We start from the raw sequence: 72089 nt of genomic DNA, 5'->3' as shown, positions 1-72089 counted from the left end.
ATCCTATTAGGTGTCCATGTTTGTTCTTTGTTTCATTCACTTGGTCTTATATGAATACAACTAAGCTTGTGCAGGTTTTTTTTGTTCTTCCTCTCAACATATCACATATACTATATCTAATTAGCTGTCCTAGGTCCGTTCTATCTTTTGTATCTACGATACAACTAAATTAGTTTCATACAGTTCTTTGTTGCTTCACGAATACGCTTAGTTGATTGCACATAATATCGATAAATGGAGACTTTTGTCTCTTGGTTTTGCATAAAGTACAATGCGTTGGTACTACACGCATGCCTAAGTTAATTACACATAATGTCATTCAATGTAGAGCATTTCCTTTGCCAATTTGCTTTTACATATGATGCTTTGTTGCTACAGGCTATGTTGTTTTTTTCAAGGAAAAATATCTAGGGTGCAGTTGGGTTGCGATTTTAATGTGGGATCTACTATGTAGCTACCCAGATTGTGAAGGATCTAAATCTAGGAACCTATGTTTTAGGTGTGTGTGATTTCATTTACCTTTTGGAGTTCAATTTTTTTCCACTGACGTGCCTTCGTCTGAAGTTGGTCACTGGTCTAATTAATTGTCTTGTCAACATGCTCAAGGTGCTTATTTGTGATGTTGCTAAGTTGTACCGGGAAGCGGTGGATCCCGGGCGGCGAATCTAGTACCATCTCGAGAGCAGTGATGGAGGCCATGACACCTAGCTTCAGCAGGTGACAACGCCCATGATGCCTAGAGCGAGCGCAGTGGTGGAGGAGGCCATGGAACCAAGTTTGAGCAGGTGATGGCGCCCACGATGCATAGCGAGAGCGCAAGCCTGCCATGGCCCTGGCCAACATAACTTGATTATCCATTTTAATTAACTTACTCACGGCTGCCTTGCTAAGTTGATTTCTGGTTATGTTTTACTTTGCTAAACTTTGATGCTAAGTTGCTTTCTAGGTAGTATTAAAAATGCCTTAACATTGATGCTAATTCCACTTTATCCTAAGTTGAGTACACTGTTTTATTAAGTTGATTATCCACTTTAGTTGAAGTTGTGTTACACTTTCTCCTAAGTTGCTTATATACCAGGGGATCATGACTCCATGCTTGTTGGTTACCTTGGTTAAACACTTGCATTTTTAATTGTAGATTGGGCTTATTAAGTTGTTCGACACTCTATTTTTTGCATAATTTTAATGCAAAAATGCCCAGTGGATGATGGTTAGTTGTCTAAACTATTTAGACTAAGTATATTTATTGTATTTCTAGCAATATTTGTCACACCGTGTGTTTTTGCACCAGCGGTAGCTGGAGTGCATCAACTGAGCCTGCTCTACTTGCATTCCAGTTGGGGCCTGATGCAACTAAAGCAACACCAGCAGTAACTAATCCTATTAGGTGTCCATGTTTGTTCTTTGTTTCATTCACTTGGTCTTATATGAATACAACTAAGCTTGTGCAGGTTTTTTTTGTTCTTCCTCTCAACATATCACATATACTATATCTAATTAGCTGTCCTAGGTCTGTTCTATCTTTTGTATCTACGATACAACTAAATTAGTTTTATACAGTTCTTTGTTGCTTCACGAATACGCTTAGTTGATTGCACATAATATCGATAAATGGAGACTTTTGTCTCTTGGTTTTGCATAAAGTACAATGCGTTGGTACTACAAACATGCCTAAGTTAATTACACATAATGTCATTCAATGTAGAGCATTTCCTTTGCCAATTTGCTTTTACATATGATGCTTTGTTGCTACAGGCTATGTTGTTTTTTTCAAGGAAAAATATCTAGGGTGCAGTTGGGTGCGATTTTAATGTGGGATCTACTATGTAGCTACCCAGATTGTGAAGGATCTAAATCTAGGAACCTATGTTTTAGGTGTGTGTGATTTCATTTACCTTTTGGAGTTCAATTTTTTTCCCTGACGTGCCTTCGTCTGAAGTTGGTCACTGGTCTAATTAATTATCTTGTCAACATGCTCAAGGTGCTTATTTGTGATGTTGCTAAGTTGTACCGGGAAGCGGTGGATCCCGGGCGGCGAATCTAGTACCATCTCGAGAGCAGTGATGGAGGCCATGACACCTAGCTTCAGCAGGTGACAACGCCCATGATGCCTAGAGCGAGCGCAGTGGTGGAGGAGGCCATGGAACCAAGTTTGAGCAGGTGATGGCGCCCACGATGCATAGCGAGAGCGCAAGCCTGCCATGGCCCTGGCCAACATAACTTGATTATCCATTTTAATTAACTTACTCACGGCTGCCTTGCTAAGTTGATTTCTTGTTATGTTTTACTTTGCTAAACTTTGATGCTTTCTAGGTAGTATTAAAAATATCTTAACATTGATGCTAAGTTGTTTTTATGCCTGAAGAGATCATGCATTCTTTTGTGATATACAGAAGTTGTAGTTTTCAGTCAAATTTAGATCTCCATGGAAATCTGGAGGAGAAAGAAGAGGTGGAGTAGTTCGCTTTGCAGAACAAGTATCTCGAGAAAGAAGAAGAGCGAGAGTAGTTCATCAAGCGATCTCACGCTGCTGTGTGATGATTTTTCCCTTAGGTGGTGTAACCTTCCTGCTGATTTTCCTTTACGTGTAACCTTCTTTTCTTTAGTGATTGGATGCTGAATCGATCAAAACAATACCTGGATGCTCGGATGAATAAACCAGCATCCGGATGCTGGGTTGGACAAACCAGCACCGAATGCTGCCTAGCCACGTCCTTATTCATAAACGGTGCAGCACCTGGACGTTTTTTTTGTCAAGTCGCCAAAGCGGTCAGCCTAGATATTTTGGTAGCAAACCGTCATAGCCCTTCTATAAACTAGATTTAAAAGTCCGCTTTAGCGCACCATCCTGTGGAGCTCGTGATGATGTTTAGTTTGCATAATGACGATTCAAATTAACTGCTACTAATACGATATATCTTTTAGGCTTTACAAAAGTATCTTCTGAAAACTATAGTACCTTACAGAAATTTGATGCGTCTTTAAAATAAAAACATGTGACAAGCTGATGGGGCACCGAAGAGTTTTACTCTTTTCAACCAAAGTCCCTTCTCCTTGAGGGAAGAAACAATCTCTCCAACATATAAGTAAAAGGCCAAAAACTATTGGTCAAGGTTATTTTGTTTCAAGATAAATAAAAAATTTATGTGTCTTTGCAATATAAAAAAAAGAGTCATATTGAATATAGTTGTCCTGTTACATGGAAGATTATATTAGGGAACAAATACAATTTTCTTTTCTAATCAATTTCAACAGAATCAATGAATAGAAATTTGACCAGAATCAATGAATGGAAATTTTTCCATACGATATACCAAGCATTAACACCTAGATAACTTAAGAAATGAACAATACAATTGTACAATCACCGTGCACCACTGTAAATAATAAATATAAGCTTTACCGTTAACTGGTCATAGTGAGAAGAATATTATTTATGTACCAACTTGAGGCTTCCAACGTGGAGGAACATTGGTCATCCATATCTACCAAGCAACTGTATCAACATATGTGTGTGTTTTGCCGAGCATGTACATACCACAAGGTTATGCAATAAAGGGCAAAACTACCAAACAGCCGTAACGACAAGAAGGCAAAAGAAATTATGTTTTCAAAGGCTCGCATTATATTCCAACATGACCTGCTTGTCCATGTGACTAACATGACACATACAACTGAGGCAATGCATAATACAAAGAAAGAAATGGGGTCTTCGACGTTCAGGTTGGAATTGATCTACCAGACTGAAATCAATGAATGTTGCATGTTTGCATGTTGCATGTTCAGACTGAAACCTGTGGATCCCCAGTGTTATGGCCAGCACTGATGTTCACCACAAGGAGGTTCTCGTCATCAGCAATGGCCTAGAGTTTGCCCTGGTAGAACGCCATGTCTTCGAACCACTTACACCTATCGTACGCGCGTACTGACCACGACAAGGCCCCTGGCTGGCACATCTCAAAAAAAAAAACCAATGCAGCAACAAGGTTTGGCGAGCACATGATTATCTTACTTATGTGATGCTTGTTTGATTCTCTCATATGCATCCATGTAGCGTAAACCAAACTATCTAAATCTATCCGTCTAGTGACAGCATTCGGAAACCGGAGACGGATGCACGAGAGAGCAGGGAGTTTCATGGTGGCCCTGGAGAAGGGGTCGACCAGGAAGCATCCGTCGTCGCGGGGGAAGACGAGCCAGTTGCCGCAGGCGCTCTGGTACCCGGCGAAGCCGCAGCCAGGGAAGCGGAAGGGTTTAGTGTAGGGGAGGCTGTAGAAGGTGTCGTTGGGGAGCGCGAGCAGCGGATGTGGCGGAGGAAGGGACAGCTTCGTAGCGGCACGCCACTGTGGGCACACCGCGGCGAAGCGGGCACGGTCGACGTACGCAGGTAGCACGCGGAGCACCAGGACGGCCAGGTCTTGCGGGATGGCTGACCACGACGGCGGTGGCTGCAAGTGCGGCTGCGTCTCCGGTGCCATCGGTCCTGCAAACAAGATCCAAGCAGGCAACAGTATCAGCCGACTGATCATCCTACTCCGGAAAAGGCGCAAAGAATGACGACACGGCAACAGTTTTCCCGCAGACAGGCATTCCGTCGAACACATTGTATGCACGGCCAGTGCAAACAGCGCCTACCAAGAGAGAAATGGGCAACTGATCCTCCTGAGCAAGAGGCGGGTATGATATAGCAGCATTGTCCCAGAGCAGAGTCAATGCGTATAACACCCTGTCGCGCCTGGCCAGCGGACGGGGCAGGAGCAGGCAGTCAAATCCCCAAGAGCAATCACCCAAACGCGGCAAGAACCATGGAGGGAGCGAGCAGGAGGAAAGCGGGACGGTGCGTGAGATGAAGGAAGACGCGGATACCTAGAGAGATCAGCGCCGTCCCGGTGTCGAAGCTGCGGTCGGTTTGCCGTTCGCGCCGCCGCGCCGGTGTGGTCGCTGCTGTCGTGCGGGAGTGGAGTGGAGTGTGCCTGCCCGAACGGGGCCGTGTGAAGTGAACCAAATGCGTGCAGACTACAACAGCCCAGGTCGATGCCCTAAGTTTTTTTTTTTTTTTTGAGAACCATTTGCCGCCACTTTATTGAACAACTAAAAACATCGGGATACAAGATTCATCAGGCGTCTGGGCTAGCCAGACATGGCGGCCGGTGTCACGGGAGACATAAGACCTCGCAAGGCCATGTGCTTCCGTGTTTGAGGATCTTCGCTCATGAACAAACTCTACTGCAGCGAAGTCGCGAGACCTGGAGTTGATCTCTTTCAGTACACTACTAAATCTGCCAAAGTAAGGTCCCTTCATGCTATTAACGACCTCCAGGCAGTCAGTGGCAATCCTTGCTCGTGTGATATTCAGATCTTCAGCTAGGGATAGGGCCTCTCTGCAAGCCATAGCTTCCAACGTGGCAGGGTCATCAATTCCTTGAATGATCACTGCCGAAGCTCCGAGGAAGTCTCCATTCTCTGCTCGGAAAACCGCTGCAATGGCACCAGCTTTGCTTGTTTTCTTGACAGCAGCGTCAACGTTGAATTTTACAAACCCAGCCGGAGGAGCAATCCATCGCTTCACGGTGAATTTCCTGCACGGACTAATAATGGGTTTGCTTGGCAATGCATACTCCAGATCATGGATAAAAGACTCCACAAAGCAGTGCGTGGAGAGAGGGCTTTGGTAGACGCCTTCATGAATCGCTTTACGCCTCGCAGCCCAGATCGCCCAGAGTGTGACAAAACAGTAGATCAGCTCATCATGCTTCAAGGTATTGATCATTGTGAAAATCCACTGTTTGGCTTCTGGCTCAGATGTGTGCATCATATGTTCTGTGATCGATGCAGGGGCTAAAGCCCATACACATCTACTCATCGTGCACTCGAGTAATGAGTGACGCCAGGAATCCACCACCCCGCACAATGAGCAGGCGCTGTCAGGCGACATATTGCGGTGGTGTCGGACATCGGCAGTAGGAATGGATTGTTTTGCGAGCCTCCACAAGAAAACACGCAATTTCGATGGAATCTGAACTTTCCATAGTGCAGTCCAGTTTCGTTCCTCTTGTTCCTGATCAGAGGTAGTTGCCGTGCCATTCAGCCACGCCTCACGTCGTCGTTTTGCATTGACAACCATACGATATGCTGAGCGGACAGTGAACACCCCCGAACGCTCATATTGCCATGCCCAGAAATCATCGAACCTCATCGTACTGATAGGGATTGTTTGGATAACTTCAATGTCCAACGGCAAGAAGAATTCTTGCAGCCTATCATTCTTCCACGTCGCAGATGTGTGATCAATAAAATCTGCAACTGTAGATGGCGGGTCTCTCTTGAGACAGGAAATTGGCCTCATCATAGTATCGCGTGGCATCCAATTATCATTCCACGCATTGGTATGCTCTCCAGTTCCAATTCGCCGTATTAGACCCTGCCTCAAAATATCTCGTCCGTCCACAATTGAACGCCAAACCTGCGAAGGATGCGAACCAACTTGTGCTTCCAGGAAATTACAGTCAGGGAAGTAGACTGCTTTGAGGATCCTCGCACTCAATGTCTCTTGATTTTGAAGAATCCTCCATGCCTGTCTTTCCAGTAGTGCAAGATTGAAAATCTCAATGTCGCGAAATCCCAAACCTCCAGCATATTTGGGTGTAGTCATGTCTTCCCAAGCCACCCAACATGTCTTCCTCTTTCCATCGCGGCATCCCCACCAAAAATTACGAAGGAGGCCATTTATATGCTGACACAGCCCTCGCGGTAGTTTAAAGCATGACATAGAAAAGGTGGGAATCGCCTGCGCAACAGACTTAATTAAAATCTCCTTACCTCCAGCAGATAAGGGAAGTTCAAGCCACCCTTGTATTTGTTTCCATACACGGTCACTCAGATATTTGAAGGCTCCATTCACGGATCGCCCCACATCTGTTGGCATACCAAGGTATTTCTCACTAAGAGACTCATTTTGTACATTCATAATGTTCTTCATTGCAATCCGTGTCGACTCTGGACACCCTTTGCTAAAGAAGACCGATGATTTATCAAGATTAATCCTTTGTCCCGAGGCTTGGCAATAGGTATGCAAGACCTCACTGACTTCTCCCGCTCCCTCAATACTCGCTTTCACAAACAGCAGGCTGTCATCCGCAAATAGTAGGTGGTTAACTGCTGGCGCAGTGTTGGCCACTTTTAGTCCGTTAAGACTGGATGATGGTAACATACTTCTAGATTTTAAAAGGCACGAGAGACCCTCTGCTGCAAGCAAAAACAAATAAGGTGAGATGGGATCTCCCTGACGGATACCTCGAGAAGGCCTAAAGGATTCAGTTGGTGATCCGTTGAAAAGAACTGAGAATGTAACTGTGGAGACCATCCTCATCACGAGATTTACCCAATCGGGTTTAAAACCGAGCTTCAACATAATTGCCTCGAGATAAGCCCATTCAACCCGATCATATGCCTTTCGCATGTCCAACTTGAGAGCACATTGTTGATGTTTCTTTGCTTTGTTTCTTTTCATAAAGTGCAAACACTCATAAGCTGTAATGATGTTATCCGTGATCAACCTCCCTGGTACAAACGCGGATTGTTCCTGCGAGATGATCTCTGGTAAGATCTTTTTTAACCTATTAGCCAAGACCTTTGATGCAATCTTAAAAATGACATTGCATAGGCTTATAGGACGAAATTGACCTAGCTCAACAGGGCTTGCCACCTTCGGAATGAGAACAATGAAGGTGTCATTTATTTTCTCCGGACTATCTTCACCCCGTAAGATGCGGAGAACAGCACTTGTGACCTCAGCTCCACATAAATCCCTATTTCTTTGGAAGAAGTATGCTGGAAAACCATCAGGGCCAGGTGCCTTAGTTGGAAACATTTGATAAAGAGCTATTTTTACTTCTTCCTCCGTGTAGGGAGCCACCAGACCCTCATTCATCACTTCCGTGACAGATGCAGGTACAGTATTTAGGACATCCTCCATCCCGTTAGTCGCCTCTGAAGCATACAAATCACTATAAAATGCACGTGTGAGAGTGTGCAGCTCCAGTGGGTCATCAGTGAACTCACCATCGGATTTCCGAAGACGAGAGATTTTGTTCTTCTTCTTTCTGCGGCTTGCACGCTGATGGAAGAAGTGTGTGTTTCTGTCTCCTTCAGACAACCACTGAACCCGAGAGCGTTGGCGCCACATCACCTCCTCCTGATGGTGCAATTCAGCAATGCGGTCACTGATTTTAATCTCCTCTTGGGTCGGCCCTACTCTGTCCGGCACTGAGCGCAACCGCTCGAGTTTGGACTTCAGTTCTCGTAGGTTTTTTCGGACATTGCCGAACGTATTCTCATTCCAGTCAGTGAGTTTACTGGACACCTTTCTCAGCTTATCCGTAATATGCTCAGTGCTTGTACCACTGTCCCCTTCATGCCAAGTATCATGTAAGAAAGGATCAAAGTTCCTGTGTGACTCCCACATAATTTCATACCTGAAAATCTCCCTTGATGGCCTCTCTCTTAATTCTTCTGGGTTGAAGCGGAGAAAGATCGGACAATGATCCGAAGTAACCGCCGTGAGGTGCTCAAGGCTGGCCAGAGGATAGCGTACACTCCAGCTTGACGTTGCCAGGGCTCTGTCGAGACGAGTGCGACAATAAGATCCACCTGCTACTTTCTTCTCAAACGTCCACGGTAGACCCTTATAACCTAGATCAGCTAGTCCACAAATGTCGACAGTCTCTCGAAAGGCAGCAATCTGAGCGTTGCTCCTCTCCCTGACACCGACATGTTCCTCCCTATGGAGTACTTCGTTGAAGTCACCCATGCAAAGCCATGGAAGATCCGATGAAGATTTGATGAACTTCAACATGTCCCACGTCTTATGACGCTCTAGGACTTGAGCTTCTCCGTAAACACAAGTAAAACGCCAAGGTTCCATATCAGATGAAGAAACAATAGCGTCAAAGTGATACTGAGAATAAGGCAAAATTTCTAAATTTATTTCATTATTCCAAAACACACCAATGCCACCGCTGCGGCCATAACTACTAATAGCAAAAGCGCGGTCATATCCTAGCGTGCTTGCTAGACTTTCCACTCTACTCTTGTGCAACTGAGTCTCAACGACACATAAGATAGAGGGGCATATCTTCGTGCAAAGTCACGAAGCTCACGAATGGTCGCAGCCAGTGGCGGAGCTTGAAAGAAAATCGTGGGCGGGCCAAACCAGAGCACAAAGATTTGCTCTAAAGCTAAATCAATTCTTATTTGACTACCCTTGTATATAGTACCTATATTGCAATTTGTAAACAATAGCCGATAAATTATTCATGCTACCAAATAGTTAACAAATAATTTATTTGCAATCAAGCTGCAATGATACTGCTGTGAAGCCATTTGAGGAAAGTGAGTTACCTCTCGCCTCTCACTTGTGCCATGCGCCTAGGGAGAATTGGACCAGCTGCCTGAGCTACAGCAGAAAAATCGAAGAAGGTAGATTTTTTTTTGCGGGGAAGGTAGATGACACGAGGAGATAAGAGCTTGTGGAATGGGTCTCCGAATTGCCGCCGCTGCAAGTTTTCTGGCCGTTTGCCGGCCTGCATCTGTTGTTGGCTGGGAATTGCGGATTTGGGGATGGTGCCTATGCAGCGGATACCCGCGCGTGCTGCTTGCTGCTGCATGGTTGCCGTCGATTCTCTTCGGCAGTTCACATGATGCATCAGCTGCTCAGTCACCGGCTCACGGCAGATCGACATCGACATCTGCCTAGCTAGCGGCCTAGCACCGACCGGATCGGGCAGGAAAATAATCGACAACAACGACTGGATTGGAAACAGATGAACCTCTCCCCTTTTCACTGGGCCAAATTAGCGCCTTAGTTGGCTTTTCACAGAGAGGCAGAGGTATACAACTTTTTTTCTCACTGGGCTGGGCGGGCCATGGCCCGGGTTTGACTCCACTAAGCTCCGCCAGTGGTCGCAGCCATGCCAGCTCCACGGCCATTCCAGGTGAAGGCACTCATTATGCCTGGCGGTCCTCCCCACTGGAGGCCGCCTGTTTAGCATCAGGGTTCACCTTGTTGTTGGTTGTGCCATCTTTGCCTACTGCTGTTGTAGCTGATTTTTTCATGCGCTTCTTGTCCTTTGGTGGCACATAAACTGGAGGCGGTGGTGGCACCTTCTCGTTTCCTTCCTTAGATGGATCTGAAACCATGTCCAACTTCTTTTTTGCTGTCGGGTCTTCCTGTTCAGCTATCTTATCAGCCTGGCCGTGTCGATGCCCTAAGTGAGTGTGTAGCCGTCCCATACCAGAGACGTACTAACATGGGCCGGGCGCTGGCTCACCGCCCAAAAATGAGAACAAAAAAATGCGACCCGCCAGTACAAGTCCTGGCTGGCGTAGCTTTATAGAAGAAAGCTCCCTGAACACCAGTCAATCCGAGGATTCGAGCCCGGGTGGGCAGCAGGCGCTCCCGCACTGCTAACAACAGTACCGCCCAAAAATGAGAAAACATGAAAATTCGAAAATGACATTTGAAAGCTTCAAGAAAATTGAAACTAATCCCAGATGTAGAAAATGATGAAATCTAGTAGTTTTTAAAAACCAATCCGTAATTCGTTGCATTCTAGGCTAAGAAAAAAATGGCAAATGCGTGGATATGGGTGCGATGAACACTAGATATTTCAAAATTTCGAAATTTGTCACTTTTGTCTAGCCTAGAATCTAATGACTTTTGAATTACGATTTTGCATGCTGGCAGAGTTCAATATTATCTCGACATAGGAGTTTACGTTTTGTGTTTCTTAATTTAAAAATGTGGATTTAGAATTGCTTTAAAAAATGGCAAGCATGGAGCTCAGGCTCCATTTTTGGTTTCCGAAGAAAACCTGGGCTTTTACCGAAAATAAACCCCATTTTTTTATTTTCACATTTCAAATAATTTACTCAGATATTGGTGTTTCAAATAATAATATGTTATTAACATAATATTTAATTTTAAGAAAATGCAACGCCTTTTGAAACTTTTAAATCCTTCTGTAGAAAAATATGATTCGTCACAAATTAAATCCTTTTTGGAACTTTTAGAAATTATCTCAACAAATAAACATGTTTCATGCGACAAATTGTTTGGGCATAATTTTACCCTCTATAGAAATATTCATGTATGATCAAATCAAATATTCATGATGTCAAATTAAAATTTTCAAACAATTTCGGTTTAAAATAAAAAATTGACACGTGAACAAAATACCGAAGTTAGGTGTTAGATTTTTCTAGAAAACCAATATCAAAACAAACTATATACACCAATTGAAAATAGATGACCTCCCAAAATTACATCAATGAATCAAAATTACATGACCTCACAAAATGGATCTAAAAAGGAAGAAAAAGAAAATTGACGGACCAATAAAGCTAGTACCCAGTATATTTAACTTGAGTTAGCAGTCCAGTGGTAGTGACCAGCATAATCAGAAGAGCTGCAGAGACAACCAAGCAAAAGATAATGCACATTTTTTTAAGATCATTCATCACCACAACAACAACTACGAGAGCTGAAAATCGATGCAACTAACAGATTTCATAGTAGTATTAAGTAACCAGTACAATAAGTTCAGAAAAGCACCAGCACAATAAGTTCAGACAAGCGCTGCCAAGAGAGGCTTCTCATCCTTCCTAGTCCACTCCATGTTGCATGTTCAGTGTGATGTTTCTCTCCAGACACACAGAAATAGGCAATGCTCAGTTATCTCCATGCTGAGAAAGAGCCTCAATAAATATTGAAAAATCAATAAAGGTACTTTTCATATGCTGACTTCCTTTATTTTTAAATATGGGTATTTTCGGTGCTATGGGAGTGGTCGCTATAGTGTGTTGACAGAGTGGGGTATAAGTAGCGGAGGATGAAAGTAGAAGCGGGCAGCAGTGCACCAGGTAGCTAGGAGAGTAGACGACCGTGTGTGAGACGCCGTCCAAGTATGCGGCAACAATAGGGGAAGCAGAGCTAGAGAATCAAATGTAAATGAGCACGTCACTGTAATTTTTGATGTAATAGAAGATAGTTTATTTTGACTGGGTCATGTGAATTGGTTGTTGTAATATGTGAATGGCTACAGACAAAAAAAATTGAATGCAATGCATGCTTGTTGAATACAACTATCTCTGATCTGAATTTATATGCACTAACAAGCTTTTTACGTGTGTTAAAAGTGAGAGCAATAGAGCATGATTGCTAGAGTATTTTACATATTTGCTTTCAGAGAAACTGAATTGAAATATTGACAGACATTGTTCTGGGCATTAGGCATCTTGTAAAGACATTGTTGTGGCTTCAAACATCTTCCAAAGACATTGTTCTGGACTTCAGAAATCTTGCGAAGACCTGGAACAAAATAAAATGCATATGTTACTTAGCTATTTGGCAAGTTGGAGTTTTACCTTCAGAGAGACATGCCAGAGTAAATTATTTACGGAAACTCTAAACAACTACAAAATGTCAGTTGTTCACTGCCGACTGAAGTGGGTGAAAGAAATGTCCATAATTTGGGATGGTGGATATGGGCAGGCCTTGGAAAAGAAATGGCCATGCTGGATGTGTAACAGTGGCACTGAATTATGTTCATACACAGAGGAAGCTGGAAATTGCAGATTGGTTCGGTGTTCCAATATTTTTTTTAAATGATGTGTAGTACTACCTGCTACTCTAATATTTGATGGAGTACATAAAGGGGATAAGAAAACCACTTCATACCCATGGGTTCATACTGGCCCCTCACGCTGCACGGTCCTGACGGATACATCAGAAATTTCAGGAGCGGTAACTCCACCTTGCTCCTCCGCCTATGGTTCACCAGAAAAATTGGTGCACAACACACACAACCATTAGAATTTAGATAAATCTAACTTTGCATAGCTCGAGCCAATTGCACAACACAGAACACGCACATGCACATAGCTAGACGAGACAGACAATCGCACGAGCCGAGAACTGGAAGAAAGGGGTTAGAGAATACCTGATGTGCAGCGGCCGGCGGGGAGTGCGCTCCTGGCCAGCAGGAGAAGTGCTTCGTCGCTGCGTGCTATGCGGTCGGGAATGGCTGCCTCCTCCCTGGTCAAACCGCTGCCGTCCCATTTTCTTGTCGAGTTGCTGCACCATGTACTGGACGAGGCTGCGCAACCTTCGCCAGGAGGAAGCACAGGTTGCCGCCATCAATTCTCCTCCTCCTGCGACCGGTGAAGATCCTTCCACGCCGCCGGTGAAGCCCCTCCTCCACCGCCTAGCACCTCTTCCTCCAGACCGCTGGACGACGACTCCCCTCCTCCAAAGCAGCCTTCCCGTCCCTTCATCCCCTCTCATGCGACAGATCGAGCTCTGAATAACCAAGAATAGATGGACAAACTGGAGATGAACAAATCAAAGGAAAAAATCTCACCTAGGTCTTTGAGGATGGATAAATCTCGGCGTTCTGAACCCATCCTCCCCATGAGACCTCTTCTCCTCCTATTGGCACTGTCTGGTCGTCGTCGTCTCTCCGCTGGCCTAGGGATCCTCCCCATGATGCTCTTGCCAAAAGCGGGTCGAGATGGCGGCCAACGCTCGTGCTATTCGGCGGCTCAAGGCGGCGACCTGGAGAGGGAGTGATTAGGGCTGGAGGCGGCTCGAGGCGGCGGCCAGCACACGTGCAGTTCCCCCGTGACGGCGACAAGAACGGGGCAGGGGCAGGGGCGCGAGGGGGCATGAGAAAGGCGACTAGTGGTTTTTTTACCCTGGGGGCTCGGTTTTATACCAGGCAGCGCTGAAAGACCGAAAATACCCCTGGGGGTGGAGATCCACTACCCGACGCCAATGCGCACCGACAGAGATCCCAGCCGTAGTGGCTGACGTGCGGGGCCGGCAAATGTGAGGCCCACATGCAGCCGGAGGCGGGTAACAATCGGCCATTGCATGGGGTTAGCTAGTGAGAGGAGTGCCCAAAATGAACGGACAGATGCACCGATGAAAAGATCCGATGGTCCACATGCTCAAATCATCGGTTTTTTTCTGGAAACACGGAGCGCCCCGAAGGGCGTAGAAGCTTCATATATTCCACTCGGTGGGTGTACAAATCATTACAAAGGACCCCATAAAAATAGAAATAATACATAGGCCCCTGGTATTTGCAGAAAAGACCCCACTAAAAGCTATGCAGAAGCAATCAGGTCCTTATCTTTCCCCTCCGATGAGCACAAGGCCATCCATGTCGCCGTCGGACTCCAAAGCGGGGACGACACCACTTGCTTCAAAGCCGGCGTTGGACGCGACAGCATACCTCAAAAAGGGCCTCTGATGGAGGTTGAAATATGGCCGGACTTCACCGGCGTGGATGACGAACGGCAGAAATGCCGCCGATGTGTTGCTCGAGAAAATTGCTTCTGAAGAACTCCGGCGCCACCTCCTCTTCACAACCACCTTACACTCTCCTGATTTCGTCGCCACCATGACGCTCGGGACCAGAGAGAAGAGCAGAGGAGACTAGGTCGAGGGAGCAGCACGGGCGTACCAAAACCGTGACGAAGAAATCGGCCTACCATCGAACCCGACGAACCTGCCACGGATTCGGGGAGGTAGGCGTAGATGAAGCCGGCTATGGCACACCCAGAGGAGCTTATTGACGAAGCCATCCTCAGGTCTTCTTCTTCCTTCGCCTTTCCACCATGGATAAGCTCGGAGAAGCCGAAGATCTGGAGTTTGGTTTTGCTCCAGCACAACCAAACCAGATGACGAGGGAGGTAGTAGATGGCCTTATTGTTGGAGATGCCGCACCGCTTCTTCACCGCCTGCCGCCATTCCTGCCACCAGAGAGGAGCAGCGTCGAAGAAGAAGGTGAGGACGGACCGGATCTGGCCGAGGAGATCCGCACTACTAGGAAATAGCCTATTGCTGGCGCACCATTTTCTGCTATTGCCGGCGCACATGTCCACGCCGGTGGCAACAGGCCGGTGATAACTGCATATCGCTGGCGCACCACTTGGTTCGCCTGCACTATATGGAGCTACCGCCGGCGCAGCACGTTAGTTCGCCGGTGCTATAACTTTTTGGGAATAAAAAAAAGCAGGGCCAACCGCCCCGCATGCATCTGCAGCGCCAGGCTGTCCACGTGATGCTTGTGCTTTCATTATTACAGAGCAGTAAAAGAGATTACAACTGGCCAAAACATTTACAAACAGCTCCCTAAAAACAAAAGAAAAAAGCAATCGGGTACTTCTCTTCTTCCACCGATCTGAACTATCGTCGTCCTTGCAGCGCTGGCCGTCGCCGCCTTCTCCCCCTTAGTACGCCAGTCGCGGAGGTGCTCCCTGCCTGGGAGCACGACGAATCGGGCGCCACCGCACACCGCGCACGCCGCCTCGCCCGCCCCCTCGCCCGCCCCCGCCTGTAGCCGCCTCGATGGTGTAGCGGTCCTCAAGCAGCGCTAGAAGGCGGAGGTACCTGAAACGCGAGCACGCAGGGACCCTCCAACGAACCGCCGCTCGCTCTTGGAGCTGCCTGCCGGACGCGCACCTCGGTGGAGGCGTCTCCCGCGGCCCGACGAGGACGACGACGGGGGGATCGGTTGGTCAACCAGCCAGAGCCGTGGAACAGCGCCGTCCTCGGCTCAACCCGCGACCGCGGCTCTGCCTGCCGACCTTGGCTCTGCTCGCGACGGCGACGTGAGGACAGCGAGGGAGGCGGCGGGAGATGCGGTGGTGAGAGGAAGAATCTGGTGAGAGGAAGACTCTGTGAGAGAGAGATAGAAGACTAGAAGAGAGGGATGGGGACGGGTGGTGTCTGGTGTGTGCGAGAAGGCTCGTGTGCCACGCGCAGGACGTGGGGACGTGGTGTTTTTTTATTTTTTTAATCTTATCCGTATATCGCTGCTGGCGCACTCTCTTTTAGGTCGCCGGCAAAACTGTCATCATCCCTGGCGCATGCTGTTTTCATCCGCCGGCAGCGTAGCCTGGCTAGCAACCTTGGTCCGAGCCTCCAATATCACGGGCGCACGAAGACTGCGGGTGCGCCGGCAATATCAAGGTACTACCGGCGCACGCATAATTGGTGCGCCGGCGGTAAATAGCACCGGCGTATCATATGTTTGGTGCACCGGCGGTAACTTTTATAGCTATAGACCTTTTCCTAGTAGTGCCGGCCTCCTACTCCCAGACTCCACAGGGGTAGATCTTGAAGAGCAGCAACCTAAACTTCTATGTACAAGTGGCCAGGCTCCTCTCCATCCTCCGCTCCGGCCGGCAGCGCCGACGGAGAGGATTCTGGGTCGGGCCGGCGACCACAGCGGCGAACGGCTGACTCTCAACACAGGCGAGGGTTACTGTAGCGGCACGGGAGAGGAAAAGGGGCCCCGCCGAGCGTCACCTCTGCCCTCAAATCATTGTGAGACCCCCTATGGGGGCATCTATTATACCTTTAGATAGCTGCACTTCACACACACGAACCAAAATCACTAGACTGAAAGCCAGAGAGTGAGAGCCAGACTAAGAGAGATCTCTGTTGCATGCGCTGAGAGAAATAGTGTATGAGTGAGTGAGAGATCGTAGCCATGTTCTTGCGGGTTCTACAGTTGATGAAATATAGAGTAGAGCCGACGCGAGAGTGGAGGATAGCAGTAATTATACTGTCATCCGTTTATGTCTGCTGGTTTTCTATTAAAATAGGAGAGTGGATTTTGTACACCCACGCATGGGTGTGGGTGTTTCCGGCACCGTCCATTGTGCTTTGAGATTCGGATAAAAAGAGGAGAGAGAAAGGAATCTTTCCATCTACCATGGTGGGCACGAATCTCAAGGAATAAATGGACGGTGATGGAAACACCCACACCCATGCGTGGGTGTACAAAAGTATTTCCCATTAAAATATCCATCGATCTGTATTTCTATGCCGAGACTTCAGCTGCTTTATACCCTATCATGTATCTTTGTAGAATATATATTGCTGTTAAATACATGATACCGTAGTTGGTAGATGGTATCGAAGATATTTGTCGGTATAGGGTGATAGATCCGCTGGAGCCACCGGTACGAAACGGATATTAGAGGAGTATTAAGAGGAAGTGATCAACATGAGAGATACATGTTTTTATATGATAAAACTTGGTGCTACGAAGGTAAACATATTGTACCGGGCACAGTTCAGGTATGGGACTATCTGAGTTCTCCGCTGAGAACGGCCGTGTGTGGAACATATCGATGATGGATCCGTAGGAGCGATCGACATTAATATGTTCAGGTGTCCGGGTTCTAGTGGGTTAAAGAGCTCTGCTCTTCTAGCGCCCGTGTGGTGCTAGTCGAGGCTGTCAACGTTGGAGTACCCGCGTAAAAGCGTGGAATTTCACCCCTTGCCCCCGGGTTGAAAACGCTTACTTTTATGTGTGGCACCATGCATTTTAAATTGTCTAATTACTATAACCACCTGGTTTCTGAAAAGCATTTCTATTTTATATTTTATATTATTGTGTATAATTGGTTTGTTGAATATGATTTATCGTACTCACCCAGCCCCCATGTTTTTTCTTAGTCGCAAACGTCAATAGCGGAAGACCACGTCAACAGATGATTAGGTAAGGACCAGTGGGTGGGAAGCACTTAGAGAATCTAGTTATAATTCTTGTGTAATTGTAAGTAAATTTGTAAAAATAATATACATCAGCCTCTCGAGATCCACTGATGTGCCGGTTTCTCCCAGCATTTTTAATCCTTGCACGCATATATTGTTGGAATTTTGGCCCATATTGGACCAATACAATAAATATTCCAGAAATTCCTAATAAATCCTAGAGGCCCACATGGCCTATTCATGCATGGCAGGGGTGGGACAAAAGTTTAGTCCCACATTGCTAGTTGAAGAAGAGTTGGAGCAGCTTATAAGGAGAGCTCTTCATACCATTTGTATGAGAGAAATAATAGGAGGAAATAGGAGATGACCACACGCGCGCTCCTCCTCCGACGCCACCGCCGCTCGCTCGCCTCGTCACGACACGTCGCGCCGCGGGTTGCGGGAATGCCTCAAGCCGAACAGACGCAAGAATCTGAAATCTTTTAGTGGGTTTTGAATACGAAGACTGTTCAGCTTCGGCTGCTGCCTGTTCGGTTCACCTCCCTGGTCCTTCGTTTCATCTCCTCGCGTGGCATGTTCAGCTCCTCTCTCTGTGCCTATAAAAGAGGTTTCTCCTCCCCAGAGATACACGACGAGACACACCACCATATGCGCCTACAACTCGGTTCCAGAGCTTTGCGCCGCCGCTCAAGACTTCTCAACGACGACTTCTTCCCCGACATCAGCAACCTCTTCAGCGACATGGCTCTCAACGGCGACAACACCACCGCTGGTTCCTCTTCTGGACCGTATGTGTTCTTGCCTTCCTTTTATGAGATCATGATGTTCTTCCTTCTCCTAGCAACATGTTCAGGCTCACTGTCATGAAACACATTGCTCTTGTCAATCTGTTTAGACTTGTTGCTCCTTTATTCTATTCTATGGTGATTTGCATGACTAGTTTAGTCTCAAAAAATTTAGTCATGTTTTTTCTACTGTTTTCTTTGATTAAATCATGGGGAAATTTGCTAATATATTCAACAATCCAAAGACCTTATAGGCATTATTCCCCGGTTAGCTTTGCTTCATCTCTTAAGCCTCCTCCTTTCGAGGGCGTGAATTACAAGAGGTGGCGTGCGAGAGCTATTCTCTGGCTTACAACCATGAGATGCTTTGACACCACTAAGGGCAAGCATGAAGGAGAGCTTACTCCCCTCGAGGAGAAAGCTTTTGAGGATGCCGACACCCTTCCGAGGGGTGCTATCATCAGCGTTCTTGGCGAGAACATTGTTGACTCGTATTTGTCCATCTCTACGGGCAAGGATATGTGGGACGCAATCGAGGCCAAGTTTGAGGTCTCGGATGCGGGTAGTGAACTGTATGTCATGGAACAATTTTATGACTTCAAGATGACTAATGAGCGCTCCATCATTGAGCAGGCTCATGAGATACAGTCCATTACTAAGGAACTTGAGCAGTTCACTTGTGTGTTGCCGGACAAGTTTATTGCCGGAGGTATCGTTGCCAAGCTTCCTCCTTCATGGAGGAATTTTGCTACTTCTGAAGCACAAGAGACAAGATTTCTCCACTACGGATCTCATTGGGTCTCTTGACGTGGAAGAAAAGGCAAGGGCAAAAGACACACGTGCTCGAGGTGTTGAGGGAGGTTCTAGTGCCAACTTGGTACAGAAGAAGAACTTCCAATCCTACAAGTCCAAGAACAAGAACAAGTATGATGGCAAAGGAAAATTTGATGGGAAGAACAAGGCCTCACGGTCTACCAATTTCAAAGGAAGGCCGATAAGAAGAAAGGAGTATGCCACGTCTGTGGTGATCCTGATCATTGGGCTCCCAATTGCCCAAACCGCTTTGACAAGCGTCAGCAAGGAAAGGGCGGCAAGACGGCCAATGTTGTCATTGGAGACACTGAGTTGAAGGATGCTGGGTATGGTATATTTCCTACTGTTCTTTCAATATGTCATTCTCCTGAATGGTGGATTGACACAGGTGCCAATGTACACGTTTGTGCTGATATCTCCATGTTCTCTTCTTATCAGGTCGCAGGGACTTCAACCGTGTTGATGGGCAACGGCTCGCATGCTACTGTTCATGGTGTTGGTACGGTCGATCTGAAGTTCACTTCGGGGAAGATCGTGCGCCTGAAGAACGTGCATCATGTCCCTTCTATCAATAAAAATCTTGTTAGCGGATCGCTTCTGTGTCGTGATGGCTACAAGATTGTGTTTGAGTCCAATAAATTTGTTGTGTCAAAATTTGGAACCTTTGTTGGTAAAGGCTATGAGTGCGGAGGTTTGTTCCGCCTATCCCCGTCGGACGTTTGTAATAAAGTTGTTAATCATATTTGCACCAACATTGAGACAAATGTTTGGCATTCACGTCTTTGTCATGTTAATTTTGGTTGTATGACGCGGCTAGCTAAACTGAATTTAATTCCGAGTTTCACTAATGTAAAGGGTTCTAAGTGTCAAGTGTGTGTTCAAGCTAAGCAACCTCGCAAGTCTCATACGGTTGCGGAGGTAAGAAATTTGGCACCTCTAGAACTAATACATTCAGATATTTGCGAGATGAATGGTGTGTTGACAAAAGGTGGAAAGAAATACTTCATGACGTTGATTGATGACTCAACTAGATATTGTTATGTGTATCTTCTGAAATCGAAAGATGAGGCATTAAGTTTCTTCAAAATCTATAAAGCTGAAACAGAAAATCAACTTGAACGAAAGATCAAGCGGCTTAGGTCTGATCGTGGTGGAGATTATTTCTCCAATCAGTTTGACTCATTCTGTGCGGAACATGGTATAATCCATCAGAGGACGCCTCCCTACTCACCTCAGTCAAATGGGGTGGCCGAAAGAAAGAACCGCACTCTAACTGATTTGGTTAACGCCATGTTAGACACATCGGGTCTCTCGAAGGTATGGTGGGGGGAGGCGATATTGACTGCGTGGCATGTCCTAAACCGAGTTCCCACAAAGAATAAGGAGATAACTCCATTCGAAGAATGGGAGAAGAAAAATTGAAACTCTCTTACCTACGGACTTGGGGATGTTTGGCTAAAATCAATGTGCCAATTCCCAAGAAGCGCAAGCTTGGACCAAAAACTGTCGATTGTGTTTTTCTGGGCTATGCTTTTCATAGCATTGGCTATAGATTCTTGATAGTAAAGTCTGAGGTATCCGACATGCATGTTGGTACAATCATGGAGTCAAATGATGCGACTTTCTTTGAGGATATATTTCCCATGAAGGATATGCCCAACTCATCGAATCAGGGGATGCCTAGTACATCTATCTAAGAATTCGCTACAATTCCTGAATCCACCATTCCGATACAACACCTTGAGAATCCCGAGGAGGATAACAATGAAGCTCCTAAAAGGAGTAAGAGACAGAGGACTGCGAAGTCCTTTGGTAATGATTTCATTGTGTATCTCGTGGATGACACTCCCACTTCTATTTCAGAAGCCTATGCATCTCCAGATGCTGACTACTGGAAGGAAGCTATCCGAAGTGAGATGGATTCCATTTTGGCTAATGGAACTTGGGAGATTACTGATCGTCCTTATGGGTGCAAACTCGTAGGATGTAAATGGGTGTTTAATTGATGGTACAATTGAAAAGTACAAGGCATGGCTTGTGGCCAAGGGTTATACCCAAAATGAAGGTGAAGACTTCTTTGATACGTACTCACCTGTAGCTAGATTGACTACCATTAGAGTACTACCAGAAAACTTGCAGTTCAAGGCTTAGTCCACTGTTCAAGTAGCAGTCTAGTGTAGCATAGAGTTCTGGCGAAAGTTTAACTTAACAGTCTTCGCTATAGTACCGGTATATAAAACAATGTTTTAGAACCAAAGGCAAATTCTATGTGCCTCTAGGATCTGGTGGGGGATTGTTGGAATTTTGGCCCATATTGGACCAATACAATAAATATTCCAGAAATTCCTAATAAATCCTAGAGGCCCACATGGCCCATTCATGCATGGTAGGGGTGGGACAAAAGTTTAGTCCCACATTGCTAGTTGAAGAAGAGTTGGAGCAGCTTATAAGGAGAGCGCTTCATACCATTTGTATGAGAGAAATAATAGGAGGAAATAGGAGCTGACCACACACGCGCTCCTCCTCCGACGCCGCCGCCGCTCGCTCGCCTCGTCACGACACGTCGCGTCGCGCCGCGGGTTGCGGGAATGCCTCGAGCCGAGAGCCTCTCTCTCTTTCTTTTTGCCACTCACGAATGGGTATACGAACAGACACAAGAATCTGAAACATTTTTTTAGTGGGTTTGAATACGACTGTTCAGCTCCTCTCTCTGTGCCGCCTACCACTCGGTTCCAGAGCTTTGCGCCGCCGCTCAAGACTTCTCCATCCCGTCTACCGGCGTGCACCGCTGGACGGGACAACAGGCCTCCGGAACCCCGTCTCTTGTGATCCTGTACGGGAGAGAGGCGATAAGGTTTTTGGGGAGCGGTCTAGCGCGACTGCTGACTTCGACATCGACACGGAGGCCGACGACAACTTTCCCAACGACGACTTCTTCCCCAGACATCGGCAACCTCTTCGGCCGACATGGCTCTCAACGGCGACAACACCACCGCTGGTTCCTCTTCCGGACCGTATGTGTTCTTGCCTTCCTTTTATGAGATCATGATGTTCTTCCTTCTCCTAGCAACATGTTCGAGGCTCATTGTCAGGAAACACATTGCTCTTATCAATCTGTTTAGACTTGTTGCTCCTTTATTCTATGGTGATTTGCATGACTAGTTTAGTCTCAAACTTTTTAGTCATGTTTTATCTACTGTTTTCTTTGATTAAATCATGGGGAAATTTGCTAATATATTCAACATAATGGCCTCTCGATTTATTGGTGCGCGGCGGCTATCTCGTCCTGGCCCGATCTTGAGGCATGACAGTTCCTTTCATGATTAGTTGTAGGGAGGCTCAATATTTTGTTTTTGTATTGTTTGGATCGGGAGTTATGCAAAAGCCACGTGTTATGCTTAAAACTTTTAGGTAATAAAACCCTCTTTATTGTATATATATATATATATATATATATATATATATATATATATATATATATATATATATATATATATATAGGACATATTCATACTACACCCGGGTGTAGTTACACCCACGCGTGTTTCTCATAATCTAGAGAGTATCTATCATACCGGAGAGTATGTACATGTAGTATGAAGTATAAAAACTATTTTGGAAGTATATATACTACTTTGCACGCAGTATGTACATTTTTTTACGTAGACTCATTTTATACGTATACATATGCATGTATTTTGGATATATAGTGCAAACTATGTGTTCACTTGCATTTTTTTCACAAAACTTGATTTGGAGTATCTTAGATATAGTATACGAACATACTCAAACTGATAAAGTATCATATATACTTCCGTATGGTAGTATATTAGACATGGGTGTAACTACACCCAGGGGTAGGAAGTATTTATCCTATATATATATATATATATATATATATATATATATATATATATATATATATATATATATATCTGGTGCACCATGGTGCCTCGGGCACCATGAATCATAAAAGGAAACCTGCACAACAAAATGGGAAGTGATTTGTCTCTGTTTTTGTTAATTGGAAAGTGCATTGTCTCTCCTGCTGATATTTGGAAAGTGTTTTCTCTCATTTATACACCTATGATGCAATCAGGCACCCACGATGTAATTGTACGGTCATGATGTATGGTGCCTGGGCACCATGGCACCAGAACCGTGAGCCGTTTGATCGTTTTAGAAATTGCAGCAAGCATACGGGTATTTTTAACATAGACCAGCATTTGTGCATTTTATTTCGAGCAAGTCTAGACCAGCATTTGATTTGTTTCCTAATTAATTTTCATGCGGGACCTTCCATACATGACATTGTATCAAAGTTTGAGTTGTTTCCAAAAAAATGGGCAAGTCTGATTTAATGTGTTTCCTTATTTTAAAACCAACCTGCTACTATTTAACCTCTCCATTCATAACGTTCGTGGGCTAGGATCCGGTGACTTGCCACGGGCGAGTCACACATGTACAGTACCGTGCCTTGCTGCTTTAGCTGTTGGATCAAACATGGATGGACCAGATTAAATATCGTAGCAAGGACACTGTAGATTGGCCTGTAGAAAAAATATTGTTTATGCTGCGTAGCAGATGCCTCTGTAGCAATGACCTGTAGATGGTTCCTGTAGCAGTGACTGTTTATGTTCATCTGGCCATGAATTTTGGATCCAACGGTCAAGAAATAGGATCAAGGCAGGGTACTGTTCATTGGTGACTCGCCCATGGCAAGTCACCGGATCCCAGTCCAACGTTCGTACCAAGGGCATGCAGATGTGGTAGCCGGCCGGGCGATGGATCTTCCACCACCAGTTGAGCCAAATGATTTTGTGTTCTTAGCGTTTTTTCTCTACAAATTTGTCTTATCTCCCAGTGAGATGGGTTGAACGAGGTATGTATGAGTCAATTGGTCTGTTTAATTTTCCTGTCAATTGGGCAAATCAGCACTTTGTGTTGCATATATGCAGATCTCATCCAGATGATTATGAAGATGAACTCATTTGACTACTTTCTGAAAACTATGTCTATCGTATGTAACAATTGTTGGTTTGTGAATGTAGGTATGGACATACCATGTGGGATGACAATACTGCTCGGGGTAGCAATGTGTTGTTGGCCTTGGACGAGTTACTTATCATTGATGAAACAAGCCCAGCTGAGTACATGCTGCTGTAGACGAGACACTTGTACATGATGCATGTGATTCAAAGATTTCATTTCGCCTCTTCGAAAGAACATGTTTTCCATTCCATTGTGTCGTTTATGACGCGGAATGCAATCACACCTGTAATCTCTCCTTTTTAATCGTGCATCATGAGTTGATTCTTTTATCGATTTAATATGAATGCTGTTTGAAGTGATAAATCTGCGTATAATAAATTAATGTATGTTCTCTCTTCTGTCTTGATGGCTCAATTTTTTCAACAAAAAGCTTGCAATTTTCTGGTATAAACTATTCTCTTAAATTTTCGTCTAGCAGTTACCCAATCTAGACCATAAACTCTATTTACCCATGGTGGTAGCTATCGACGAAGAAAAAGAGTGCATCACTCGATAATTCTTGGTATCATTAAATACGCACCATAGGAAACCCACTTCTTGTATCCAATGATTTTATACCCATATACCCAAGAATTTTCTAGGTATATCTAAACCCAAGAATTTGTAGGTATGTATATATATATATCCAATAAACTTCTAGGTACGTCTATAACCAAGAATTTTCTAGGTATGTCTATACCCAAGAATTTTCAAGGTATATGCATATACCCAAGAATTTTCTAGGTAATTTGCCACGCGATCTCGAAGGTCCCGAGGGTCAGCCGGTAGCCAGCGACGCGGATCTTGGCATAGAAGTTGCCCGCCAAACAGGCGCGCACTCCATGGTAGCCGGAGGAGCTTCCGAGCGGAGACACGTCGCCAGGGAGGGGAGGATTTAGAGTGGCGTGCTTCGGTGGTGGAGGGGTTGGTGTGTGCGCGCTCTCATTTTTTCCCGCGAGCTAGAGCCAGAGCGGTAAATCTAGCGCACGTGTTGCCGTTTTTGCCGCGCACGGCAAACAAATTTCCGCACGCTCTATGTTCGCGCGTCTGCTGGAGCGTGTCAACCTCCCGCGTACGCACTAAGTTGGTGGTTTCTTCCGCACGGGTGCGTTTTACCGTGCATGTTGGAGTTGCTCTTAGATTCCATACCCGGCACTGATTGGATCTCGATGCAGCAACCGAGTAGCGCCGCGGCCGAAACGAAAAGCGGTTCCGCAACCCGAGCGTCCGCCCCCTTGCCACTCAAAGATCTAGGCCCAAGCCACTAGCTCTTAAGGTGTAGACCACCATCACGCTAACCGTCGCGTCCCTCTGCTCTAGACGCGTCCCCATGATGTTGGATATACCCAAGATTTTTTTAGGTATGTCTATACCAAATAATTTGTAGGTATGTCTTTGTCCAAGAAATTTCTAGGTATGTCCTAACAAAGAAATTACGTGTGCGATACAACCTAAGAAAAATCACATACCCATAAAATGTTATCATGGAACCCTCTATACTTACATACTTATCGGTACACAAACTACCATAATTATTTGAAAAAATTAAAATGGCATATCAGCTCACGTGTAAACATACCTCAATTCCAATTATTTAACAAGGTTTATATAGCCAACGATTTTAACTGGGTATCATATACCCAACACGGATAGAACACCCCATTATCCAATATTTTTTTACCGGGTATCGTATACCCAATAAACTTTTACTGTCTCATATACCTAACGATCTTCACCTGGTACCATATCCACCAATGGTCACTGGATATCATATACCCAACATGGAACCCCACCTCTTGTATCCAACGGTTTTTTTTACCTTGTATCATATACCCAATAAACTTTTACTATCTCATATACCTAACGATTTTCATCGGATACCATATATCCACCGATATTCACCGGATATCATATACCCAACAAAGGAATCCCACCTCCTGTATCCAACGATTTTTTACCAGGTATCATATACCCAATAAGTTTTCCTGACTCATATTCCTAACGATTTTCACCGGGTACCATATATCCAACAATATTCATCGGATACCATATACCCAACATAGGAAACCCACCTCTTGTATCCAATGATAATAATTGGGTATCATATACCCAAGAATTTTCTAGGTATGTATATACCCAAGAATTTGTAGGTATGTGTATATCCAATAATTTTCTAGGTATGTCCTAACCAAGAAAGGATGTCTATGATACAGTCTAAGAAAAATCACATACCCAGAAAATGTTATCATGGTACCCTCTATACTTACATACTTATCGGGTACACAAACTATCATAATTATTTGAAAAAAAGGCATATCAGCTCACGTATAAAACATACCTCAGTTCCAATTATTCTACAAGGTTTATATAGCCAACGATTTTAACCGAGTATCAGATACCCAACACGGGTACCACACCCCATTATCCAATATTTTTTACCGGGTATCATATACCCAATAAACTTTACCGTCTCATATACCTAACGATATTCACGGGTACCATATATCCACCAATAGTCGCCGGATATCATATACCCAACATAGGAATCCCACCTCTTCTATGCAACGATTTTTTTTTACCATGTATCATATACCCAATAAAGTTTTACTGTCTCATTTACTTAACGATTTTCACCAGGTACCATATATCCACCAATATTCGCCGGATATCATATACCCAACATAGGAAACCCAATTCTTGTATCCAACGATTTTAACTGGGTATCATATACCCAAGAATTTTCTAGGTATGTCTAAACCCAAGAATTTGTAGGTATGTATATATCCAGTAAATTTCTAGGTATGTCTATAACCAAGAATTTTCTAGGTATGTCTATACCCAAGAATTTTCAAGGTATATGCATATACCCAAGAATTTTCTAGGTAATTTTCCTCGCGGTCTCGAAGGTCCCGAGGGTCAGGCGGTAGCCAGCGATGTGGATCTCGGCGTAGAAGTTGCCTGCCAAGGAGCGCACTCCATGGTAGCCGGAGAAGCTTCGGAGCGGAGGCACGTTGCCAGGGAGGGGAGGATTTAGAGTGGCGTGCTTCGGCGGTGGAGGGGTTGGTGTGTGCGCGCTCTCATTTTTTCCCGCAAGCTAGAGCCAGAGCGGTAAATCTAGCTCAATTGTTGCCGCTTTTTGCCTCGCACGACAAACAAATTTCCGCACGCTCTATTTTCGTGCGTCTGCTGGAGCGTGTCAACCTCCCGCGTACGCACTAAGTTGGTGGTTTCTTCCGCACGGGTGCGTTTTACCGTGCATGTTGGAGTTGCTCTTAGATATCATACTCACATACTTATTGGCACATAGACATAATTTTTGTAGGTATCATACCCTAAAACCAATTGCGCGTAGATGCATACCTAAGACACATATACCCAACAATTTTAATCGGGTATCATATACCTAAGAAAATTTGGCCGTGCAAAATTCAATTTCTAGGTATATCTAGATACTACAGTTTTCTACGTATGTCATGAAGAGATTACATGTATGATGCAAACAATAAATATTTCATACCCAGAGATTATAATTATGCAACCCCTTTTATTTTCAAATACAATAGGAAGTCATTCATCCAACACACGGCAATTTTTTAACAAAAGTCATATCAGCTCACGGAACAGCACATACCTAAATTGTAGGTATTCTAAATGGCAAATATCTTGGAGCCTTAAATTCTAGCGTGAACTGTTCACATACCTGCATGCAAGCCATCAGAGAAAAACTTTCCAAAACAAAACGGCTAGCAGTTACCATAGCTTTTAATTAGGAAGTCATTCATTGTTTCCTAATCAGAAAATACTAACGGGCAGACCCATTAGCCCAGCCTACTGCTGGAATGACACAGATCTTAATGCAATCTAATGGTCGTGAGGTATGGAGCATGGACACCATGGTGCCCCAATTGAGTTTCCTATATATATAGGCGTAGATATAGATGTAGATATTGATATATGTATAGATATAGTATAGATGTAGATATATATTGATATGTAGATATAGATATAGATATATATGTAAATATATGTGTATACATAGATATGGATATGAATATGGATATAGATATAGGTGTACATATGGATATTGATGCATTTATAGTGTTATACATGCATATATAGATACATATATTAATGTAGGTATAATGTTATAGATGTACCTATAGATATAGATATAGGATCCAGCCTAAGAATCCAAAACGATAAATCAAATCACCGATTATTTATACAACATTTATATTTTACTCTGGTCTCATTCAAGAGGAAGGTACGTGCTACCACATAACAGGATGGGCAAGCAATTGTTGTTCCTAGTTTTTCTCATCGCCTCCCGTGAGTATTTAAATTTTGTTTCACAAATTGTTGTTCCTGTTGGTCGTCCTTCTCATGGCCTTCCGTAACCATTGGTATATTATTCAAAGTTTATATGAAGATTTTATTGTCGCCCCATTGATTTCATTCAAATCTTGTTTGGTACATGCAGTTGAGACGAAAAATATGATTGTAAGGGGCGAGATGGTGTGCGATGTGCCAAAGGTGAATTGCATGTTCAACTGCCTTAGAGGGTCAGGCAAGTGCCTGCGGTGTTGCCTAGACCTTGGTTTCGTCCATGGCTATTGCATGTTAATCCGTGCGGATCTATGCTACTGTTGCAGAAATAACACCAACGTCCTAGGTCCTAGCCACCGTCGACAGCAGCCGCAGACCACTGCCCTCACTCCTACTCCTCACTTTCTTAATGCCTGATCACTCTTAGTTTTCATCTTCTACAATGTTTACATGTCATATGGAAAACTTGTTTAGTTCAATTAAGAGAACAAATAAATAAAAAGATAGTTCTCTATCTTATTCCATCGTACTAGCTGTTTTTGTTTTGCCACATGTTTAACTTAGATCTGTTTACCGCGGATCACCTTGCCTCAACCCTTTTTTTCATCTGGAAGTATTTATCAACGTCGTCATTGATTTTTATGGCAACACTACCACCGAAAGCAGAGTTATTAATTAGAGTGCGCCACTCTTCAGAAAATCCTTTCATCCGGAGCGTTTGTTGAAGAAAAGACCATTTAATTTTATCATAGGCTTTTTCAAAGTCGATTTTGAGTATGACCCCATTCAACTTTTTACGGTGCATCTCGTGGATTATTTCATGCAAAATGACAACCCCATCTAGGATGTATCTTCCCTGCATTAAAGCCGTCTGAGAGGGACATACCATGTGATCTGCCACTGAATTAAGTCTAATAGTAGCTACTTTTGTGAAAATTTGCAACCGATTGGTGTATGCATGGCTGTATTGAGTTGATTTCATGTTCAAGTTTGAAAAGCATTCCGTTTCTACAAGTTCTCGTTTGACGCCATGAGAGCGAGCCTACCAATGGTGTGACTACAATTTTATTTTCATCTTTCCACGTATCTCATTCATAAAATCTGTTAAATCTGGTGAGAGAGAATAAATAAGTACTTCCTAAATACACATGTATTTAGACGTGGTTTAGTGTGTAGATACATACGAATCAAGATAAATCTAAGTCAATTAATTTAGAGGCAAAGGAGTAGACAATATTTTTTAAAACTTTTTCATGGTGGTAGATGTATTTCTTTCCACTACATATTTTTATTGAATTTAGTTATCTTATCTGAGCATTAAATCCTAGCAAATACATTATCTTATCATTAATTATCATATACACAATATTTTTTTAGTTTTAATAACATTATATATATAGAAAACATCAATATTATTTACCATTAAATATGTTATTCCGTATTATTTTTAGAGTTTTTCCCTGTATTTTTAAAGCAGAATATGTGAATGCCCGATGTCACAGTTTAAAAAATTACAAGAAAATGGCTCCGCAAGATATTTTATGGTAACATAAAGAAAACCGACCAGGCAATTCATCACCGCAAAAGGAGGAAACAACACACTAGTATGTCTTTCCCTTTTTTTCGCCGTCGCCTGAGCCAACGAGAAATCTCTGCACAAGGTATCTACAAAATACGTTCTTTCCTTTTGTCCTTGTTGTTTCTTCAATAAACTAGCTAATTCCATGCACCTGGATCCATGGAGGTGAGGTCAGGTAAGAGTTTGTTGTTGTTACTTGTCGGGCTTCATGGGGGCCCGGCAGCCGGAGATCCAAGCTTTGGGCAGTGCAGCAGAAAATGAAAGATGTGAAGGCCCTGCCGGTGATGGTACGAGATGTCAAGCACGATGAGAATACTGAGGCAACGCTCCCACCGCCGAAGTGGCAGGGATGATGGTGGCCACGGACGCGAACATGGTAGCATCAAGCACATTGTTAAGCTCATGCCCTACATATCACCATCATCAACGAGAACACTGCATGGCATGTCTGGTGCATTGTTCCTCCACGAGAGTAATGAAGTGCCTAGCTATGATCTTCGTTAACTATGATCGGTCTGATTTGCGTTGCCAACAAATTACATCAAGTTGTTTAATTCATCCCCTTCTAAATCTATCATTCTACTCATCTGTATCTCTTGTATGATTTGGCAGTAGTAGATTCATAGGCTACGAACTATTATATACAGCTTTCTATAAAAAAACAGACAAATAATCTAGAATTCGGTGGTGTAATATTCCAAACAATCTAGGGGTAAAATCGGGAAAAAATAAAAAAGACGAGGAGAAACCTTATTGCTTTTATCGTTAGATATAGATATAAAGAAATATATATATATATATATAGATATCGATATAGATATAGATATAGATATAGATATAGATATAGATATAGATATAGATATAGATATAGGTATAGACATATATATATCTTGGTACCAGGGGCTTAAGTATCTTGAACACATATACATACATCTCATAGAAAATTTGACCAAAGTAGGTTCACGAGTCTTTTCTTTTTAAAGAGAGAAAATATGAACAGACAAAAAACAAAATCTTCAGAAGCATCAATCGATCCAAACCCATATAACTAAAAGCTAACAGAAGATCCGACATAAGCCACTGCAATATCCCCTGGACAACTCAAGATAAAAATAATAATTTTCAGTTGGCGCCGGATCAACATATTCAGTACATATATGATAAGTTATTCTTCAAACTATTTTCTACTTGCATGATACAAGATTCCAGCACCAAGCACATAATCATTTGCTTCCAGGAAATGACCTACAAGCATTTTTAAGACTTCAAGCTACATTTAAAGGAGTGGCAGTTAGCTAAACATATTAAAATCTTAACAAAGGTTGCCCAATAAATGTGGTACAGATCAAGTTTTTTGGGAAACTACTAATTTCAACTTGTTTATCAGTGAAACAAATGATTCGGTGCCTTAAATGATTCAGCACCTGGAGAATGTTATTAAGTACCCCATTTGTCTTGTATAGGTCATTAAGTACTACAAGATCAATGATTCAGCACCTCACAACATCATGTTAAGCACCCATATGATTCAGCATATCGAGGCAACTTGTTAATTAAGATCCCCTATTCAGCATATCTGGTAACAACTCCAAATAAATAACACCATGGGTGAAGACCAAGCAGCTACTCAACTAAAGCTTGAATAAGAACAAGGGATGCAGAAATGATTCAGCACCCCAGAGGCACTTGTTAAGCACCCATACGATTCAGCACCTGAGAGCAACTTGTTAAGCACTATGTCAATTCAGTACTAGAAGATAAGATTCAGCACCTCAAAGCAGATTGTTAAGCACCCAAAAAATACCAAATTTAGACTCGTTAATTATCTTATTAACTTAGGGCTCATGCCCTTACAAGCTCAGTACCTGATGAATATGAACATGGTACTAAATTGTTATTCGGTACTGCACGCTAAATTGGTAAGCACCTGTCTTGTTCGGTGCTAAGTTCATAAATTAATAACACTGGATGAGCTGAGCATATCCATTCGGAAAATAATGGGTGTTAAGAACACAGATCAAGGTAATTGGTTAAAATATATTCATATGCAAGCATTTAGTACCAGTAGCCTGATGGTTAAATATATTCATATGCAAGCATAAAGTTTGTGCCTGAAACAAGTACCCATAAATGTAGCGAGGATCATTCAAGCAAATTCGGTACCGACGTTCAAATCATTAGGTACCGAGAGCAACTAGTTAAGCACATCAACTTTAAGCACCCTCGGCATAATAGCAACTTGTTAAGCACCCTCAGAAGAATACATTCAGCGCCGTAGATGAAATGGTTCAGCACCTCATATTTCCACCATCAAAAACTCTAATATCAGTGCTCAAGTACTCTAATACACTGCATCTATCTGTATATTCCAGCCACGAGAGAATATCCAAATACCAAAGAGGAAATGATTCCATTCAGCGCCGTAGATGAAATGATTCCATTCAGCGCCATACCAGGCCTCATTAAGCACTCACCATGGACATTAAGAGGAAGATCGAGAGTCTGCAAGCCTCAATGCACCAGGCCTCGTTAGGCACTAGGTTGAGCACGGTTAAGCAAAACAATTGAAGAAAACACACAAAGAGAACGCAATCTCTTAAAGCAAAATAAGATATAAGCACTAAAACTTAAAGCAAACTGGTAACTAAAAGAATCAAGATATTTACAAATCGGCATGCCCGGTGTTCGCAAGTCCAAGGTCAAACTAAGTAATCGGCACCGCACCTTAACCCATTAAGCACCCGGAATTAATTAAGCATTGATTCAGTACTAAAAAACCAATGATTCAGAACTTGCCAGAAAATGCAGGAAACTAGAATCAAGGCCACATCCAGCGACTAGAAGTAGGTCCTCGTACCATGGATGATAAAATAATTTACCTAGAAGGAGACCATTGTGTGTACTTTATAGGAAGGGCCACGGATAAGAGCAATGCATAAGCAAAGAAGAAAACAATGGAAAGTTTAAACACAGGTTGCAGCCCTGGCCCGGCCATTGCCCAACAGATGCTATGTATCTAGTATCTACTGAACACTAATGATTCAGTACCTCAGAGAAATTTGTTAAGCACCCAATTGATAAACTAAATAAATCCAAGGCAAAGCCATGCATCATTTTGAATCAGTGCTTCAAGGTTAACGACTCTGTACCTAGAAAAAAAACTCCAAGGCAATGCCAAGTTACAAGTGAGGTCAGCGAAGTACGCACATGAACCACCTCAAGGGAGCGTCACAAACAAAGACGGAGAATGATTAACACAAGTATGCGTCAAGCTTAGAAAATGGAGGTGTAAGCATTACACATTTGTTTAGCACAAAAAAGGGAAAGAAAGCATCCACGTAAGTATTGATACATAAAATAAAATCTAGCAGAGAACACTTTCACAAGTGCCGGCAGAGGATATATAAATGGTTTCCAGTTAAGAGAAATGTCTGTATGATAACAGATGCACCAGTTTTAAACTACCACGATTCATCTTATTTCTAACAGAGATGCACCTATGAGAGTAAATAGGGCTAGGACCATCGAGTCAAGAGAGAAAGTATTTGGGCACGATTCAGATAGTATCCTCGAGAAGCAAAGAAACTTTATGGGAATATCTGATCGGAGAAATGCACCTGATGCGCATACAAACAATCAGGACAATTGAGCATTAACCAAAAAGTCAGCATATAGAGAAAGAGTAGGCTCCATCAATTGACCAACAAAAATCTGCTATTTTGCAAGAAACAGGGAATTGGCACAAACAGCTCTTAGTTAACAAACGAACAGGTATAAGGTTTTTCCATGGTTAACTCTCAAAGCTTGGCACGGTAAATTTGTGCTCACACAAAAACAGACCAACGAACAATGTAAACAAGGACAAGTCTTAGTTATTTGCCTGCTTCAGCAAAGAATTAAAACAAAACATCTGCGGGGTACTTAATTAAGCAATGATCCGTAGCAACTGATTTTATATGCAAGTACTGAATGTCAGTGCTAGATGCAAAAACAACATGCTTGTCACATCTTCGTACACCATTTTGAAGGAACGAAGTTCATAACAAGGTAATAGTAAGGATTCACCATATATTAAAAACGAAATTCATACTAGCATATATCACAATCAGTTGAACTATATGCCCATGAACATACATATAAAGCACTCAACACAAAAAGCAAGTACTGAAGGGAAGAACACACAAACCCAAATAAGAACTCTGAAACCTCCCCTAACCCAAATCTGAAGTGAGTAATCCATACTCGTGGCTGGGCGACATGGAACATCGAAACCGTCGGAGCATCTCCAGGACAAGGCGCGGGATAACGGGATGGCTGACGATTGTTCATCCACCACCGGTAGCCAACAACTCCCGCACCAGTGACCTCCGGGATCCGGTTCCGCCACCATCGCAATGCCGCTTGGTTGCCTGGTCTCCCAGCTTGCCGCCGGCAGGGCCCGCGCGCGCCGCCCTGGCTGCTCGTGCTCGCCGGCAGGGAAGGGTCGGTCCGTCGCCGGACGATCCTGTGGCGGGGGAGGGCCGGGGCACTCGATGGGGAGTGCGGCGCCACCTACTGCTCCCGCCGCCGGACGACCCTAGACAGCCCAACTGCTCCCGCCACCGAGTACCAGAAGACGTGGTCGCCGCACCGAGCGCCCACCTCCGCGCCACGACACGAGACGCGCTGCCCCGCCGCCGCCCACAGCCGCACGAGTTTTCCCCGTCGGAGCGCACCGGCAGCGGCGGAGGGGAGCGGCGATGCGGTGGGCCGGCCGGGGCGGGCTTAATCTAGCCGGGAGGTCTCGCGCACGCTGCCCTGGTTCCTCGTGCTCGCCGCCAGAAGGGGCCACGGCAAGGGAGGAGCAGACCGTCGCCGGTCGATCCGCGGCAGGGGAGGAGCAGACCGCCGCCGGTCGATCCGCGGCAGGGGAGGAGCAGACCGCCGCCGGTCGATGCCGCGGCAGGGGCTGGCCGGGCCGCTCGAAGCGGAGCAACTGCCTCCATCCTGCCCGTCGATCTAGATAGAGGCGGAGGTGAGGAAGGGGGCTGGCCGGAGCTGCCGGTCGGGGTGAGGAGAGATGGCTTTTTATCGTGGGTGATGTGAGTGCGCTGAGATGAAGCTGGCGGTCCATGCCTGTGGCCACAACAGGTACTGTCAGGAGGCACAGTGGTCCATGACAGGACACAGTATGGACCATCAAAAAGCTACTCCTCAAAATTCCTCTTTGGGACACTGGACCACAACCATAAAATGCAATAAACTGAAACAAAACTTGGTTCTAGCACGAATCTCCGAGGCAGTGGATGGTGAGAGATGTGGTCACCACGGTGACCGCACATACATATAGTTTTGTCTATATATATATATATAGGACAAAGCCCGCGCGGTGCTGCGGATGAGCAAAATATGTTCACTTAAAAATAGAACCAAAGCTCCTAGCTTCCGATGCATCAACGATGTTTGGCCGAAGGGAAACAAGCCAGTATGGACATGACGCTCCAAAAGGTGAGACTTATGAATGCACACAACAAGGCGACGAGAATGTTACTATGCTGATAGGAAATATGTCTGTACATTGCAACGAAAAAAATAACTGGTTTGAGTTTTGGAGAAAAGGTATACTGAAAAGTTGCTAAGAATGTTACTAATGGTGTGGCATTGAACCAAAAACCCTATGAAGAAAATCCTTTTTTAAAATTTTGAACCTCCAAATAATTCAAAGACATTATATGTGTATTTGAAACCAAGATTCTTACCTTTTTAGCTACTTTCCCTCAATGAACAACTGAAATCGGAATTTGTAGGATGTCACAAGCATTGAGGCAACTTTGTTTCATCTCTGAAGACTCGCCTAGCTAGCAAAATGTGTGATCTTACTGTCTTAGTGGAAAACTGGTGCAACCCCATCTCCTCGTGTGCAGGAATCCACCCGCAGCAACACACGGCATCATGTATTTCACCACGCAGTATGACAATAGGGCGCCAGTCAAATTATAACTTTGAATATGCACACAACCTGAAGCCACGAGAAAGATTTAGAGAAGCACCATCTCCGCGCCCCTACACTGCGATCAGCAATGAGCAGCCGTTCCGGCCACGCTCCAACTCCAACCCTGAACGTGGCTCTGCGAGAGTTGCAAAATAGCAGCGGGACGGCCAACAGAGATGATGAAGTAGACCTAGTGCTTGGTCGAGGCTGCGCTAGATCAGCTGCTGGGCAGCGTGGTGGACGCGGCCACCAAGTCAATTCAAGCACAGATGATTACGCTGTTAGAATATGTAATAGGGCCTGTTTATTTCCTGTGTTTATGGATCATACGTCTGTGTATGTTTCACAACATTGTATCTGTTTTGGCCCACGTTTTGGCTTGAGTATAACACGTAACCGAGACCGAGAACAAAGTCATCGTTCTACCCAAAACACGCACATGGTATCAGAGCCTACCTCTTCCCCGACCTAGCTGTCATCGCCGCCGCCGCCGCCGTTCACGGCCGCCGCCGCCGCCGCTACAAATCAACACAACCGCGCCACCGCAGCAGTTCTCTGTCGCCGTCGCGCTGATCAACTACAACCGCGCCACCGCAGCAGTTCTCTGTCGCCGTCGCGCCGATCAACTACAACCCAACAACCTGCACAACCAGGCCGCCGCCGTCGTCGCTGTTCCCAGCTTCCACCGCCGCCGTCTATACAATCACAACCGCTGTCGCTACAGCCTTCTCTGAAATCCAGATCGGTTCCCAGACATAACCGACGAGTTCTCTGAAATCCAGATCGGTTCTCCATGGCCTCGTCAAACTCCATGTCCAGTTCGGCTTTGGCTGCTGCCTTGGGCGCGCCCCCTGCGCAGCAATTGACTCGCAACAATTTTCTGTTATGGAAGGCTTTGGTCCTCCCTGCCTTCCATGGAGAAAACGTGATGTCCCTTCTTGATGGTTCAGATCGGGCACCTGCCAAAACGGTTGAAGTTGAGGATTCTGAGAAGAACAAAACCCAAGTTCCGAACCCTGCATATATTGATTGGATGGCAAGAGATCAGCAGGTCCTCCGATTCCTTCTAAATACGCTGTCCCCGGATGTTCTGTCACATCTTCTGGAGGTGACATCTACCGCTGAAGCCTCGACAGCCATAAATGCTATGTTCAAGACGGCGTCGCGAACCAAGGTGCAGCATCTTCGTGGAGAACTTAATGACACCAAGAAACTCTCTATGACAGCGGATCAGTACTACACCAAGATGAAGAGCTTCGCTTCAGAACTTTCTGCCCTTGGTAAACCCGTGGCAGATGATGAGCTTCTTGGGTACCTACTGCATGGTCTTGACAAGGGCGAGTACAATGCCCTCATCACCACGGTGAATGGAAATACTGACACATCTCTTGATGAGTTCTATGAACAGCTATGTTCCTATGATATGCGTAATGGAGTTGAGGAGAACGGCTCCTTTGTATCTTCTGCAAATCTGGCGCGCCGCGGTGATCAGCGCTCCCGTGCTCGCTCTCCACCGCCTCGTGGTCGCACGCCTCCTCCTCGTGTTCGCAGTCCTGACCGTGATGAGCGCCCTTATCGTGGAGGTGGTGGTAATGGCTACCGTGATGAAGATCGTGGCAACTGGCGACGTGATGATGATCGTGGCAGTTGGCGCCGTGATGAGCGCCGTGGTGACCGTGGTGATCGTCGAGATGATCGACGTGACAGACGCCGGGATGATGGTGGTGGTGATCGCTTTCGCCGCTCCGATGGTGGTGGACGTCGCCTAGACCGTGTCCCCACTCCATATGTCGACACTGAATGCCAGATTTGCAAGAAACATGGCCATCCTGCAAATGAGTGTTGGTGGCGCTACTCAGATGATAAGAAGAACAGAGATGATGGTGGAAAGGGGGCACATCTTGCTTCATATGGTGTTGACACAAACTGGTACACTGACACAGGTGCCACTGATCACATCACCAGTGAACTGAACAAGCTTCTTATAGCCAACAAGTACAATGGGCAAGATCGGGTCCGCACTGCTGAAGGTACAGGTATGCACATTAGCCACATTGGTAATTCAATTTTGCGCACTCCTCATGGTTCCTTTGACCTCAACAATATTCTTCATGTTCCTAGTGCATCAAAAAATCTTTTGTCTGTTCATCGATTTACCCTTGATAATCATGTCTTTATTGAGTTTCATCCTTTCTTCTTTTTAATCAAGGACCAAGCAACACGAAGGACTCTGTTTAGGGGCCCCTGCTGGGGTGGTCTCTATCCTTTGGTGCCCATGTTTCATGAGACTGCCAAGCACGCCTTCATCACAATAAAGCCATCATCCTCTACATGGCATCGCCGCTTAGGACATCCATCTTCATTCGTGGTTCAACAAGTTCTTAGGAGAAATAAAATAGCTTACACCCCAGAGAGTACCCCATATGTTTGTGACTCTTGTCAGTTGGCAAAGAGCCACCAGTTACCATACCCTGTGTCATCTAGTGTCTCCACTGCTCCTTTGGAGCAAGTATTCTCTGATGTATGGGGCCCTGCCCCGCTCTCTGTGGGAAAACATGCATATTATGTAAGCTTTATCGATGATTTTAGCAAGTTTACATGGATCTATTTGCTTAAAAAGCGTTCTGATGTTTATCAAGCTTTCCTTAACTATCAGCAGTATGTTGAACGCAAGTTTGATAGGAAAATTATTACTATGCAAACTGATTGGGGAGGTGAATATGAGAAGTTGAATGGTCTTTTTCAAAAAGTTGGTATTACACATCATGTTTCATGTCCTCATGCCCATCAACAAAATGGTTCAGCTGAAAGAAAACACCGTCATATAGTTGAAGTTGGTCTTGCTTTACTTGCAAATGCATCCATGCCTCTCAAATTTTGGGATGAAGCGTTCATTACTGCAACTTTTCTCATCAATTTACTTCCTACCAAAGTTCTCAATTTTGAAACTCCTACTGAACGGCTTCTTCATGTCACTCCAAATTATGATGCTCTCCGAACCTTTGGTTGTGCCTGTTGGCCTAACCTTCGTCCCTACAACAAACGCAAGCTTGCTTTCCGTTCTACACTGTGTGCTTTCCTTGGCTACAGTCCTCTCCACAAAGGTGTAAAATGCCTAGATATATCTACAGGACGTGTGTACATCTCTCGTGATGTTGTGTTTGATGAAAATGTTTTCCCGTTTGCATCACTCCATCCTAATGCCGGTGCTGTTCTTAAAAAGGAAATATTGCTTCTTCCATCTTCTACATCCAATTCCCATGAGAGTGCACATAATTGTAATACCCATGTTGTGCCTGTTGTGCCTGTGACTAATGTGCTGCAGGAAGCTGAACATCCAGGAGAAAATTCCAGTGAAAATGATGAAGAAAACAGCTCAGAAAATGATGTTGAAAGTCAGTCACAAAATGACGAAAATAATGTTGAAACCGAAGCTGATTCGCCTGGCTCTGCCGATCCCGAGCTCGCGCGATCCGAGAGGGATTCTCCCGCCCTGCCAGATGCCTCGTCGCGCAGAGAGCCAGACGCGACCGCGCATGGTGGCCACGCGCCTGCCGGGCCCCGCGTGCATGTGACGGTCCCCCCACTGCCACATGCAGACGAATCTGAGACAGCTTCTCTCTCTCTCTCTCTGCTGGATCTTCTGTGCCAAGCAATGGTGCAGCTGCTGGTGGGGGTGAAAATTCTGCTGGCGAAAATTCTGAAAATTCTGTTGATGATTCTGTTGATGAACATTCTGGTGACAGTTCTGATGGAAATTCTGCTGCTCCTCCGCCACCTTCACCACCTGGTGTTCGCACTAGGTTGCAAAAAGGTATACGTCATCCGAAACAATATACTGATGGTACGATTAGATATGGTTTATTGTTGTCTACAGGTGAACCTTATACACTCACCGAAGCCCTCAATGACCCTAATTGGCGTCAAGCTATGGAGGAAGAATACAATGCACTTCTTGATAACAAGACTTGGCACCTTGTTCCTCCAAACAGCAAGAAGAACTTGATTGACTGCAAATGGGTATATCGTATCAAGAAAAAGGCAGATGGTTCCATTGACAGATATAAAGCACGGTTAGTTGCAAAAGGTTTCAAGCAAAGGTATGGAATTGATTATGAGGATACTTTTAGTCCTGTGGTGAAAATTGCAACCATCAGAATTGTTTTGTCTCTTTCTGTTTCTCGTGGATGGAGTCTACGACAGCTAGATGTCAAGAATGCGTTTCTTCATGGTGTTCTGGAAGAGGAGGTCTACATGAAACAACCCCCAGGTTTTGAAAATCCTAACGCTCCGCATCATATTTGCAGACTTGACAAAGCTTTATATGGACTGAAACAAGCACCTCGAGCCTGGTATTCTAGATTGAGTTCTAAGTTGTGTGAGCTTGGATTTATACCATCAAAGGCTGACACTTCATTATTTCTCTTTAACAAGTCAGGTATCACTTTGTTTGTCCTGATTTATGTTGATGATATCATAGTCACAGGCTCTTCTGACCATGCCATTATTGCCCTTCTTCGAGATCTAAATAAGAACTTTGCTATTAAGGATCTAGGGGACTTACATTTTTTCCTCGGTATTGAGGTGAAAAAGACACACAATGGTCTACTTCTGACACAGGAGAAATATGCTACAGAGTTACTTGACAAAGTTGGTATGCACAACTGTAAACCTGCCTCTACACCCTTGTCTTCTTCAGAACAGTTATCTCTCACAGATGGTACACCTCTTGGCTCTAAGGACAGTACTCAATATAGAAGCATTGTTGGAGCTCTACAGTACTTAACCTTGACACGTCCCGATTTGGCCTTTTCAGTAAATAAAGTTTGTCAGTATCTTCATGCTCCAACTACAGAACATTGGACAGCTGCAAAGCGCATACTCAGATATGTAAAAGATACATTGAAACTTGGAATTACCTTTACAAAGTCATCATCTACTTTCTTGAGCGCCTTTTCAGATGCAGATTGGGCTGGTTGTCTGGATGACAGACGTTCTACAGGTGGTTTTGCCATATTTGTTGGACCAAATCTTGTATCTTGGAGTGCCAGGAAGCAGGATACAGTGTCTCGGTCTAGCACTGAGGCTGAATATAAAGCTCTAGCCAATGCTACAACTGAATTGATTTGGGTTGAAGCTCTTCTCAGAGAACTTGGAGTGAAGTTATTAAAAAAACCAAGTCTTTGGTGTGACAACCTGGGAGCTACTTATTTGTCTGCAAATCCAGTGTTTCATGCTCGTACTAAACACATTGAAATTGATTTTCATTTTGTTAGAGAAAGAGTTGCTAATAATAGATTGGCTATCGCCGGGACGGCGGAACCACCGAGTGTACCCTCACGACCGTGTTAACATCCACGGCGATCGTGGGGATTATCGATCGCGTGTTCGTCATCAGCTTTTGTCGCTGGACATGGCGAGCCGGCGGCGGCATGACGGCCTCCGCGAGCAGCTCGATGTCATACTCGTCCGGCTCCAAGCTTACCTCGTCCTCATAGCATGTCGCAGGCCATTGCGAGCCGCCAGCCGCGCGTGGCTCCTCAAGCAGCCCGACGTCCAGTTTCAAGTAAGTAATCGTAGCGAGCCGCATGCTGGCTGTTTGATTGGTCGCGCGTGGGGCGTAGAATTTGAGACGCTACGGCGACTGCCTCGATTCCCCTGCATCTCAAATCAGCACATCTTCTCTAGCGTCATATCCCATCGCCCGTTGCTGGACTCCATGAGGCTATGCCATCATCGCCAACCGATGTTGCTGGAGGAGGTTTGGGAAGAGGATCTCGTCGATGGATGTCCAGAACGGGGTGCCCCCGACGGAAAAAAACGAACCACACGAGTCCACGGCAGATGAAAAAAATAGTGGCGAGCAGCCCATCGTCGTGCACGGAGAAGATCACGGCGGCTGTCGGCTCTCCCCTAGGTTACCATGAGGTTCCATTGGTCTATCTGGCGCGTGTGCTCCATGACATGATCGATGTCCTCGCGATTGCTTCTGTGTCCCGATGTATGGGGGATCGCTTTGGCTTAAAAGATCTCGTCGGACTTGCAGGTGCGTGCTGCTAGGGTTTCGATGGGATTTCGATCTAATTTGGAGAGGAGAGGGGGCGTTCTTTCCCTGGATATATGAGGAGGCAGCAGCAGCGTGCCCAGAACCAATCGATCGTATTTGTGTCCTGCCCCTGGATCACGTCGGTGCCCTCTACGAGTCTACGGTACACCCGTTTCATCGAGATCTGGTGGGGTTGCACGCAAAGCCAAAACGAACGGACGAACCGTTTTTTAACACGCGGTGGCATATTGATTGTATTATACGGTTTGGTGGGAGGGCAAAACGGTCCAAAAAAAAGCGTTGACGAAACTTTTTGGCAGAAACCTTAGCTCCTATATATATATATATATATATATATATATATATATATATATATATATATATATATATATATATATATATATATGACATATTCATGCTACACTCGGGTGTAGTTACTCCCACGTGTGTTTCACACAATCTAGGTAGTATCTATCATACCGAAGAGTATATACATGTAGTATGAAGTATATAAGAATATTTTGGTAGTATATATACTACTTTGTAGGTAGTATGTACACATTTACGTACACTATTTTTTTACGTATAAATATGCATGTATTTTGTATATATAGTGCAAACTATGGGTGTATTTAAACTTTTTTCACCAAAGTTGGTATGGAGTATCTTAGATATAGCGTACGAACATACTCAAACCAATAAAGTATGTTATATACTTCCGTATGGTAGTATATGAGACGTGGGTGTAGTTACACCCAGGAGTAGGAAGTATTTAATATATATATGACCCCTAAAAGTATTCTTAGTCTAATTTTGGTGTGTGTGTTCTCCTATCTTTTTTTCTTTCTTAATAGATGGCCCCATTTTGCTGGTCTCACAGCGAGCCACGTCACCTCCTTAAAATCTTCACCTTCCCCTCATTGTTTCCAGTCATAGGCAACATTTTTTATGCCATACCGATACGGCACAAGCCGAACGACAGCAGAAGGAGGAAGAAGATCGAGAGCTGCCTCCGTCGCGTGCGTGTGCGCTAGTGGGCCGGCCGGATGGGCTGCCTTTGGCTGGTCAGGTCTGTTTCATTTGCTTTTTTTCCTTTTCTATTTCTCCTTTCCTCGAGTCGACGCTGCCCGTTCGTGTTCCGTGTTGGTGTTCTCCGCCGCCGCCGTGACCTACAACTTAATGACCACAAATCCTCTCGCTGCGACGTATTCCATCTCGCCACAAATGCTTCTGAAACCGCTCCAATCATGCCCAGCATTCATCAGCCATGATTGCCCCAAAATACGAAAGAAATTTGTAGCTTGAACTGACCAGGCGGCCTCTCCATGTATAAAAAGCTCCCCATGTTGGCATGGACATCCAGGGCACGCGCCTGCTGGCGTCCATATCTGCCACAGGTCCCCGCTCTGGTAGTTGTCTAATCCCGATTCCGCTTCTCTATTTATCAATCTGTTAGGTTGTTCTACGGCTCAAAAGCTGCTTCGATGTTTTGTCTCCATCGATTTGGTTGAATTTTTATTGGATTATGTGTGCTGCTAACTCAAGTCCACCCCGATTTTACTGGAATCTCGCCAAAAGCAGCTGGCTGATGGAATTTGGCCGGAATTATTCATCTGAATTAGCAAAGACGAAAGGAGTAGAGATAAGGTGCTAAACTAATACTAATATTCCGGTGTTGTACTTACTACTAAGTTCTTACATTTGCCATCTCAACAGGTAAAGAGTTTGATTAAAGATTGGAAGTGCATTCCTCTTCTGTTCTCTGCCTTAACGTCTGGTATATCATGGATTCCATGGCGTTGCATCTTCCTGGAAAATTACGTAATTTATGCATAGTTAAAGGTCTGTAATAGATATTTTAGCTTGATTTGCTAATCATGGAAGCTTTCTTATTGTCTTAGTTATAAGTTTGTTTACTCTTTCAGAGATGTTAGTTCATGTATTATCATCTAGCTGCTGATCGTTGCAGGGATAGAGAAATATTATAGTATCTTTTTAGCAATACAAATGTGTTCCATTCTTTCTGAAGAGAAACTATAACAGTATGTTTTCAGTTGTTCAACTTCCCAATAACTTAATTCTATGTGCCACTTTAGATCATGTTTACGAAAAAATGTTTTCTATCTATGTTGTTCAAGATTGTTTCTAAGTGATTGCTGTTGGTGGTTCATAATCCATTGCGATCAGATTGTATACTTCTTTGTTTCAAATGAGTGTCCTCCAAATGATCAGCATATGTTGTTTCATAAGTCAGCATCTTTTTCATTTATTGTAGCTAGCTAAAGATATGTACTGCCTACCTCATACACTCAAGATTGCATGATGAGTTACATTCTTCAGTGCATTGTTCTCATTTATAGGTATAATATTACAAACCGGTTCAGACGTGATATTGTATGCTTTGTTCCTTACCCATTCTTTAAACACTTAATACTGCCTGATCAATCCTAATCAAATAGCAAACACTGTAGGTTTTCATTTTTGGTTTGCGGCTGAGCTTTGGAAGAGTAAATGAAATTTTCTGCCGACGAACCTTTTTAGATGTTTTTGTAACTTAAGTCATTGAACATGCTTTCATGCAAGACTTCTATCTTTGCACAATTAAGTTGAAAAAAATGTTTAGCTTATGTTATTTCCTTCTAATCGTATCCGCTCATGAGTTAACTATACCATATCGGTGTGAGCAACATGGTGAGCATTGCCACCTAATAGAGCAAACAATTGCATCTTATATATTATGCTCTATTTGGGTTCGGACCATTTATGTAGTGTCCTTCAATATATTTCAAGATAATTTCTTGCAAGGTTCTAACTTAAATATTGGATTTAACGAAAAATATTATAAGTCTCCGCAGCAACGCGCGGGGTATCATCTAGTATAAATAGAAAGGCACCACCTAGGCTAAACATCTAAAACCATAAATCAAATCACCCAGCCCATGGATCATTTATACTATCATTGATCATTCATCGGTGCGCATTCAAGAAGAAGAAGAAGATACGTTCTACCAAATAACTGGATGGGCAAGAAGCGGTTGTTCCTTATGGTCGTCCTTCTCATCGCTTCCCGTAAGCGTTCAAATATTGTTCGAAGGTTCTGTGCATATTTTAATATTGCCCCATGGATTTTGTTTAAATCTTGTTTGGTGCATATATGTAGTTGAGACTACGGATGTGAAGGTAAGGTACGATCTAGTGTGCGAGGAGAACGTGGAGAAATGTTTGCTCAAGTGCTACACAGGGGGTGGCAACTGCATGCGATGTTGCCAGGCCCACGGCTACATCCACGGCCGATGCAATATATTCCTTGACAACTTCTGCTTCTGCTGCAAGAACTTTCCTTACCCACCTCTGGCTACTGACAGGAACCATGGCCAGCAACCTCAGACAGGATCCCTGACACCTCTGCCTCAGCATTGAGTTGATTCTGTGCTCAAGTTGAAAAAGGGTTATGTTTCTATGAGTTTGAAACATACAAAATATGTTAAGTTGGATGAGAATGAATAAAGAATAAGAATAATTTAGTTTGCATGGTGCGAGATGTAGTTCTTTCTTCCACATTTTTTATTGGATTTGAATTATCTTATCTAAGCATTAACTCGGAGCAAATACATCGAAGCTAACATAGTGTATATACCTTATTTTTATATAAATAACATGGTATATGTATAAATAATTAGCATTATTATTTACCATTAAATATGTTTTTATGTATTGTTTTTGATATTTTTTTTTGCATTACTTAACTGTATATTACTCTTTTGTTTGAGCTTCGAAAAAGAACTAAACTGTATTATACTCTGGATAAGTTTTGGGCGAGACCGTATCGGCGTGTGGCTCAATTCTTAGCCCAGCCCACGGGAAGGGCGGCGCACTCCCATCGCCCCGAGCTTGCCGTCGCCGGCGTCGCCACCTCCTTGCACGCCAGTCGCCACCACCGTTGTGCTCCTCCCGATGCGCCGCCGTACAGACCCATGTCTCCCCAGCCCCTCCCTCCCTCCAGCAGCGGCGCCGAATCAGCAGGGGACCGAACTCGAGCCCCTACCTAGCTCAACCAATCGAGTTCGTTCGGGGGCTTCGACGCCCATGGCCCGACTGAATAATCCGGCTGTTGAATATGATCCGAAAGCTATTTACCTGTTGTACTATGGAAGGAGTCCTAACGGACTATAGCATGTCAAACATGCTAGACGTAACACATCTACAACTCTATTTCGTGTCCGCCAAGAAAGAGAGTTGGCCGCTCCTATATATAGTCCCAGGTAGTCATAGAATAAATGAAAGAGAAAGATACACCATATTGATAGCACGTAGAGGGTTTGTCCTCTCGTGTATGTAATACTCCTCCAATTATAGTGAGAGCATCCCATGCGTTTCGTGGTTTTTCCCGTTTGGGTTTTCCACGTAAAAATCTATGTTCTTGTTCTTTATTTGATCTACTTTTATTTGCGCGGTTTTATAACAAGTGGTACGAGAGCATCAGGCTTCAAGATCGATCAGCTGCCCTAGGAGACTCCCGCTGCGCTCCTAGGCCGCGCAACATATAGTTTGGATCAATTGCTGCGTCTTGCGGCGTCAATCAGCTTCACCAATTAATATAGAGCCATCGTTGTGTTTTCTTTGTGAGATTGGATCTGCGAGATGAATTGCAATTTTCACCGGCGTTACGTGTGCCGCCTCTACTACAATCTTGTGTTCGCCGTGATCGACAAAAGCTTCATCGCGGTTCCGTGATCCATTGATCCGCTTCCACACAGATCGGCCAAGTCGCGTCCAGTTATCCAGCCAGGTACGATTTCAGTTCCGCCTACTCTAGTCGGTATCAATTCCGTGCGAAGAGGTGCGTGTGGATTAAGGTGGAGTACCGGACTGTTTTAAGTTGTACGTGGTGTGAAGCAATACTACCAGACAGATCAACCATCCATCAACGAATCCCAAGGTATCAAAAGCATAATCTGTTGTTGCGCTAGTACTGTTGTTTCACGTGAAGTTCCAGAGCAGTACTACTTCAGTTTTATTTCTCCGATTTCTACATCCACGCCAAAACAAAACCAGGTGCTATCTGTTTATGTCTTTTGCTATGCAGTTTTAATTCTACATAGAATTTTCTGTGCCTTGTACTACTTTATGATAACAGTTTTATCGACTCATGGATATCATGAAGTACGATGTTTAGCTGTTGTATTATGACACAAGGTTTTTCTATGGCAAATCGAGATGCGAACGTTGTTAGCGCAAGCCAATTATGATGATACACTGGATAGTTTTGAAAATAAGCATGTTGTTGTTCGGACTAGCGAGGAGAAATGAAGGATTCCTACTTCACCTATGTTCGATGATTTGCCGTTGATATGATCATCATTTTTTGATAGTTTTCAGTTCAAGGTGGAGTTTGGTGAATTATAGCCTGTTGGGAGATATGGTGTGTTGGGAGATATGGTGATGCAAATTTCAGATATTATGTTGCTGCAATTATATGAAGAACACAATTCAGTTATCGAAAAAAATGGAGGAGGTAATTATTAAGCCCGTTGGTAGCCAGCATTATACTCTTTGCTCTCCGAGTTTTTGCTGTTATGCATGTGAAGGTTTTTCTTTGTTACTCAAGTTCTTGATGAGGATTATTTGAGATGCAAGGAGATTGTTTTCTGCTAGATACTACAACATTTAGTATCGTAAGTTTCAGTGCAATTCAGTTGTCTATGCCCTTTGAAGAGGGGTCTATTGCAGAGTTGAAGCTCCATTGCATGTTGAGGTTCTTTCGTCTGATAGTTGTTCTACAGAGACAATTTTTCACCATGTCATGGATTTTCATTAACCATTTGAAGTAGGCAGTTTTTGGTGTACGTGATGTCGTCCGTACAAGATGCTCTTGCATGAGTACTTTTGCCGAGGTTTGCGCTTTCTGGTTTATAGCACGTTCAGATTCCATGAGATGAGTTCTTCACAATGTTATGTGCATCAAGATGTTGCACTATGAGCTATTTGCTCATTCAAGCACCACAGGAGATATGATGACTTAGGTCATTTGATAATTGAGCAGTTTATTTTTCTGTTGAGATCAGTGGCACAGACTCAGACTTTTGGATTTGATGAGAGATCCATATCCGTTTGTCTATTTTGTTGATAACTGTGTTGTTTTCTAGATGACCCAATATTGATTTGATCAATTTGACTTCAAGAGAAGTTTATTAGTCTTATGGACGTTTCAAGACACAAGGTTTACTTGTGATGACTTTAGTTGAGGAGTTTAATGCTATCTATGGCTGTTGCAAGGGATTTCGGCTCAAGGTGGAGATTGTTGAATATGATCCGAAATCCATTTACCTGTTGTACCATGGAAGGAGTCCTACAGACTATGGCATGTCAAATGTGCTAGACGTAGCTGATAAGGGATTAACTTATCAATGCATACGTATTGTAGACTAGGTTTTAGTTGGAAGTAGAGGGCAAGTAGATCTCGAAGGTTTCAGCTGAAAAGTACTCGACGATTAAGAAACTAGGGTTGTATTGACAATGAATTTGATGCTTTCTTTGTCCCTCGACTCCCCCTTATATAGGAGGCGGAGCCGAGGGTTTCGTATTACACAAGTTTACATATTCCGGGAGACTCTCTGAGTTTAACCCGTAAAGTTACAAATCTTCTATATTCCTAATACAACTCTATCTTTCCTTATTAACTAATTGGGCTTTCGAACTTCATATTCTTCGACCTGTGGGCCTTCAGTAAACCCCGGGTACCATCTTCGGCAGGCCTATTGGGGATGCCTATGTTAGTAGCACATCTACAACTCTATTTCGTGTCCGCCAAGAAAGAGAGTTGGCCACTCCTATATATAGTCCCATGTAGTCATAGAATAAATGAGAGAAAGATACACCATATTGATAGCACGTAGAGAGTTTGTCCTCTCGTGTATGTAATACTCCTCCAATTACAGTGAGAACATCGCCATGCGTTTCGTGATTTTTCCCGTTTGGGTTTTCCACGTAAAAATCTGTGTTTTGTTCTTTATTTGATCTACTTTTATTTGCTCGGTTTTATAACACCGGCGGCGGCTGCTGCTGCAGTCTTCGACGCATTCAGGCGTGTCAAGATCTCCGCTGCTGGAGGGCGGCCGGACCAGTTCGACCTCGCGGCCGTCCTGTCCGCGTGCGCGAGGCTTGGCGCTCTGGCCCCCAGCGCGCAGCTGCACTGCGATGCGGTGAAGAAAGGGTTCTCCTCCGCCGGATTCTGCGCGGCGGCGCTGGTGAGCATGTACGCCAGGTGCGGCCGCGTAGGGGACGCCTGCAGGGTGTTCGCCGGAATCGCGTGCCCGGACGCGGTATGCTGGACGAGCATCATCTCTGGGTGCCACCGAGCTGGGAGATACAAGGAAGCGTTGTATCTGTTCTCGAGGATGGTGACGACGGGATCTTCTTCATTGGACCAGGTGACTTGTGTCACCGTCATTTCCACTCTTGCCAGTTTGCGGCGGAGGCTGGAAGACGCTACGATGTTGCTCAAGAGGATGCTGGCGCCAAGCTCGGTTGCTTGGAATGCTGTCATCTCCGGTTATGCGCGGCAGAGTGGGAGCGAACACGAGGTTTTTGGCCTGTATAAGGATATGAAGAGGCGGGGACAATGTCCCTCTAGATCAACTCTCGCGAGCATGCTAAGCGCGGCAGCCAATCTCACAACATTCGTTGAAGGTCAACAGGTGCATGGAACAGCGGTCAGGCATGGCTTGGATGCAAATGTTTTCGTGGGCAGCTCTCTGATCAACCTTTACGCGAAATGCGGCTGCGTCGGCGAGGCGATGCGCGTGTTTGACTTCTCCTACGAAAAGAACATTGTCATGTGGAATGCGATGCTTAATGGGCTTGTTTCGAGGAGAAGCCCATGACGGCTGAGCACCTTACTGCGTGCCTGGCGCTGTTTGGCTGGTTGCCAAACGTGCTTCCTGTGGTTGAGGAGGGAGACGTGGATGTAGTTGTTTGAGCTTTTTCTCACTTGTACCCAGACCTCCTGTTGTTTACCATGTCAGACATGTTTTTCTCCTTGTTGGTGTGGAATGTCCGTGGCCTAAACTCCTTGGCGCGGTGTGATTCGATTTACCAGGTGGTCTGTCTTTCGGGGGCGAGCGTGGTTTGTTTTCTCGAAACTAAGCTGCAAGTGGTCGCTCGAGCGACTGTGGATCGTTGCCTCGGTTGGGAGTTTGATGATTACTTCTTCCTCCCTGCCGATGGCACTCGAGGTGGCATTCTTTTGGCCTGGAAATCTGCAGTTGTTTCCTTGTCTAACTCTCACTACTCCAACAATGCCATCACGGCTAGAGTTGGCGGTTCGGGGGCGACCGGTTGGTGGCTCACCGGGGTCTATGGCCCGCAAGCGGAAATAGACAAATGTCTCTTTCTCCAAGAGATTAAGGACATCAGGGATCTTCACCCGGGTCCGTGGGCAGTGGCTGGTGACTTTAACCTTATCGTGGATGCTGTGGATAAGAACAACGCCAATCTCAATAGGCGGATGATGGGAAAGTTCCGCCGCCTTCTTGCTGAGATGGAGCTCAAGGAGCTCTACCTCAATGGTGGTCGCTACACGTGGTCTAATGAGCGGGAGCGCCCGACCATGGAGAGGTTAGACCGTGTTTTCTCCACTGTGGACTCGGGAGGTGGCGTTCCCTTCCTCCTTTCTCTCTGCGATGTCTTCCTCCACCTCAGACCACTGCCCGCTTCTGCTGAGTTTGGCGGCAGAGCTGAAGGCGGCACGCCGCTTCCGGTTCGAAGCGTTCTGGCCGAAAGTGGATGGTTTCTTAGAGATTGTGGAGGGTGCTTGGACGTCGGTTCAGCCCATCGAGAACCCGTTCAAGCGCCTTGCCGCCAAGTTGGCGGCTACGGCTAAGGCCCTATCTAGCTGGAATGATCGCTTCATTGGCAGCAACAAGAAGCAGATCTTGCTGGCCAATGAGCTGATCCTCCGCCTGGATGTGGCGATGGAGACTCGGGACCTCTCTACCGAGGAGAGAGGCTTCGGAAGCTTCTCAAGCGGAAGCTGCTCGGGTTGGCCTCCTTGGAGAGGACGATCGCTAGGCAGCGGTCCAGGATCACGTGGCTCGCGGAAGGCGACGCTTGCACCAAGTTCTTCCACCTTCACGCCAACCATCGCCGTCGGAAGAACTTCATTGCGCAGCTCAAGGTGGATGGTGTTCTGGTGTCTGACCAAGAGGCGAAAGCCGAGGCGGTGGACTCCTTCTATGAGCTCCTCCTGGGATCTGCGCCGGAGCGGGGTTTCTCCCTGGACTTGGACTATTTGGGGGTCCAGACGCATGATCTGTCGGCTTTGGAGGTCCCTTTCTCGGAGGAAGAGGTATGGGGAGTAATCCGCTCCCAGGAGCTGGACAAGGCGCCAGGCCCGGATGGGTTCTCTGGCAGATTCTATGTGGCGTGCTGGCACATTATCAAGCACGACCTCATGGATGCTTTTCGGTCCTTGTGGAGTGGTGATTGTCGGGGGTTGCATGTGGCGAATCAGGCGTTGGTCTCCCTCCTTCCCAAGCACGCCGATGCTGTGGAGATCAAGGACTTCCGCCCCATCAGCTTGATTCACAGTGTGGCTAAGCTGGTGGCTAAGGTGCTGTCGGCACGGCTGGCTCCGCGTATGTCCGAGCTCGTGGGACCGCAGCAGAGCGCCTTTATCCGGGGCCGCTGCCTTCATGACAACTTCCAGTTGGTGCAATGTGATGACCCACAAGTATAGGGGGTGTATCGTAGTATCTTCGATAAGTAAGAATGTCGATCCCAACGAGGAGCAGAAGGTGTTGACAAGCAGTTTTGATGAAGGATTCACTGTAATGCTCACAGACAAGTATTCATGGGGTTTTGATGTAACAGATGAATAAAGTACGAGTAAGTAAAATGCGAGAGAAATAATTGCAGCGAGTGGCCCAATCCTTTTTAGCACAAAGGACAAGCCGGTTTGTTTACTTATAAAGACCAAACGTTCTCGAGGACACACGGGATTTTAGTCTAGTGCTTTCGCTACATACTGACTGATTAATCTTCATTGTTTTGATAAGTGTTGTGTGGGTGAACCTATGCTAATGTACCGCCCTTCCTAGGACTAATACATACTTGTGATTATACCCCTTGCAAGCATCCGCAACTACAAGAAAGTAATTAAGATAAATCTAACCACAGCCTTAAACTCGAGATCCCGCGATCCCTCCCGCATCGATATACCAACGGGGCTCAGTGTTTCGTCACTCCGGCAACCCCGCAATTGGCAAACGAGTACAAGATGCATTCCCCTAGGCCCATAAATGGTGAAGTGTCGTGTAGTCGACGTTCACACGACACCACTAGAAGAATAACACCACAACTTAAATACAATAACATTGAATATTACTCAACCATAGTTCACTACTAACAATTAGACTTCACCCATGTCCTCAAGAACTAAACGAACTACTCACGAGACATCATATGGAACATGATCAGAGGTGATATGATGATGAATAACAATCTGAACATAGACCTTGGTTCAATGGTTTCACTCAATAGCATAAACAACAAGTAGAAATCAGTATCGGGAGAGTTTCCCTATCAAACAATCAAGATCAAACCCAAATTGCTACAGCGGTGACGATGTCCAGCGGTGGAGATGGCGGTGATGATGGTGGAGATGATGATGATGGTGATGGAGATGATGTCCAGCTCGATGGCGGTGACGATGGCGTCGATTTCCCCTCCGGGAGGGAATTTCCCCGGCGGATTCCTCGCCCGCCGGAGAGCTCTTTTCTCTCAGGTGTTCTCCGCCCGCGCAGGCGGCCGTAACCCTTCGTGAGGATTCCTCTGTGGCTTAGGTCTTCGGGACGAAGGGTTTCGCGAAGAAAAGGAGGCGAAAGAGGCCGAGGGGGCCCCACACCACATGGTGGCGCGGCCAGGCCATGGGCCGCGCCACCCTATGGTGTGGGCCCATCATGGGTCCAGCTGGCTCCCCCTTCTGGCTTCCTCCGTCATCTGGAAAAATAGGAGTTTCTGTAAAACTTCCTTCCACAAGCTTGATCTTCCGAAATATTGCATCCCGACGGTGCTTTTTCCAGCAGAATCCTCGGCTCCGTGCTTGATCTCCAAATAATCATGAAAGATGCAAAATAGATGAAATAACATAAGTATTGTGTCCCAATATGAAATATATCAATGAATAACAAGCAAATTATGATATAAAATAGTGATGCAAATTGGACGTATCAACTCCCCCCAAGCTTAGACTTCGCTTGTCCCCAAGCGAAACTGAACTCTGTAAACAGGTCCACATGTTTATGGAGTGAAGAGTCGATAAATAAAATACGGACAAGAAGCATCGTATTCATTCACACAAGACATTATAGTAAACAACTTCCTCATATAATTCAACTTGAAACAAGTATAAGGTAATCACAAATAAAGGTGCATAAGGAATCATAATTGGTGATGGCAAACTTTGTTCTTGGTCGTGGAACATTTAACAAATTATATTCATCTATTGAGCAGTGCTCTCATATTAAAGCTTATGGTAAACTTGCATACTCAATCATATTAATCATTGATGACTTTCAAAGCTATATTCATTAAAGGTAAAACTTGTACTAAACAAGAAAGAGTAAAGACATGATGAAACAAATCACAATATAATAGTTTAATCACAACAACTCAAATGCTTGCTTGAGATGGAGGGAAATAGGTTTACTGACTCAACATAAAGTCAAAGACAGGCCCTTCGCAGAGGGAAGCAGAGATTAAATCATGTGCTAGAGCTTTTTCAGTTTTGAAATCATATACAGAGAATAAAAGTAAGGTTTTGAGAGGTGTTTGTTGTTGTCAACGACTGGTAGCGGGTACTCTAACCCCCTTGCCAAACAGACCTCCAAAGAGCGGCTCCCATGAAGGACGTTATCTCTACCAGCAAGGTAGATCATCCTTTTTCTCTTTTGTTTACACATGTATTTTAGTTTGTTTAAGGGTGACACTCCCCCCAACCTTTGCTTACACAAGCCATGGCTAACCGAATCCTCGGGTGCCTTCCAACAATCTCATACCATAGAGGAGTGTCTATTGCAAAATTAAGTTGCTTACTGATGAATCAGGGCAAAACATGTGAAGAGAATCATTAATGAAAGTTGATTAATTGGGGCTGGGAACCCCGTTGCCAGCCTCTTATTGCAAAATTATAGGATAAGTGGATGAAGCCACTAGTCCTTTAGTGGAGGCTGCCTAACAAGACCGAAAGATAAAACACCACATACTTCCTCATGAGCTATAAAACATTGACACAAATAAGAAGTAATAAGTTTTGAATTGTTTAAAGGTAGCACATGAAGTATTTACTTGGAATGGCAGACAATACCATGTAGTAGGTAGGTATGGTGGACACAAATGGCATAGGTTTGGGTTCAGGTTTGTATGCACGAGAAGTATTCCCTCTCAGTACAGGTCTTTGGCTAGCAAGGTTAAATGGCAAGCATAGGAGTTGAGGGAAACAAACAAATATACATGTGATAGAAACAATCATGCACCTTACTTGTAAGCACAAACAGTTTTAACTTTTAGAATACTAAGCTAAGAACTGATAAGAAAGATAATAATATCTTCTACATGTATTTCCTTTATTCTTCTTAAACTCAAAGTGTTGTTGCTATTGACCATTGCTAAGTTTGCCAAAACCAAATAGATTTACTTAATGCTCCCAAAGTGGTACCAATACTAAAATCAAGATCAATCATATAATAGAAATTGCAAACTAAAATAAGGTGTGCAATATGTAAATGATAAGACTTCTCATTAATATTCCATAACGATAACTCACACCAAGGGATACATAGACAAACTAAAGGAGAGATACTTCCACACTGCAACCCATCTTATACGATAACTTCCCTACTCATGATATGACACTACTTGACAGTAAAAAGTAAAAGGGTAATGATAATGTGATACCGCGGCACTCCCCCAAGCTTGGAACAAACCAAGGGGATGCCAATACCGATGATGGATTACTCCTTTGGCGATGGTGGTGATGAATTCTTCCCGCGCTTCTTAATAAACTCCTTCAACTTCAGTTTCTTAGCTTGACAATTCTGCACTAAGATTCGAAGAGATTCATTGTTATCTGAGGTTGGCGATGACGACCTTGTGACGCGAATCGAGTGGTATTCAATCATTCTTCGGAGACGGCAATTCTCCTCCTGGAGTATCTCCACTTCTCTTCTTAAAGCCCGATATTGATCACAAAACTCATCAGTAATCCGTAGAACTTCTTCCATCATGGGGAAGGAGTCGAGGCTAGGAGCGGGTGGTAGAGGTCCCTGCAAGTTATGAGAAAAAGAACGTTGAGTGTCAACAGATCCCACCAAGATTTGCTTGCTCCCTCCGGCTTGCTGATCTTGTCTTGATGGCACCTCCTTTACTTCTTCCTCCGAAAGCCCCTTGCCTTTGTTCTTGGAGACCATGGTGCCTCTAGACTGAAAATAGATCCTGACAGAAACAGCTCGAAACAAAACACGTCGAGAGAACGATATACGGACCTCCAGGGGTCCGGGGGATTTTATAATAAAAGTTTTCAGAACAAACGGAAAGTACCAGATCGAACCAGAGTCGGAAAGGGGCGACGAGGCGGCTGGACCATAGGTCGGCGCGGCCTGTGCCAGGCCGCGCCGGCCTATGGTGACACGCCCTCGTGCGTCCTTTCCACTCCGTTTCGAACTCGTAATTTTTCGTATTTTCCAAAAACAACAAAAATAATGTTCGGAGAGTAAATCGCGAACTTTTCATTACCAGTACTGTTACCTATTCAAAGTTGAGTTCTGCGGATCGTCAATTTGTCCCTTGATGAAAGCCTCCGGTGTTTCCACTCGAATAATATCAACATCAACATTATAAGAATCACCCGAGATATAATGCTTGAGTCTTTGTCCATTCACCACTTGCGTAGCATTGCCTTGGAGAGAGCTAATTTTAACTCGCTCCCGAACGATACACCTCCTCAACAACATATGGTCCTTCCCATTTCGAGAGTAATTTCCCCGCAAAGAATCCGAGACGAGACCGATACAATAGGACTTTATCCCCAATATTAAACTCTCTTTTGATGATCCTTCTATCATGCCATTTTTTAACTTTTTCTTTAAAGAGTTTAGCATTTTCATAAGCTTCACTTCTCCATTCATCTAGAGAACTTAATTGTAGCAACCTCTTATCACCGGCAAGTTTAGGATCTTTATTTAATTCTCTAACAGCCCGATAAGCTTTGTGTTCTAGTTCTAAAGGTAAATGACAAGCTTTTCCGTAAACCATTTTATAAGGTGACATTCCCATGGGGTTTTTATAAGCAGTTCTATAAGCCCATAGTGCATCTTTCAATTTACCAGCCCAATTCTTTCTAGATTTATTAACAGTTTTCTGCAAGATAGATTTAATTTCTCTATTTGAAAGTTCTACTTGACCACTACTTTGAGGGTGATAAGCAGAAGCAATTCTATGATTAATTCTTTGAGGGTGATAAGTCAAAGGGTTGGTAATATCTCCAGACGCAATGAAATGCCTATGAATTATACTCTTGTTATTGAACCGTTTGATTGTTGGGGATTTGACTTCATGGGACCTTTTCCCTCTTCGAAAGGTAACACTCATATACTTGTTGTTGTTGATTATGTTACTAAATGGGTGGAAGCCATACCTACAAAAAGTGCTGATGGTGAGACCTCTTTAAAAATGCTTTTAGATGTTATTTTTCCTAGATTTGCAGTTCCTAGATATATTATGACTGATGGAGGTTTAAAAGAAGTACCCATCTAATAAGCCTCGGCTTAGCATCTTTCTTTGTCATAAGGTATCTAATTGCAGCATGATCAGTATGAATTGTAACTTTTGAATCAGCAATATAAGATCTAAATTTATCACAAGCAAAGACTACAGCTAACAATTCTTTTTCAGTAGTAGCATAATTTCTTTGAGCAGAATCAAGAGTCTTGCTAGCATAATGAATAACATTTAATTTTTTATCTACTCGCTGTCCAAGAACAGCGCCTACAAAGAAAATCACTAGCATCACACATAATCTCAAATGGTAAATTCCAATCAGGAGGTTCAACTATAGGAGCAGCTTGTTAAGGCTTTCTTTAGAGTTTCAAAAACTTCCTTACAATCATCATCAAAAACAAAAGGTACATCTTTTTGAAGAAGATTAGTACGAGGCTTTGAAATCTTGGAGAAATCTTTAATAAATCTCCTATAAAACCCAACATGACCAAGAACACTACGAATACCTTTAACATCCCTTGGATAGGGCATCTTCTCAATAGCTTCAACTTTAGCTCTATCAACTTCGATACCTCTCTCGGAAATTTTATGTCCCAATACAATTCCTTCATTAACCATAAAGTGGCATTTCTCCCAATTAAGAACAAGGTTAGTTTCTTCACATCTCTCGCAAAACTTTATCAAGGTTTCGCAAGCAACTATCAAAAGAATTCCCGTAGACAGAAAAATCATCCATGAATACTTCCACAATACTCTCACAAAAACCATGAAAAATAGCAGACATGCATCTTTGAAAAGTAGCAGGAGCATTACATAAACCAAAAGGCATACGCCTATAAGCATAAGTTCCATAGGGACAAGTAAAAGTGGTTTTCTCTTGATCTTTAGCTTTAACGAAGCAATTTGTGAAAACCCGTAATAACCATCAAGAAAACAAAAATGAGTATTTTTAGATAACCTTTCTAGCATTTGATCAATAAATGGTAAAGGGTAATGATCTTTCTTAGTAACTTTATTAACTTTTCGATAATCAATGCACATTCTATACCCTACAACTACTCTTTGAGGTATGAGCTCATCATTATCATTAGGCACAACAGTCATCCCTCCTTTCTTAGGAACACAATGCACAGGACTAACCCATCTACTATCAGCAATAGGATATATAATACCAGCTTCAAGAAGTCGTAATACCTCATTTCTTACCACATCCTTCATCTTGGGAATTAGACGACGCTGAGGTTCAACAACTGGCTTCGCATCATCTTCCACATTAATGGCATGTTGGCAAATAGAGGGAGAAATCCCCTTCAAGTCATCAAGAGTATAGCCAATAGCACCTCGGTGTTTCTTCAATATTTGCAATAATCTTTCTTCTTCAAACTCTGTAAGCTTAGAACTAATAACAACAGGATATATTTTCTTATCATCAATATGAGCATATTTAAGATTATCGAGCAAAGGCTTTAAATCAAAAACAGGATCTTCCTTTGGTGGCGGTGTTGTACCCAAGTCTTCCACCGGTAAATCATGCTTGAGAATAGGTTGGCGAAGAAAAATCTCCTCAAGCTCATCTCTTTCTTTCCTAAAAACTTCGCTCTCGCTATCCTCCAAATGTTGCTGCAAAGGATTATTAGGAACAAGAACAATAGATGCACACTGCTCCATTTTAAAATCATTACTAGGCAAATCAGCTTTATAAGGAGTTTTGGTGAATTTAGAGAAGTTAAACTCATAAGATTCACCAGCAAATTTAGTCAAAATTTTCTCTTTCTTGCAATCTATAATAGCTCCACAAGTATTTAGAAAAGGTCTACCAAAAATGATAGGACAATAATCACTAGCAGCAGAACCAAGTACCAAAAAGTCAGCAGGATATTTAATCTTACCACATAGAACTTCCACATCTCGAACAATACCAATTGGAGAAATAGTTTCTCTATTAGCCAGCTGAATAACCACATCAATATCTTCAAGTTCACAAGAATCAATTTCGTGCATAATCTCCGTGTATAGCTCATAAGGTATAGCACTAACACTTGCACCAATATCACATAGACCATAATAGCAATGATCACCAATTTTAACAGATAGCATAGGAACACTAGCTTGTTTGGGTTTATTAGGATGTGAAACAATATTAGAAGCATCTTCACAGAAAATAATATGACCGTCCTCCACATTTTCAGTCACAAGATCTTTAACTATGGCAATAGCAGGTTCAACTTTTATTTGTTCTTCAGGTTCTCTAGATTTCTTTTCACTTTTATGAACCGCACTATTTATAACAGAGTACTCTTTCATTTTAGCAGGAAAAGGAGTTTTTTCAATATAAACTTCAGGAATAACACGATCAGCAGTTTCAATTACAACGCATTTATTAATAGATGAATCAATTCTATCTTTGTATGGTTCATGATACTTATCAAAATTCTTCTTAGGCAATTCATAATGAGAGGCAAAAGCTTTATAAAGGTTTGCAGCAACTTGAGAATCAAGACCATATGTAGCACTAATATTACGAAATGTATCAGTATCCATAAAAGCTTCAATGCATTTATAATCATAAATTATACCTGATTCTCTATCTTTGTCGTTCTCCCAACCTTCAGTATTTTCTTGGATCCGATCAAGAAGGTCCCTTTTAAACTCTTCTTTGTTGCGTGTAAATGATCCAGAACAAGAAGTATCCAGCAAGGTCTTGTCTTGAAAAGAAAGTCTTGCATAGAAATTATCAATAATAACATTACCAGGAAGCTCATGAATGGGGCATTTGAGCATTAAAGACTTCAATCTCCCCAAGCTTGGGCAATACTCTCTCCATCATGAGGCCAGAAATTATATATGCGGTTCCGATCTTTGTGAATTTCACTTGGAGGATAAAATTTGGAATAAAATAAAGGCACAATGTCCTCCCAGTCAAGAGAATCACCATTCTTCAGCAATTTATACCAATGCGCCGCTTTACCAGACAGCGATATAGAGAATAGCTTCTTCCTAACTTCGTTCATAGCAATACCTGCACATTTGAATAACCCGCATAATTCATGCAAAAACAGTAAATGATCACCAGGATGGACAGTTCCATCCCCTTCATAGCGGTTATCCATAACATGTTCAATAATTTTCGTAGGTATTTTATATGGTATTACTTCCTCACCTGGCGCCTCATCCACTACCGTTGCAGTAGTAGTGGATTTCCCAAATAGAAATTGAAGAGAAGATCTCTCCATAATGACTTATAGCAGCAGGCTGAAATAAAATCAGCACAAACAAGTAAAGGTTTTCCTTACCAATTCCGCTTACCAATAGCGCTTCACTCCCGGCAACGGCGCCAGAAAATAGTCTTGATGACCCACAAGTATAGGGGGTGTATCGTAGTATCTTCGATAAGTAAGAATGTCGATCCCAATGAGGAGCAGAAGGTGTTGACAAGCAGTTTTGATGAAGGATTCACTGTAATGCTCACAGACAAGTATTCAGGGGGTTTTGATGTAACAGATGAATAAAGTACGAGTAAGTAAAATGCGAGAGAAATAATTGCAGCGAGTGGCCCAATCCTTTTTAGCACAAAGGACAAGCCGGTTTGTTTACTTATAAAGACCAAACGTTCTCGAGGACACACGGGATTTTAGTCTAGTGCTTTCGCTACATACAGCTGATTAATCTTCATTGTTTTGATAAGTGTTGTGTGGGTGAACCTATGCTAATGTACCGCCCTTCCTAGGACTAATACATACTTGTGATTATACCCCTTGCAAGCATCCGCAACTACAAGAAAGTAATTAAGATAAATCTAACCACAGCCTTAAACTGCGAGATCCTGCGATCCCTCCTCGCATCGATATACCAACGGGGGCTCGGGTTTCGTCACTCCGGCAACCCCGCAATTGGCAAACGAGTACAAGATGCATTCCCCTAGGCCCATAAATGGTGAAGTGTCGTGTAGTCGACGTTCACACGACACCACTAGAAGAATAACACCACAACTTAAATATCATAACATTGAATATTACTCAACCATAGTTCACTACTAACAATTAGACTTCACCCATGTCCTCAAGAACTAAACGAACTACTCACGAGACATCATATGGAACATGATCAGAGGTGATATGATGATGAATAACAATCTGAACATAGACCTTGGTTCAATGGTTTCACTCAATAGCATAAACAACAAGTAGAAATCAGTATCGGGAGAGTTTCCCCTATCAAACAATCAAGATCAAACCCAAATTGCTACAGCGGTGACGATGTCCAGCGGTGGAGATGGCGGTGATGATGGTGGAGATGATGATGATGGTGATGGAGATGATGTCCAGCTCGATGGCGGTGACGATGGCGTCGATTTCCCCTCCGGGAGGGAATTTCCCCGGCGGATTCCTGCCCGCCGGAGAGCTCTTTTCTCTCGGGTGTTCTCCGCCCCGCGAGGCGGCCGTAACCCTTCGTGAGGATTCCTCTGTGGCTTAGGTCTTCGGGACGAAGGGTTTCGCGAAGAAAAGGAGGCGAAAGAGGCCAAGGGGGCCCCACACCACATGGTGGCGCGGCCAGGCCATGGGCCGCGCCACCCTATGGTGTGGGCCCACCATGGGTCCAGCTGGCTCCCCCTTCTGGCTTCCTCCGTCATCTGGAAAAATAGGAGTTTCTGTAAAACTTCCTTCCACAGTTGATCTTCCGAAATATTGCATCCTGACGGTGCTTTTTCCAGCAGAATCCTGGCTCCGGTGCTCGATCTCCAAATAATCATGAAACATGAAAAATAGATGAAATAACATAAGTATTGTGTCCCAATATGAAATATATCAATGAATAACAGCAAATTATGATATAAAATAGTGATGCAAATTGGACGTATCACAATGCACGGCCCGCAAGCTGCATGCGCGGAAGACGGATGCCATTCTGTTGAAGTTGGACATCACCAAGGCCTTTGACACAGTGGACTGGGCTTTTCTTCTTGAAGTCCTGGAGAAGCTTGGCTTTGGACACAAGTGGATCACCATGGTTTGTGGGCTGCTCGGCTCTGCGTCGACTCGAGTGGTGGTGAATGGGGTGGCAGGTGGCCTTATCTATAACCGGCGTGGCCTTCGGCAGGGCGACCCCCTTTCCCCCCTGCTGTTCGACACGGTCATGGATGTCCTGCATCTGCTGTTTGAGCGGGCGGCGGCAGATGGTCTCCTCTCGGAGTTGGCCCCGAGTGGATTCCGACACCGCACCTCCATGTACGCCGACGACGTGGTCACCTTCATCAGGCCTAGGAAAGGTGACCTCCTAACTTGTGCCTCCATTGTGGATGACTTTGGGGTGGCATCGGGGCTCCGCACCAACCTCGCCAAATGCTCCATCCACCCCATTCGTTGCTCGGTGGAGCAAGTGGATCTTGCGCGTTCGATCTTGGGCTGTGAGGTTGCCTCCTTCCCCTTAAAGTACCTGGGCCTTCCCCTGGGGCTTCGAAAGGTGACGGCGGCCCAGCTTCAGCCCCTCGTGGACAGTGCGGCCGGCAGGCTGCAACCGTGGTGTGCGAACCTTCTCACCAGAGGGGGGAGGACAATCCTTGTTCAGACGACGTTATGTGCGATTCCCATTCACGCCATGATGTCGTTGGACATTCCTCCCAAGGTTCTTGAGTCGCTTCTCAAGATTAGTAGGGCTTTCATGTGGAAAGGCCGGAGAGAGGTCAAGGGAGGACATTGTTTGGTAGCGTGGGACAAGGTGGCCTCGCCTAAGCTGCTGGGTGGTTTGGGGATTCCTAACCTCAAACTCCTCAACCTGGCACTTAGATGTCGGTGGTCGTGGCTCCAGAAGGTGGATCCATCCAAGGCTTGGGCAGATTTTAACATCCAAACGCCCAGCCTGTGCTCCGCGATTGTTGACGCTGCTACTTACTACGAGTTGGGCAATGGAGAGCGGGCGCGGTTTTGGAAAGACAGGTGGCTGGGAGGAGAGAAGGTGGAGGACATAGCTCCACATGTGGCCCTGATGGTCTCCAAGCGGAGGGCCAATGCCCGTTCTGTCAAAGAAGGACTGGCAGGTGGGTGGCTCCTGGACTGCGGTCCGGATTTGGGTGAGCGAGCTCTACCCGAGTTCTTTTTGTTGTGGCACAGACTAGCCTCTGTCGTCCTCGACCCCGATCGAGAGGATAAGTTAGTTTGGAGGTGGACTAGCGACGGCTGCTACTCTTCCAAGTCAGCCTACGAGGCTTTCTTTGGCGGGACTATCAGAGCCCCAGTGGTGGATGAGATCTGGCGTTCCAGAGCGCCCTACAGTTGCAAGTTCTTCGCATGGCTGGTGTCGAAGAACCGCTGCTGGACGGCGGACAGACTGCTACGCCGTGGTCTGCCGGCCCCCGCGGCTTGCCCCCTTTGCGATCAGGAGCCGGAGACGCTGCAGCACCTTCTCCTTGGATGTGTCGTCGCGCGGGAGGTTTGGATGTGGGTCCTCCGGCAGTGGGACAAGACGGACTGGCTTCCGGTGGCTGATTCAGGCATTGTGGAGTGGTGGACGTCCAGGTCCTGCCCGCGGACTCACCAGCGGGACCTGTGGACGGCCATCATCTTGGTGTTCTGGTGCATATGGAGGCACCGGAATGACGTGGTCTTCAATGGGGCGGCTCCATCTCAGGCTTGCATCAAGGAGAAGATTAGGGAGGAGTGCGATAGGTGGAAGCTTGCGAAGCTTTTCCGCAGCTCTTTCTTTGTTTTTCCTGAACCTGTAGCTACACCGTGGCAATTGGGAGAGTAGGCTTAGGGTGAGGACCTGCCACCTCTTGTTGGCAGCCCTTTTTGCCTCTTGGCACCCCTTCTATATGATTGATACACCTCTCCACCTCTCCATGGTGTATTCTCGAAAATAATGGGCTTGTTAGAAACGAGCTTCAAGAAGAGGCCATCCGAATGTTTCGGTATATGTTTAGGCTTGGCCTTGAGGCAGATGAGTTTACGTTCGTCACTGTACCTTGGTGCGTGCGCCTACATGGGTTCCCATTGGTTGGGAAGGCATGTGCACTGTGTGGCAATCAAGAATCGCATGGATGCAAGCTTGTTTGTTGCTAATGCAACGCTAGATATGTACTCGAAATTTGGAGCTATAGATGATGCAAAAACAATATTCAATCTGATGGCTTACAAGGATAGTGTATCATGGAATGCCCTTATTGTTGGACTTGCACATAATGTGGAGAGGAGGAAGAAGCAATCCATATGCTCAAACAGATGAATCCGCCAGGACATGGATATTGGGTGCAACCGGTTGGCGACGGTAGCTCGGGATTTCTACAGCCGGTGCGGCTGGCGTATTGACAGGCGGCTCACATAAAGATCTTGTGGCGGCTTGTTTTTCTTTCTTTTTTCAGATGGCTGGTTTATTTCGAGACTCTTAGCGATCCATGATTTGTAATAAGTTTGTATTTCGGATTCTTTAATAAGATTAATAAAGGGCCGCATGCATCGATTGATGCAGAGGCTGGGGCTTTTTCCCCCTTATCGAAAAAAATGAATCTTGGTAGTATAATATCTGCTCAAATCACGCTGTTGGTAGCTCCCTGATTGATTTATATTCAAAACATGGAGATATTGATTCTTCTAGGAAGGTTTTGGCATGCAAGTAGTATAGTCCCAATAAATGCTCTAATTGCAGGTTTTGTGCGGAACAATAGAGAAAATGAAGCCATACGGTTATTTCAGCAGCTTCTCAGAGATGGTTTAAAACCCTCAAAATTTTAAATTTTCAAGAATTCTTTCTGGTTGTACTGGTGGACTTTCCAGTTCAATTCTTTGCAAACAAGTTCATTGTTACACACTAAAGTCTGGTCTTCTGAATGATGATACTTCCCTTGGTGTTTCATTGATTGGAATATATTTGAAGTCCAAAATGCCTGAGGAGGCAAAAAAAACTCTTGATAGAGGTGCCAGATCACAAAAGCCTGCTTGAGTGGACAGCTATCATTTCAGGGTATGCTCAAAATGGTTACAGCTCCGAATCATTCCTATCGTTTTGGAGAATGCGGAGTTACGATGTTCATTCAGACGAGGCCACATTTGCAAGTATTCTCAAAGCTTGTTCAGAAATGACTTCTCTTACTGTTGGAAAAGAGATACATGGTCTCATCGTTAAATCTGGATTTGATTCTTATGAAACGGCAGCTAGTTCCCTTATAGACATGTACTCCATATGTGGAGATATCATTTCAGCTTTTGAAGCCTTCAAACAATTGAAAAACAAGGAAAGCGTCACGTTATGGAACTCCATGGTTGTTGGATTTGCAAAGAATGGTTATGCCAAGGAGGCGCTTATGCTTTTTCAAAAGATGCAGGAGTCACAAATAAATCTTGATGAAATTACATTCCTGGGTGTCCTAATTGCTTGTGCTTATGCTGGCTTAATTTCTGAGGGCCGGCATTACTTTGATTCTATGAGCAAAGTCTATGGATTAATGCCTAGGTTAGATCATTATGTGTGTTTCATCGATCTCCTTGGACGAGGTGGTCTTCTTCAAGAGGCTCAAGAAGTTATAAACCAGTTGCCCTTCAGACCTGATGGTGTGATTTGGGCGACGTACCTTGCGGCATGCCGAATGCACAAGGATGAAGAAAGGGGGAAAATTGCAACAAACAAGAAGCTTGCTGAGTTGGAGCCACAAAACTCATCTACATATGTGTTGATTTCAAGCCTACATGCTGTAGCTGGTAACTGGAGTGAAGCTAAGATAGCCAGAGAAGCAATGCGAGAAAAGGGAGTGACAAAATTTCCGGGATGTAGCTGGATTACAGTCGGAAACAAAACAAGCTCATTTTTTTGTACAGGACAAGAAACACCCCGACTCTCTTAGCATCTATGAAAAGCTTGATGATCTTACTGGAATGATGAAGAAAGATGGTGATGTTGAGGATTATGATATGCTTATTTCAGCTTGAATGTTTGCTTGAGGAGTGAAGAGCTTTTTGAACTAAAATGCTCTGCTTATGAACTGAGGACCTGATGTCATCTTCTGGCTCATCCAGGACTTCAGGTACATGGTTTGTTACTGAGGTAAAGAATTTGGTATGATGTGCATATTATTTTTCCAAACATATGTGGCCATATGAATTAGCGAGTTAGATTCTAACCACTTTATGTGCTGGGCGTAGCATTACTGCATCAGCACAGCGTTAAGGACCATTGGTTTCATTTTGTTCAAGGGCGCTTAATTATCTGTGATCCAACCAGCATGTACAGGTCTGTTTTTCTAGTGCTATCTGTAGATTAAGTAAATTGCACTATGGTTGTAAGCTTCTGAGCGCTTAAAAAATTCGAATTAGTAGATGTTACCAAGATGGCTTACGATGTTATCACAAGGCCGTGACAGTGGGTTCAGGAGGCGATGAGCATAGTGGGCAGGGGCGGAGCCAACTCTGGCAACTCTGGGCAGCTGTGTGGGCAGCTGTGTGGGCCCGCGTACCAGCACTAAGAAAGAAGAGGTACATAGATAGTTTTGTTAGCACCGTCCACACGCACTTACTGATTATAAGAACCTAACCAATGTACTACCTATGGCCGTCGAACCAATTACCACCATGGTCCTGGGTGCCTGGAGCAAGCAAAGATTAATTTGTTCTCTTGTTTAAAGCACTGATGATCCCTGCAGAACATCGCCGTCATGAAAGTTGATCAACATGTGAACCTGCTCACCAGTTAGTTAACTAATTGAATGCATTGCATCACAATAAGCGATCAGTGTGTTGTTGCTGGTTTCTTGGAACCCAACCACCACGCATTGGCCTCCCAAAAGCTTGCACCCTCCCAGTGTTTCTGCAGGATAATTCATTGAATGAACCTCTGGGGGTGCATTCTGAATTACTGCGATTTGAGAATCTTATTTCAAAGGATATGTAGCGTTCACACTGTTTTCTTTTGTTATTTAGGGGAATACAGGAAGTGGTTTTGGAAGAGCTCGTGATTTTAGTACAGTAGTGGTGGTTTAACTTGAGAAAATAGGCATGTAGCATTTTCAGGGACACATCTAGTGATACAGTTTGTTGGGTAATTTAGATGACACTGGTGGAAAAAGGGGCTTTGGTCGCGGTTGGCAACTGCCATTAGTCGCGGTGGCGCAACCGCGACCAAAGTAGCGCGACTAAAGCCCCCCCCCCCCTTTAGTCGCGGTTCCTTACGAACCGCGACTAAAGGCCCGTCCACGTGGGCCGCAGGCGAGCGCCAGGGCGGAGGACCTTTAGTCGCGGTTCTTCTGGCCAACCGCGACTAAAGGCCTCCGCAGGGTTTAGGGTTTAGCCCCCCTCCCCCTAAATCTGGTTTCTTTTTAATTTGTATTATTTTATTTCTTTTGGGTTTTAATTTTGAAGGAGTTTCACATATTCTACGGTACTGTATACATACATGCATATGAATGTACAATTTCAAACAAATTTGAAATTAGAACCAAAAAGAATTCAAGAGGAATATACAATATATATTCAATATCGGATGACCATATACAATATATATTCAATATCGGATGACCATATACAATTTTGAACAAGTTAGTTACAAATTCTGGTGCATATAAAGTTCTACGTCATCGTAATAGTGTTCTCCTCTAGGATCGATGACTTCCCTCGCCAACCATCCAGCTAGTTCCTCTTGAAGTGGTCGGAAGCGAGCTTCTGGACTAAGCGTCTTCCGGAGGTTATTCCTCGGGATGTTGTTCTCACACTTCGGTCCCGCTCATTGCAGTATCTCCGAATCCTCTCACAAACATAGTATCCACATAGATTGGTCCCCGGTGGCTGAGTATCCCCGATCGTCCGCACTGCCATTTTAAAATGTAGCTCTTTTTTGAATTCACCGACCTTGGTATCTACGAACCGTCTCCAAACCCTACGAGGCAAAGAAAATTAAATAAACAAGAGAGTTATTAATTAGTTACTTGATATTAGGAAATGATGAGCGAAATAGGCCGATCGATATAGAGCGCAAATGAATGAAAATAATTACTTTTGCATTATTTTTCTCATGTCGCCCCAAAGCGCCGGATCCATATTCAGAGAGTCGTGGACGAGAACTGAGGAGGTCTGAACTTTAATTACCATAAGAATCCAGTGGAACCTGCGGACACGATACATGCACGAGTCATGCATAACTCATCGATTAGCCACATACCATGCATGGAGTAAACAAAAGAGAATGTGCTCAAGACGAAACACTCACCCAAAATGGTAAGGAAATAGAATATCACTTTTCTCGTTGCTGTTTTCTAATAAACCGCCACAGGTCATCCTCCACGTCGGCGGGGTGGTGTTCTAACACATATGAATTAACGATGTGTGGGTCAATGAACCCAACATCATGGATGTTCCTTATTCGCATTTCCCGCTTCTTCATTCTGCATAATAGTGTACACAACAAGATAGTTAGGACAATATATATATATATATATATATATATATATATATATATATATATATATATATATATAGTGCAGGCAATGAACGAGATGGGGTAGAAATTAATAAATCACTTACGAACGTAGCAACCGATGATAGATTTGTCGAGGTCGCGCAGATTGAACAATTGGAACAATTCACTCGAGAGGAATTTGTACCCAGTAACGTTTGAAGTGATGCTCATATCTAACTTCCGCATAGATATAGTCTTTGGCGTCTTTATGTTTTATGTAACCCTTGTACCAATTTAGAAGACCTTTCATTTGTCGAGGTAGATCCTCTTCCTGCGCAGGCTCGATGAGAGGGCCATTCTTCACATATGTAAATACTACGTCCTTCATTGGCGCCTCATCAAGGCCTAACGAGTGCACGAAGAGTGATACCTAAGTCGGCCGCTTGTTCTCTCGGCACTCGTTACGGTCAATCCATGTGCTGCCGCAGCTGCTATGATATCGGGGGCATCCGGACCGGCGGCTTGCACTATGAGCGGGGCGATCGATTGTTTACTTTGTTCCCCGAGCTGGGCAACTTCTTTCCCCCTTTCTAATTTTGTCTCGGCCTCGTCCTCCAAGGCTTTCTTCTCCGCCAACTCTTGGTTCCTCTTGAACGCGAGTGCTTGCCTACGAAGTTCACGTAAATAGTCGTCGAGCAGATTCTTCGCGGCTTGGGACGGTGTGTTCAAAAATGACTTAGCCCACTGCTTTTGCTTGTCGAATATACTGGCTTGGGCTCGCCCTCTCTTTTCTTCTTGCACTCCTCCTTCCATTTCTCATGCCGAGCAGCCACGGCCGCTGCATTTTCCTCGACACTAAGTTCCCAAGGCCTCGGGATGAGAGGCTTCGGTGATGGCTACGGTATCTTTGTGGTTCTAGGTACATAAGGGTCCGGGTTAATAACCCAGGACTGCTTCGCTTCTTCGCCGGAGGTGGATTGGGGGCGGTACCGGTGTCCGATCACCCGCCGGACGAGGACCGAGGGCGGCGTCGGCTGACGTGAATGAGGTGTATTAGGTGAAGCACCACCGCCACCGTCACCGCCACCGCCACCGTCACCGCCACCGCCACCGCCACCGTCACCGCCACCGCCACCACCACCACCGTACGGGGGTGGACTTGTTGGCGCCTCGCACGGAAACTTGATAAATTTCTTCTGCCATAGAATGAACTGGCGCTTGACATCTCCAAGTCTTTTCACCCCTTCAGGTGTAGCAATGTCAATGTCCAGGTCCTCAAACCCTTGGACTATCTCCTCCACCATGACACGAGCATAGCCATCTTGAATGGGGTTGTTGTGGTGGAGTGCTCCAGGTGGTAAAGCACTGCCGATGGCTACCTTCATGGACATGTTCCCGATAGGATAATACAGATGACATGCTTTCATCTCCTTTATATCGTCCACGGGGTAGCGAGGAGGCTCCGGTGCAGTAATTTCGACCACCAGAGGCTCCGGTGCAGTAATTTCTATCGTCGGTGCACCAGCCGGTGAGGCCTCCGTGGAAGCCACGCTGCTTCTTCTCCACTGCTGGCTTCCGAGATCCATTGGATGATCTTCATGCTGCGCCCGAGCTGCCTCTCTTTCGGCTACTAGTACACTCACGGTTTTCTTCATCACATCCATTTCCGTTACCAACTGCGCCACAACATCTATTTCCCGATCCATCTTTCTCTTACGGCTTCGTAACCGTACGGGTCATCGTTCCGGGGAACCCTATTTTCCACGGAATGGGCCCCATGCCTCGTACACGTCCTCCGTGTTCGGGATTCCCAAGGGCTTTTGTCGTGGCGTCGTTCTCTCTGTTGAACTTGATCCTCCCCTCTTGAGCATCCCTCATTGCCTCAATAAGCTTTTGGGTGGGTGTAATTATTTTGCCCCGGTAAACACACTCCCTCGTCTCCGGGTTCGGCGATCCCCCATGCCCGTACCACCGGCTTTTGGCCCTTGGGTCCCATCCCTCCGTCCTGGACGGATTCCTCGCGCCCTCAGCTCGTTCTCCATCTTCTCCCACCTAGGCTGCCAAAAGCGATACCCTCCTGGCCCCATTTTATGATTTTACTCCTTCTTGGCCGCATTTTCCTTATTTTTTTCGAATAGTTCAAGGAACTGCTCCGATTTCTTTTGCTTCACAAATTCTGGCCAATCATGTTGCAGTTTCTCATATTGTCCTTTGAAATCCGGAGTCTTGCCCTGGTTGACAAAGTCATGGGCTAGATTTTGCTTGTATTTCCGGAATGCGTTGGCCATCCTAGAAAGAGCGAACTGTTTGACTAGCTTGCGCCTCTTCTTGTTTTCCGCAATCTTGTTACCCTCCTCATCGTATTTGCGGTATTCCGGAGGTAGAACGAAATGTTCCATAAGCTTGTTGAAGCAATCTTTTTTTCTCTCTTATCGACAAAAGTGAAACCAACACGTGCCTTCTTTGGCTCATTCCACTCTGGCGGGTGATCGAGACGTTGTCTCTAACAACGGCTCCGCATTGGCCGACAAACTTGGTGGCGTTCTTGCTTGGGCTCCGGCGGCCTGCCGGTTGCTTCGTCGACAACATCGATGGTGCATGTTTCTCCTGCTTTCATCGTCTTGGTTGCGCCACGCTTTGACGACGTACTCGATTTTTTCGACGATCCGGCCGAGGGATAAAATAAGAAAGAGAGTCGCGCGCGTTAGTACACACACATTTATTCAAATCGGTTAGTTGTATCACCAGACGCTCAATATGTATATATATATACCTCGGCGCCGGAGGTGGTTGCTACTTCCAATTGAAGATCGTCGTTTATCGACGTTTCTTCGGCATCATCTTGCTGACGGCGCCCTTCATCTTCACCCTCAAGGTTCGAGATAAGAAGAGATATCATCTTCTTCTTCTCCGGTCGGCACAAATGGAATATCGCCTTTTATGATGCCGAACATATGGTCTTCAGCGTCCGGATCATAGTTGTCCGGAATCGGGTCAGCTCTATCGTCCGCCATATGTCGAGTCCCGAAAACATGTAGTCAAAACAAATTAATTGTGTATATGCATTATCACATCTCTTCTACATATAAACAGAGAGGGCGACGAGCGGGAGGCGAGAGGGGGACGCAGTGACCGCGTGACCGAGAGACCGGTGGCGGTGGCGAAAGGGCGGTGGCGAAAGGGCGGTGGCGGTGACGAGGACACATAACCCTCGCGGTGGCGGTGGCGCGTTGACGGCGTTGGCATTGGCGCGTTGAATAGAGGCGGTAGCGTTGACGGCGTTACATTTTTATGAATAGAGGTAGCGTTGGCGCGTTGACGGCGTTGGCGACGGTACGGCGGCGTTACAATTTTAGTTCATTTTTTATTAAGTCAAAATTTTAGTTCATTTTTTATTAAGTCAAAATTTTAGTTCATTTTTATTAAGTCAAAATTTTAGTTCTTTTTTTAAACAAAGTTTTTAATTAAGTCAAAGTTTTTAATTAAGACAAAGTTTTTAATTAAGTCAAAATTTTAGTTTTTTTTAGTACCCATTTTAGTTCAATTTTTATTAAGTCAAAGTTGTACGTAGTTGCATTTTTACTAGTTTTTAATTAAAAAAACTTATAGTTAAACTTATAGTAAATTTTTTGTTCAGTAAACAAAAAAGTGTGTAATTAATTAAATTACAATTTTAATTAAAAAAATTTAGTTACGATTTAAAAAAAAACAAAAAAAAACCAAAAAACTTCTCCCTCTCTAGTTCTCTGCCGAGCGGGGCGCAACCCGCGCGCGCGGCGAGGGCGCGCCAGCGCGCGCGCAGCGCGCCTGCCGACGGC

General features: G+C 44.6%; 1 pseudogene; it reads left to right on the top strand.

Moving 5' to 3' along the window:
- Nucleotides 1-36870: 36870 nt before the first annotated feature.
- LOC124646854 lies at nucleotides 36871-65813 on the top strand (annotated as a pseudogene).
- Nucleotides 65814-72089: the final 6276 nt, after the last annotated feature.

The sequence above is a fragment of the Lolium rigidum genome, chromosome 4 (genome assembly GCF_022539505.1).
Source record: "Lolium rigidum isolate FL_2022 chromosome 4, APGP_CSIRO_Lrig_0.1, whole genome shotgun sequence".
NCBI lineage: Eukaryota > Viridiplantae > Streptophyta > Magnoliopsida > Poales > Poaceae > Lolium > Lolium rigidum.
The sequence above is the reverse complement of the archived record's forward strand: the minus strand, read 5'-3'. Positions and strand labels throughout refer to the sequence as shown.